The sequence below is a fragment of the Paralichthys olivaceus genome, chromosome 14, assembly GCF_024713975.1.
Source record: "Paralichthys olivaceus isolate ysfri-2021 chromosome 14, ASM2471397v2, whole genome shotgun sequence".
Lineage (NCBI taxonomy): Eukaryota > Metazoa > Chordata > Actinopteri > Pleuronectiformes > Paralichthyidae > Paralichthys > Paralichthys olivaceus.
This window is the reverse complement of record NC_091106.1, coordinates 9,181,533-9,253,621: the sequence shown is the minus strand read 5'-3', so window position 1 is coordinate 9,253,621 and position 72,089 is coordinate 9,181,533. Positions and strand designations below refer to the sequence as shown.

Genomic DNA, 72,089 nt, shown 5'->3' with positions numbered 1-72,089 from the left:
ACACACACACACACACACACACCACCCTCACCCCCACCGCCTTAGCTGTTTTAACTAGAGCATGACCGATACTGGATATTAAGACTGATACAGATGTTTTTGGGAGCAAAAATATTCTTATATCAACTAAAATTCATATTCTGTACACACTGTTATAGGTTGCTGGTCCATTTGGAGATGATGTGTTTTTCTGTGTTATTGTTTCTCTTCACCTGCCCAAAAAGTACATATGCTATACACTGAATATATACAGTAGGGCGAGTGTGCGTTCCTTGCTTGACAAATGAACGCTTGTCTGAGTACTGCGAAGAGAGGAAGAGACAGAGAGCGAGCAACACTCCTCTTTTATGTTACTATGAGAAGTGTTCACATTTTTCAGATCACTATTACTAAATTTTCCCAAGCATCTTTTTCCGCATTAAGTTTTATTTTAAATATCAGATTCCCTTTATGCCAGTATATCTGTGAGAGGCGGATATCAGCTGATGAAATCAGTTGACTTATCGGTCGGGCTCTAGTTTTAACAGGTGTCCAGAAAGGAGGGAGGGGGGTTAGCTTCTATTTAGTGCACTTACAGGACTTCCCTTTGCCACTGTCTGCCTCCAGCATGTACTCTATGCCAACTTACTCCCAGGCTCTTCAGTGTCACCTGGATGAGACTTGATGCACCATTTCTTTCTTTGTTACTCTTTTCCAACTAAAAGCGACGTCCTTCCTTTTGTATATAAGCTACGATGATTTAGGAAAACAGGGTGGATGTTCATTTTATTTTGTATCGCTGAGCAGATGTGACTATTTTCAAAAGAAAGATTGTATTTTGTTCTCAAAATACTTTTCATGGTTAAAAAGGCGGCAGGTGGTGGAATGCCTGCGACGCAAAACAGTTGTTATGAATGAAGCATTTGTAGCTGCGACAGTTAATCAATGACGATAACAGCATTTTTACAATGTTAACATGTACAGACCAGCTTCCATGTACTCGTGAAGGCATATTGTTATTAATCCTGCAGCTTTACTCCATACTGTAGCATAATGTGCATCTTAGATCATGATGAGTTTTATAACATTTTCAGCCGTTGAATGCTTTGCTTTGATTGTTTTAAAATGTGAATGCAGAAGTATAGCATGTATGGATTCTACAGTACGCAACTGAGGCAGATGAAGAAGCAGGAAGCTATTAGATAGTTAAATATCCATATATATATCTATATATAGATATATATATAAATAACACACAGATGCACATATATAACAAATATGTGTGTGGTTGTTTACGCCGTATGTATACATATACTATTTGTGTGTATGTGTGTGTCTGTGTGTATATATATATATATACATATATATATATATATATATGTATATATATATATGTATATATGTGTGTGTGTGTACAGCATATATACAGTATATATGTAGTATATACTGTGTGTATACGTACACGTATATATACACAAACTGAATGTGTGTGAGTAAAGCACATTTGTATATATATATATATATATATATATATATATATATACACACACACTGTATTTCTATATATATGTGTATGTGGGTATATGTATGTATGTAGTGCATATGTATAGTGCTCAGGTAGCAGCATTCAACCCCACCGTCAGACATGACTGTTAGTCATCAGTTATAACAGATAACAGTTTATATTTGTATAGTCACAGTGACAGAGACATGTATTTTCTTGCTAAACTAATTTATGCATCAAGCCCATGAAATGTTGCTGTTGAGAATTCTACTTGAAAGGAGAAATGGCCTAAATTGACTTCTTCTGTTGGGATAATCAGTTTCTCTGGTTCGCCGTTTCACCCACACACACAAAATCCAGTCTCAACAAATATTCTTTACTTGAAAATGCGACTAATATAAAATAGTATAAGCTATGGAAATGGTAAAATGTGCACAGCTGTCTACAGTGCTCAAAAAGTAAATAAAATCTATGTTGCTACATCTCTGGGTCTATATTTAGTTTGTTAAACTCCATAGCATGACATATTCCTCCTGCTGGCACGCAATGCTGTTTGGGGAGCAGTGAACAGACAGCATAAATATCATAATCTGAACTGTGTACTGCCAAAGATGTATAGTCTGGGAATAAATTATATACTGGACAGTAACTGAAGTGGAGAAAGAATTCTAATGAAGGATTTGTGAACATTCAGCTTGAGAGGAGAAATGTTGGACTGTGTTTCTTTAGGAACTTTGGAGACTATTAATAATGTTTGTGCTGTCCCCCTCACACACACACACACACACACACACACACACACACACACACACACACACACACACTCACACACACTCACACACACACACTCACACACACTCACACACACACAAGGTTTTTTTCTGAGCTACTGTTTTTTGACATATCATATTTTTTTTCTCATCTAAAATGTGTGTCTTACATAACCATAGTTTTTCAATTCCTGTCCCGAGTTTATCAGAATTTTCTTTTCTCGTGAGCTGGTTGATCTGACTCCTCGTAAATATACTTTTACAGGTTTCCAGATTAGAGAGAGGGCAGTTATTAATATCAAGCTCTCCTGCAAGAGTTAGTCCAGCTGCTGGCTCTGGATCGTGACCACTGTAGAGTCTTGAGAGGAATGTGCAATAGAGATGTTGAGGAAGATAAATATATTCACTGTTTGAAGAGAGGGATGCCTCCCTGTCAGTGCATCACGTCTGCTTGCGGGATAGTATTGATGATATCCAGCTGGTTTAGCTCTCAGGTGTAAAATGTCACGGTCTTTTGACATCACTGACGTGCAAAATGTATTTGACAGGTCAGAAGACGTGACCGAGTGTTGCTAGGGGAGGTGCTGAGCATGTTTGTTTTTGCTCCACAGCCCGCCTGACCCCCGGTTTGATCTTGAGGGTCCATCTGAAGGGAGATGTGTTTTACCTTTCCCCCTCACCCACACTCACACCATCCTCCATTAGCTTGATTATGTGTTATTACAGAGCACTCTCCTCTTTTCTCCCCCCCTCCTCTGGAGCTAATCTGTGTTGCTGGGAAACCCTGGGCCCTATTCAGCTGCAGAACCGTCCCCTTCAAACATCGCCGCTCTCTGTCCTGGATCCCCTGAGCTTTGAAAAAGAATCTCGGGTCTTTAAAAAGTGGAAGGGGTCCTGAGCCATTCAAGGTGTATCCAATGCCTTGCGCTCAGCAAGGCTCTTAAATGCAAAACAGACGGTGGAGCAAATAAAGATCAAAGCAGCAGCCTTGCCTGCCTGGCCTGCTGTCCTCACATGCCAAGCGCTGCTGTCACAGTGAATCACGGCCATGCAGCTTCCGTGCTCACGCTGACACCACCACCCCCCTTTCCCCCCAAGCCACCAACCCCCTTTACACTGTTACAGCCAGCTCTGTGCCAGTGTCTAACAACAAACACACAAGACAGGTTATATATATCTATTTGTATATTTGTTGAGCATTTCAATGTGTGTAGTGTAGTGACTCATTCTCTCTGGCCTTGAACAGTGCAGAATTTCACCTTTGCGTTTGCTTCATTGCCTCTGTTAGTTAGCAGCATTACAGAAGAACAACTAAAAGGATTTCCACAAAACTTGGTAGAAGGATGTGGTCATGGGTAATTGAAGAACCCATTAGATTTTGGCGTGGATCTGGATCATGGGTCAAATCCAGGAGTTTTTTTTTTCACTTCTAACATTGTGCTGAACAAAATCAGGCTTACATCTATGAGTGTGTTCAGTTTGGTGCAGATCCAAATCCAGATCTAGTAAATGTAAATGTGGTTTCATAAGAGGACTGTTGGGCTTTGGTGGATGTTTGTACTCTACCGATTTACATTCTAGTTTCTCATCATGAAATCATTGGGGACTCAAAATATATAGTACTTTACTATCTAATGATCCGTTGGTTTGCCTCTTTTAAAAGTGTGGGTTTTTTTTTTTTTAGAATGAAACTGATTTCCTCATACTTCTATCAGCACATGATGCTAGCAGAGCATATAAAACGTGGTACATCCGTCAACATATGTTTAGCGCAATGAAAAGCATGACTGAGTGTAACAACTCTTTTATGAGGAGGCGAAGCAGATTTTTCCTCTGTTGTCCTCATTTATCCGACAGCTTTGTGTGTATGAATTTATGAGCGGGTGCATGTTTTTGTTTTTCTTTTATTATCCATTTATTATACAACCACTCAGCCCACGATGGCCATCTCTAACAAGATGAAGTTCATCACATGGTGAATCTGAATGTCCAAGTGAATCAGAGCATTTAGTTATGTGCTTTGTCCCAGCAGCATCTCAGCAATGTCCTGGCAGCAGGGGTTAAGTAAGGCACTCTGCCCCTCTCAGATGCTCCACAGCTACTTGACCTGTTTGTTCAGCTGCACACCCAGGCACATGTTTACCCCCGCTACCTTCTCCTCCTCCCCTGACTCGCTGTGTCAAAGATGCAAGCCCGCGGCAGGAGTAGTGCCAGCGGGCCCCACCCCTGTTTTGGTGGTAGGACATTGGGGGTGGTGACGGTCGAGAGGGAGGGACAGTGCGGCTAGATAAGCAGCCTCCTGGTCCAGGTCAACTATTGCAGATTAGAAGACTTACAAAAAACCTTTTAATTAGCTTTGCCGTGCAGTTGGGCCCTGTGGTATTGCGGCTCAGACACTTCCTGCATTGTGCTCCACCTCCCTAAAAGACGAGAGGGAGTGAGTGAGTGACAGAAAGCGAGGGTGTGAGGCTAAAAATGGTTCTGCCACATCTGCAACCGCAAACGCCACAAAACAAAAGAGATGCCTCATTGCCACCATGCTCCCTGGTTGTTTACTTACAAAAACACCAAGCTCCAGTATGGACGACAAACCACCTGGACTTTCTTAATAGTTAAATATTTCTCGTTGAATAAGCCGGAGAACAACTGAGCTTTCTCTTCATTTGTTACATTAACCAATCCAAGTTTCCACTGCTTTCTTCTTGTTCTTCTGAGCTCCTCTTGTTTTCATAGTCCCACAGTTAGCTCTTGTGTATAGATTTGAGAAGTTCCAGAGACAGCCCTGTCAAACTAGGTCTAAAACAGTGTAAGTACATTGGACACAATTTCCCTCTCATAACAAAAATAGAGGCAAAATACCAACAATCATATCTTGGTGATGCTTAATGAGCCCTTTCGGATCCTTGACAATATACCACTAATATGATGCTTTGCATCCTTTGAAACATACCAGAGTGGAGTCCTGGAAATAGTAACACAAAAGTGAGGCCTCATATGCATCCAGCAGCCAACCCAAACGGGTTTGTACTCCCTGTACTCGCTGGTCCAAAGCGTGTCTGACCTCTCGTGCATTTTCACACCAATTATGCACAGCCTCAAAATCTTGTGCCCGTATTCCTACCTGCGCCTCAGCTCAGGAATCGCATTTCAAGTCGTGTCAGAGTTTGCAAGGGAGGGGGAGAAGAAATGAGAGATGAAAAGTGAGGAGGGTATACCAGTAATTGCTTGCTCTAGAGACACGTGGAGCCTGTCTGGAGAAGAGATACTGGGCTCAGAAGGAGTGAGCGAGGGCGACAGCAGGGGTGGGGGTGGACGTATGTCATCAATTTAAGCTTGGCCTTAATGTTTCAGAAATAAAGACGGACACCTTGCTTTGATCCTCGTGGCCTGTTCAGCAGACGGTCTGCTTAGATAACGATCCGTGCCAGTTACTGTAATCTTAGCCTGGAACCATGCTTTTATTGAAGAGACGGACACAAGACTTGAAAACTGAGCTTTACAAGCAGTCTGGTAGTTCAGAGGGAGAGTCATCCACATTCTACAAAGAGCACCTGAGTGATTTACAGGTAGCATTTGAGGGCGGGATCTTGATTAAAGGTTTTTGGGGACAAATGTGCCGAATGACGGGTGCAGAGGAATTTTGTATGACTAGTGAAGCAACCAGGCAGTTGCATGTAAGCACCTCGGGGATGTCAGAATCAGAATCAGAATCAGAATTCTGATTCTGATTCTGACATCATGTAAGCACCTCGGGGATGTGGAACATGCTGGGGCCTGCTTCATTGTAAAGACAATCCCTGCACCCGGGCAGCTGTGCCGTATACAAGGCTGCAGGAATGAGGGCATCATGAATGGCTTTCTCTGTGTGACAATGACTGCAAGCACTCGGTGGAGAGGGAATGGTCAGAGGTCCCCGCTATGGACAGGCAGCATTGAAGCAGTGTGTGTGCGGGTATGCGTACACTGAGAAATTACTCAGGAATGTGAGGATACATGCCAAAGACAAATAATTTGAGTCACATTCAAGGGAATCTTACCCTCCTCACCCTCTGAAGAAATATCACAATCCCATCAAAAGGCCTGAAAGCCCCACTGGATGAAACTAATGGAAGTCTTGTGCGCTGGCTTAAGCCTGTTAGAGGAGTTTAATTGACGAAATATGATGGTGTTTTTTCCCCTGCAGATGAATTTCCTCTGACAGCAGGAGGGGAATCACATAGCAGCTGATAAAACGTCTGCTTGAAATATCAATGTTTACTTTGAATATCAGACATACACATATTTTCTTCTTGCAAAACATTCATAGGCATTTACAAAAATTTATTCATAGATTTATATTTTGAAAAAAGTCTTTCCATACAGTTGAATTCACACATTCTTTACGGTCAATCATGGTTTAATCCTAACTTGAGACGGGGATATGCACATTGATGGCAAAGTTTGGGCTAGCGAGAGATCTCAAGTTGGCATTCAATGTGTGAATCAGAAACCACAATTGTAGGTGCCCAACTCAGACGCAGCTACAGCTTAATAAATACTTTACAAAAATAATGCAGGCTTTTTACAATGATCTGCCTCTGAGACACAAGGGAAATGGTTGTTAAAAAATGTGCATGCTAAATAAACATAGTCACAAGCTTACATGAGAACCTGGATATTGCAATTGACAAAAACGGGAGAAAATGTGTCATACCCTGTTCTCTGTTCCCACCCCCCACCCCAACACACAAATTTTTCTATAATCATAGGCCTCTCAGATTCATTGCAACACGGACACAATCTAAATGGACATTCCTAGAATAATACGCTTCCCTTTTTAAGAATACCAAAATTGCTTCTCCCTTTATTGACCAAATCTGACTGAGTTATAATTGGCAACACAATTACTTTCTTACATACTTTCTTAAAAAAAGATTAAAAACAAAGCATTATTTTGTGCCTGTTTTGGTTAAGTCAAGAAAAGTTCCTTGTGACAAAGTAAGGGTTTTTATTCCTCTTGGTTCATCAGAGCAGTGAAGTTATGTTCCTTAGAGCCTAAAAGTTCATTTGTTATTTAGCCCCATTTTAGCTGAATATTTGAGCAGTGTTCTTTTTTCCTTTCACTCTGTTTGAGTTAGAATTCCCTTGCTTCTTCAAACTGTTTGTAGTAGTCCTCATCCTGAGGGTTGTCGGGACATTTCTGCCCATTGTTTGGCGGCCTGGCCTGGTTGTAGCGGCTCCAGTCCCCTTTGCAGATGATCCAGGGCAGGATGTCCACCTTATAGTGCAGGTCAGCTGAGAACTCTGTGCTAATGAGGTTGGGCGTGCCGGCCCCTTTCCCACGAGTGATGAGCTTCATGTTGTCATCGTAGCAGCAGTGCTGCGCGGCCAGCGTGGTGGACTCCAGCGTCAGCATGGAACGTATGCAGTAACGCGCAGTGGGTTTGTAGATCTCCAGTTTCTCTTTCGGCCCGCTTGCGTCTTTCCAACGGAAATCTTTGCGGGTGGGGGCGTCGTGTACGTCCGCTGTGCTGTATGCCACCTCAGTTGGGTAAGAGCAAGGGCAGCTGGGAAGGTCATTTGCCACCTTGGTCATGTACTTCTTCAGGAATTCGCTCTTGCAGTTCATCCATCGCTCACAGCTGTCTGTGTCTGGAAGAAACAAAGACACTATTAAATGCTACGTCTCCTTCCCAACACTGACCAGCGTAATGTATGAAATGAAGACACAAGAGCAGACAGATAAAGACAGAGTGGACAGCGGCACACTGTGCTCCTCCTGCCCTGTTGCTCATTTTCATCTCTGCACAGTAATGAACCACAGCCCGAGCAGCATGAGGAATGCTAAATGTGTGCGGGAAACTCTGCTGCCAGATGGATAAACGACCTTTGATAGTGTAAAAACATCTGAATGAAGGATCGTCTGCAAGAAGACAAGAGTAGGCAGATTCTTACCGACACCAAAGAGTTCTGTGGCATTGAACTCATCTGTTCCAGCTAACAGGCTGACTTCAGTCGCTGCTGTCTTGAAGGCATCCTCGATACCTTTAAAGTGATGAATTAACAGTGAAAGGTGAAAAGATGAAAACTACACATATGGCTATTTTACTGCTGAGTATTGTTTTGCTTTGTGATATATATATCAAGACTTTACCTGGACAGTTGGGCATGTCGCAAGTCCTGGATTCTGTGGCCGTGCAGGCATAACCGCATGACCTGGTCCTCTTCTGGTTGCCGTTTCCGCAGGTTACACTGCACGCTGACCAGTTACTCCAGTCACCCTCTCCATCCATATAGTCTAGATCAGAGAGAGGGGGTGAGAGAGAGATCCACAGCTCTGATGCAGGCCACATGCTTAACTTACTGAGGCCTATTAGCATGCCTCACTAATAATAAGTGGGGGGGGTATATGAAAGGGGAAGTAGGAGGGCTCAAAGTTCTCTTTGACTTTGTCCCTCAAAGCAGATACCATGCAAGTCTGCATACACACACATACCCGCACACATATAGACACATAGTTGTTGAGTCCAAGGCAAAGAGCACAGTATGTGTGTTCTGTAAGTTAAGTAACAGGAAAGCATTTTGCAAATTCCAATAAAGCTACTGCGGATCCAGCAGGAGGCAATTTACAAATAGAAAACTTTCAGCGCCGCTGGAGTATCCCACCAACATCCAGTCCTGAGTGTGATTCATTGGTTTGAAAATGGGAAGTGAAATGGCGAGAAATCCTCTTTAACTCCAATTATCTGTGAGCAGACCACTGTAATTGGTTATACATGGAAACACTAGGCTGTCTGACCACCTCACCCAACCGCCATCGTCACCCATTGCCACCACACGCAGACACGCGCATCTTGAAAGCAGCGCTCCATCAATGAGAAGAATATATGAGGGCATGTTGGTTTGGAAGTACCCCCCTCCTCCCCTACTGCCATCTGCCCCTCATTATAAACATTTTATATGAATACAAGCCAGATAGTTGTGTAGCACTGCCCCTGTCCCCCTTTCATGGCTTATTACAGCCAAGGAGCTGGTCAAGAAAACTTGCTAATAACCTTCCCTCAGCCCACAACTGAATGCATCATGGAGGGCCTGTGATGGATGACACTCACTGCCTGTCCACAATTATGACTATTCGGTTTAAAACCAAGACAGTAATGATGATAAAATATTTCCTTGTCCATTAGTGTGGTATGAAATAAAGGATGAATGAGAGCTGCCCGCAGTGATAAGTCAGGAACATGAAACATGGGCAAAAAAAAGATTATAAAATCGCCTTCCTAACCGCTAGAGTGCAAGTGCAAGTGGATAAAATGATATTTTCCACAGCACATGCATTCCTGTTCGACCATGCTGGTTTGGGCATGCTACAACACGGGCCGGACGAACACTGTATGACAGTGAGTGTAAATTCTTCCACAGCAGATTTATCTATGGGCTTACGTTTGGAGAGTGTTGTGAGAACAGTGTGGCAGCCTAACAGGACTTCTGGCCCCACTCCTGCCGCTGAACTTTGATGTCGCAATGCGTCTAAACTGTGTCACGTAGCTTGCTCCACACCACAGAGGAATCCGTCTCATAAAAGAGTGTTAAAGGCTTCAATCAGGGGCTCCCAAAGGCTCGCCTGGGATGAGTGCACTTATTATGGTGACAGCTTAAATCAGCAAATCTGCAAATTACAGATTCCACATCGGACTATGACCATCTGTGGAAACGACCAGGGCTCAAATAAGGGCGTGTGGGTCCTGTTAAATATTCCGCGTTACGCATTGTGCACTCATTTCCTTGCAAATGCGGAACACACCCTCCTGCCACTCTCACCATATTCAGCTTGAGCTTTGCTTCCTCCCCCGGTGCCTCCTCTCCTGTCCCAGTCTGCCGGCGGCCTGAGGAAGTTGCTGTCCTCGCTGTTACTCCCGTAGGAGCGATCATGCTCCTCTGTTTGATGTGTAGTAGTAGTGGAAGAGGACGACGAAGTACGAGGCCACCAGTTTCTCCAGTTAGGAGAAGCCCAGTTGGGTTTGCTTTCCTTGCGGAGGCCTTTCTCTGGCTCATGGCCCTCCAGTCCATCCACCACTTCAATGGTCACCTGTATTTAAGATCAGAAGTCAATTTTATTATCATCAAAGAAGATACTTAAATATAATTTTAAGGGCAGAATTGGTCAGTTGGTTTCTGTGAGGTGACACTTTTTGATACCCCTACGCACAATATTAACCCCCTTCCCCCTTTCGGGCCTAACACATGTGCCTCCCAGATGAGGGGGGACCACCACCCCTGCCCCACAGCCACCCTCCCACCTCTCGGCCCCTCTCCACCTAAACACAAAGTTCAAAGGGCTACTCGGCCTCCTCCAGACCATGAAAGCCAGATGAATCCTGGGATCAAAGACAACCCCCCCCTTCTTCCACAGCCTCACGCCCTTGCTCAATTGGTTGCTCCGCTCTCTTCCCACATCTTGAGATGTTAATACACTTTGTTCATGCTCGGATTTAGCAGTGATGCTCTCATAGATGGAAAGACCCCCTCACTGGATTAGACAGGAGAATGATTCAAATATGGCATCGGTTCCCTCGGCCATCTGCACCACCAAGGGACTTATGAGCAAGGGCTTGCCACACATTTACATAAGCTGTCATCAGACTTCCTGCACATACCAGTAGTAAGGCATTGGTGGTTAGCATCTGCCTTTTAGCTGCCATTATGATGGACGTGAAACCTCAGTATGTATCTAAGGCTTCACTGTGAGCCAGGAGGTGTGAAAGAAGACAGGGAAAGGAGGAAGGGGTGGGAGAAAAAGGGGGTAGTGATGTGCACCAAACTATTCTCTCTCTTCCTGTTTGCTCTTCCTGTCCTGTGTGCTTGAGTAGCCATGTCTTACAAGTGAGTGAAAAGCATCAAAGCAGACTGGCAGGTGCACAGACACACATGATCACCTGTATGTTGGGATTCTGTCCATTGATGTCGGCTTTGGAGAGGTCAGGGAAATTGTGCAGATCTAGGATGAAAGTGCCAGGGCCGTCCCTGTGTACGTTGCTGCCTTGTGCCCAGGGCAGGGCCAACCGGTGTTCTGGACCAGACCGCCGGTCTTCAGGAGCTAGATGTGCCGTGGAACTGCTTTTTACGTTTATGTTGTTCTGCTGACGAGAAGAAGGAAAAATAATATTCATTCATCATTGGTTTGTGCTTATCAGAATGCCTATGAAACTAAAATGGCACTCAGTAAAGATCATAACTCCACCAGTCCCCTTAAATTCAAATAAGCAGCACCATCCACACACTCATAGTTATCAGTCCCATTCAGTGTACTGATTTTTTTCATCAAGATACATGGATTATTCCCTGGGGAATTTGTGAAAACGTAAAAAAAAAGCCCCATGTTAAAGTGGAAAAAATTCCTGGATCCCCAAACTTTAATGGGTTCTATTCTGAATGACACCGCATCCTTCCACCAAGCAACATTAGACCGATCTCTTAAGTTCTTTCTTTTCTGTCAGACAGTCAAGTTCTGGGACCCAGAAAGACGGAGCCACTGAAACTGTGGGACAGACGTGGCCTTGACTTGTGTCTGCATTTTCCAAAATATAATGCATGTCGAGGCTGCATTCAGAGCGAGCACCACAGTGTATTTATATTTTTCCGTTTTTAACTGCTGCTGCTTTACCATAGGAATATGATGTGGGCATATATAGCATGTTCTGGTGCTGGCTGGCTGGGAGAAAAAAAAAAGGCTCTGCAAGATTGATGCTTTTCTTGCGCAGAGAAACCAAAGCAAACATTGCAAAATAATTACATCTGACTTCTTTTTGACAGAAAAACATTCGGTCTTCTGACAGGGGAGCGGGGGGTCGTTCATTTGTCCCAAAAGGACAGTTAAGCCATATGTCCCCTGTCAGGTATGCACAGAAGGAACAATTACTCCTCAATTGGACACGTAGACATAAGTAGTCAGCAATCATCCGCTCTGGGGTGGCAGAAAATAAGATCAAACAAAACCATCAATCATGTTCCTTGTTTTCTTTTTCATGTCCCCTCTTTTCTCCCTCCATAGTGTTTTTGTGGCCGGGCTGAGGCCTGAGAATATGGCAGCAGTGCTGTACAGTTGCGGTGGCCAGTCACAGGCAAAGTGTCAGCTCAGCCACATTGTGGTGGGCATAAAAGCCCCCAGTGGAGCTGTTTGTGTCCAGCCAAGGTGCACTCTGGGACAATATAGGCGCTGTAAATGGGGCAGCGCAGCACGGGAGGAAGGATTATAAATGTACAATGTAACTTGAACGGGGGGGGGGGGCTGCACAGAAAGACCTCCCTGTCCATTTAGGATTTAACTTTTTACTACCCCAGAGACCAGATGGAGTTAATGTGATAACATGATGCATTGCAAAGAATTTTAAAAACATTCACATTACATCTTATGTGAACGGCCGCGATAATTATGATTACACAATTGCCCATAATTTTCAGGAAGAGGAGCAGACGGTTTTGTATTTTATCTGTGGCCACCAAATAAAGAGGAGGTCGCTGTAGATAAAAGAATGAGTTTTTTTAATGGGAATTTATGTTTAAAAATCATCAAATTTAAGGGATGAAAACAAATCCCAATCAAAACCGCAAATATCTTTTCCGCAACCGCATGATAATGACTGAGAGGTCAGAGGAAAGATCATTTCAGCCACACTATCCGTCAATCTGAACATCACGCGACCCCTATAGTTCTATGGCAAGCACTTTGGCTTTGAGATGACCATGTGATAACCCCGTCTTTCAAGTTCCCTGCCCTCAGAAGTCACTCGGTGGCTGTAATTGAGCTTCAGTGACGGAGAAGCCTCGACACAACACTTACAGCTTCAGTGACAGTGTTAATGTGTTCGTACAAAAACGTGCACTTGTAAATGGAGTAAATAAATGTGGTTGATCTCCTCCTCTAGGTGGATTATATCTTCTTTCACTGAATTATATTTAATTAAAGGCCACAGAAGTTGCTCTCAAGTCTGGACTTGACTACTTCATGATATTGAAACTGCAAACAGTGATTTCAATCCACTGTAAGTACAACACATTTCACAGCCACTGAACACAGAGCGTTTCTCTTGTTTGGCCTTTACAAGACTGGCATGTGTTTTCATCTATAACAGCTGACATTTAAGGAAATTCATCCAATGATGCTCTGGCTACTGATTAAAAACCAAAACAAAATTCACTGTTATTGAGCAACGATTTCCTACTTTCTCCACGAGTTGGTCTATTAAAAGCAAAGCAGATGCTGCAGCAATCGGTTCAGAGTGTGCGCTGTTGTCAGGAAACCCAGTCACAGTATTTTCCAGATTAATCCCCCATTATCCAACTAATCCCAACTGAATGTTATGTTGAGTCATATTATGCTGTATTACACATGGCGGGCTGATAATCTAATCCTGACACAAATTTGGTTTATTCAAAGTCAAACTTCAAAGTGTTCCGATTAATCCCGGGGCGGTGCTTTGTGATGATATTTCAATCAGAGTGGAAGATGAAGTCCGCCGGTAAATATGGGGAATTTGTTCATTTGTGAGCACAAGAGTTCAATTTTAAAATAATGTATTGAATATGGCAGGGGGATAATAATTTGATATTTAACTGCTTCGGGGATGAAACTAGAAAATTAGGAAAGCAACATTAAATCTAACTGATTTTGAAGATTTTCTTTAAACCTCTAAACCTTGTATTTGTTGTGAGTTTCATGTTAAAAACACATCCCACCAAACTCAGATATTGAGGTATATTTCCTGTTGTGCTGTCTGATAGACAGTTCTCTGTAAACGGCCACACAGGTTACAAACTGAGACAGAATGAACTAAGATAATGTTTTATCACATTCATAAAGGTTTGCAAAAAACTGAAAGAGACAATTCAATCACCAGTTTTCACTTTGTAACGTGCCATATTGCTTTTTCCTTTACTTGCCCGAAACCCAAAATGTAACATCTGCCCATAACAGCCACATGTGGGTGAGTTAGAAGCTTTTATTTCATTAGAAATGATTTCTCTGGTCTATAATAGAGAATCATCTACAAAGAACCTTTGACTGAACTTAAGTTTTATTTCCTCAAAGAAAAATTTCTATTCAATATATTATGTCTAATAGATTTCAGCCACTCAAATACAATGGATGCCAAAGGAATTTTATAATAGCTCACATGCTATTCTCTCACTTTCTTTAATGTGTTTATTTTCTCACTGTAGTAAATATACCAAAGTTTTGCTAAAACAGAAAAATATCAGCCTAAAATAAACACATGAAGTCTTGAGCCAAATTGCAAATAGTAAAATTGTGATTTTTTTCCCTTGATTGCTAAAAATTCAATAATCTGTGTTTCTATCTGGGAGTTTAGAAGCGCGTGTGATGTTTTATACGTCCATTACTGACTTTTTGGTTTTGCCTCAAGCAGAGTGATTGAGGACATCGAGTTGAGTCGGACATAATGGAAAGAATGCACAGGGGATGCAGGGATTACTCATCAGAAAGGAATGGCGGTTGAGTAAAGTTGGTTCCTGATAATGTCGACATAAACATCCCTTTCTGTCCCGTCTGAAAAACTCCAATTGTAACTCATTTAAATGTTAAAACAATCAGTCGAGTTCCTCTTTGATGGCGGCTGCTTTACAGTCCCCATCACTCATCTGAGCTCTTCCTCAACGACGAGCACGCTTTAATTTGGAGATCAAAAGTGACACGCCATCCCTCAGTTCATCTGGGGCCTCCCAGGATGTCACCCCCCCACTCTCTCAAAAAGCCATGAATGAACACTTGCATACACAAGCCAGCCCCCCCCTCCCTCCTCACAGTATCTGCTCTTCTTTTCCCGCTTACCCCCCTTTTCACTTTGTGAGGGCTGCTTAAAGGGGCATGACTCCTTTTTCAATTGGGAGCAACTCAGGGGTCCTTCCCCCCGGGGATGCTGGCAGGAAATGAAGGCAGTGCACATTGTGCCAGATGCTTTTCAGCGCTGCACTTCTGTAGGTGGAGGAGAAAACTATCCTTCCCCTGTCACACGCCTCACACTGGCTGAATGTATGTGTTCATTTACACCATCTAACAAAGACGTAACGTGGGGGACTGTTTAAGAGAAATGTTGAAAAGTGCAAAAGCATGATTTATCATTCACCGCATTACTAATCACATCTAATTTGAATAGTTGTGTGTTCTTGTCTGACGTCACACTGACTATAGAGGATGAACTTCCACTCCTGTGCTGTAGATCAGAGAGTCTCCTCTGCCCACTGCAGGTGCACGGAGCCGCATCCTTTCTTTTGTGTTTGTGTTTCTGTGAATGCTATTTTGAATATGACACCTTGGGATGACAATACACCCCCTGGGCCGTGACAAGCCATGACTGAAAGATGACATCACCGTGCTCAATGGCGGAGCAGCGAAGCATGTCCACTCATAGAAAGAAAAAAAAAAAGGAAAAAGATTCAGCGCCTGCCTCGACATGGGGCATGGGTGGTGGGCAACGTCGGGTCCTTTCATCACAAGCCAGGATCTCTATGTAATTGTGAACTTATGACAAAAGTGAGGTTGGAATGGGTGGAATGTGTTCGGTATTTCTTAGGACTGTAAATATTCCTCAGGAGAAGCTGCCTCCTGCTTCTCTGGCTGCCAGTCCCGTCCAGCGTTTGGCTGTGTGACAGACATTTGATGAATTCCTGGAATATTTCCTCAGCTCTGCATGTCCTGATATCCGACCGGACACAGGCTCGCTGCAGGTCAATGGACAGCGAAAGCAGCCACAGTGGAGTTAAGAGAAATTACCATCGTCATCCTCTGTCGAGTTAAAAATTCTTTCCATTCATTCCCCCCCACCCCCCAAGCCCCAATAAAACATTTATGAAGGGACGCCATTCCAGTTGATATAAATACCCATTCATCACAGAGGGAAATGAAGACAGTATTTCAGTAGCTTGCTAAATATACATCAGAAAGCAGCTGAAGGATGTGCTTAACACGCTCTAAAAGAGCCTGTTGATCCCACACCCGTCTTAACCCTCAGGTCAGGATGTGGGGCTCTGCTGGAGTCTGTGTGCTTTCTGCTGATGTTAAAATGGGCAGTTAAACTATTAAAGCTGTCTTAAGTGGTGTCATGTTGACAAATGTCTCCCTTGTTCATTTCTTTTGGGACACATTCTCAACTGGAACACAGATCGGAAATTATATTTTTATTGATTTGATTTATTGTCTATAGGAAATGTGTGGTAGTGGTCAGAGTGGGGGGGTGGGGGGGTGCACACAGGCAGGGCTCTTCAAGTGAGCACTTGGATGACAGTGATGAGCCAATGATGACAGAGAAGTGCCTGCAGCTATAGCATTAACCCCCCCAACAATAGGGAGGTGTGTCTGGTATAAGGGGGCTGATCTCTGACCCCGCCTCATCTTCCAACCCTCTGCCGGCTCCCTGCCATTCCCCCCGGGGGACACCCCAGGGAGACCACATCCGTGTATGTCATCAATCCCCACAGGCTGGCAGGAATGGTGGACTTAAGTTACCCGGGCCAATGGCTCCTGTGAACACTTTTATCAAACTCATCTGTGACCAAATGAGACCCCCTCAGGTCACCTCAGTACGGGTGTGTTTCCCTGACTCACCTCTGTAAGTGCTGTGTCCTGATCCAGGCTCAGAGTGACATTTCCCTGCGGCAGCGGACTGCTCCGCAGCACCGTGATGTGCAAGGTGAGGAGAAGGAGTCCCAGGAGCAGCAGCAGTTCCGCCGCCAGACGCACCATCCTCTTGACGCGGCCGCTCTTGGGAGCGTGCGCTGGTGCCGGAGCTCCGGCTCCGCCTCCTCCCGGTGCAGAGACTCCGATCTCCGGATCCGCCGGGGACGAGGAGCCGCAACACCACTTCGGAGCCACTTCGGGAATCAGAATTGCAAAAAGGAAAAAAAAAAAAAGAAAGAAAGAAGGGAACTGGATCGGAGCGGGGGGAGTCAGATAACCTGAGTGAGGATTGATGGGTTAAATGTGATCCAGTGGATTTTCTTTCTAAACTGTGTCATAAATGTGGAGTTGTCCTCTTCTATTGATTATTCACGTGGTTTAATTTAAAGCCAAAGATGACATGACTTCATGCGCTGATTTGCCAACTGCAGCTGAATGGTGCGGGACCTTTACGCACAGCATGGACACGTTCCGCTCTTGTTGCGCCCAAAAAACCTCTCCAAGCTCAGGAAAGTTGCAGCCCAGTCGCCCCGTGGTGTCCCCGCCACATTCTCAGCAGCCCCACACTTGGCACTTCCTCGCGTCCACTTCAGGCGCTTTACGCACGTCTTGTGTTGCCGTCCACATTCTGCACCATCCAACCAGAGCGCTTTTAGACTGAGATTCAACTTCAGAGGGAAACAAAGTGCAGGTAATAGAACAAATAAAAAAAACAAGGATCTCACTTCACGGTGGAGTTGTGTTTCAAAAACGGTATTCATCCATTCTGCTGGTGACTGAGAGCGCACCGAAATCAAAAAGTCCTGCAGGAGGAAACCAGTCAAACCACACCGACCCACGAGAAGACACACACGCTGCTCTTGTTGTGCGCTCTTGAGGTGGTTTTATACCACACGCCCCCTGTACCAGCGCCCTCCCCCTGGTTAACTCTTTCGCCCCCCCCCCCCCCCCCCGTCCTCCCCTGAACTGCTGGAGTCCGCCTCGCTGCTCTTGAAGTTGTGAGAAACACTCCAAAAGTTTGTAATGCTCCATTTCCACATTAAAGTCATTTTAAAGTCAAATGATGAAAACGACATGATCGTTTGAAAGTATTAAATATCTCAGGGAGACATGATTCCCCTATTTTAACAAGCATTAGATCACTAATGGAAATCAAGTCATCCTTACACGTTATGTTACATTATGCAACTAAACTCAATAAGGACTCCAGGCACATCCTCAACGAGCCTTGGTGGTCCCCTCAGGCGCACTGTGCGCACAGGAAGTTACCCGGAGGCGCGTTCCAGGAGGTCCGCCTCTCCTGTTGACGTGTGTACAGCAGCGGCAGCCTTGTCCCATGTCTGTGACCAAAACACTCAGTGTGCGGAAGGTGCTGTGACACTTCACTAAAGCAAGACAAATGGTGCCTAATGTGATTAAGCCCTCGTGAGACTTTGGTTTTTATTGTTGCCCCCTCTTCAAAGGGCAGATCGCTGCAGTGTCAAATTATGCACCAAGCAGGGATGCTGCTGCTGCGTGAGACTGAACCAAGAACAGAAGGCCCAGCCCTCCTAATATCATTTGTCAACTCTCAAGTCAGTGCGTTCAGTTTGGGCACAAGAGGAACAATAAAGTTAAGAGACAATGACGCCAACATCTGATTCTGCTGTGTCCTAACAGTTTGCTCTTCAAGGATGAGTGGAGGGAATGTTTCAAACACACTGATAATTGGGTTTTGTCGCACGTCACAGCCAAATTACACATGACACACAACTCTGGAGCAGCAGCAGAGCCAGAGCATCATCCAAATTACACTCCTGTAGTCTAATTAGATAACAAAAATGAATGTGATATTACTTTCTGCATTTGATGCCGTTTCTGCTGCGTCACTTCGTATCAATATGAACTGAGTGTGTTGAATATGTAGAATACAAGCCCATGAAAAAGCCACTAAGAGTCACTACAGCTTCAGGTGTCCACATGTGGACTTTGAGTGAAATGCAGCTTTCAGAATAATCCTGACAAGTTTGCTCACCTCCGACTGAGATGTGGTGTGACTGCCATGAGTCCATCTGATGCCCATGTGTTCCAGAAGGCCCTGTGAGCAAACGTGGCCTGAGTGGCAGCTTAGTTTACTTATTCTGAAGAAAGTCAGTGACTGGCAGCAGATGGTGCAGATTTTGAAGAAAATGTTGCCAGATTTCTTATTTCATTCAGTCATTAAAGCCTCTGTATTGTAAATAAAGCTACACCAGTCCCTCTAACAGATGTCTGATAGGGCTGATATTTGTGAAAGCTTAATTCTACATGTGACAAACAGATAAAGAAAATGATTTCATTGACTTTTCTCAGTCTAGATCATATTAAACCAGTTTATCTTCAGAAATGACTGCTCTTTGGTTAGTCCAACCTGGACTGGATTAAAGGTTCAGTGTGTAAGATTTAGATGAAAGGGATCTTTTGGCAGAAATTGAATATAAACTAATCATAGTGAGGTTTTCACTAGTGTGTTTCATCTAAATTGTACAAACTATATATTTAAATACTTTATATTTACATCGGGAGCTGGTCCTCTCTACGGAGGCTGCCATGTTTTTTTGTTTTTTTTTACAGTAGCCCAGACTGGACAAACTAAACCTTTTGAGTTTTTATGACAACTGAAGGCTGCCACAGGTTCTCTTTCATGTTTGGAAGGAGAGGGTGAGGGGAGGGGTATTCAGCTGTCCCATGCAACTTCACCAGTAGATGTCACTGAATTCTACAACTGAACCTTTAACATGGAGACTCTTATTTCATTATATTTATCCATTATCTGTTTCACCACATTTTCTTCATCCAGTACCAGAGCGAACTCAGAAACCCTAATGACTGCATCATTATATAAACACTCACATCTCTTGGCAGAAGGAAATGTGACAGGTGTGAATTTTGTTCCTCACAGATTTCTGATCTGGCAAATGCACCAAGTCGTTTTCTGTTTGAATCAAAGTTGGTTTTATCTTGGCCATCTTTATTCTGCAAACTGTTAACATGCATGTCCCAGTGCACAGTCTTCAGTTACAGTTTTTTTACTCCGAGCAGGGCATAGCTGTCCAAACCATGTAAATCTGTCTTTTGTCTGCCTCACTTCAAAAATCACTCTGCAGAATAGAAAAATCTCTGTCTAAATGGGAAACAGAGAGCGCTGAGAACGGCCTCGGCTGCTTTGGACACAGTGGTGGACATCAAAGGGTCGCGGCGGAGGATCCCCCTTCAGAATAGCAGCTACATGCCATTCCAATAAGCGCAGTGTATTTGGATCTGCAGTTCAAAAGAGGCTGGTGCAGGCAGGCAGGTCTCTGGGGCCTCTCCACCAGTAGTCTGGCCGCACAGATGTTTCAAATGCCAGCGCAGGCCATTTGCCACTTCTGCTGAAAGCGAGGGCAGTCAGAAGTGACTGGAGGGAGCTTTGGCAGGACATGTGCTCCCCACCTTGCCTCATAGCAAATGTGGGTTACCATTATTCTTTCCAATAACTCCAGCTTTGATAATCCATTAGAAATAAAAATATTTAAAATGATTTCTGACATTTATTAAAAGATTGAAATGGGTTGGGAGCCAGCATGAGTTTTGTAACACGCAGGATCTGAATGTATTAAGATATATGTGAGTGTGAACTTTTGTTTTCGCTGACAACCACTGTGCTCTTTCCTTTTAAAGATGGTAATTATACAAACTGACCTGGAGAAAGTTGAGCTGTTGTAGGTTTTCATAAAGCTTCCATCAGTGTAACTACACACATTTGTCCTCCACACTGCGTTTTAATTCAGTTTCTTACAGTAAATGCAAAGTCTGAACATCATCTAAAACAAAAACAACATAATATCCTCCTGAATGAATTTCATTCTCCAAACTCATCCTCAGAGCTGAGTTTTCCTAAACCTGCATTCTTCCTTCTATACAACTGTACAACAACGCCGCTGGTAAATCTCAGCAAGTTGGAGTTTGCCTTTAATCACAGTGGAGCTCAGCGTTTAAACACCACGTCTGTTACACACCGTGTTGTTTGAGTTCCTCTCTACGCACATCTGTCCTCTGCTGTAAACCTGCGATGAATTTCACAATGTTCGCAGTTAGACGAAAGGTGAAAGTAAACACAAATTAATAGCAGACATCCTGAGGGCGGCGGTGCAACATTTGAGGCCACCTTTCCCCCCGTCTCCTCCAGATCTGTATGGAACAGTACACTGGTATGACATCACAGATTTGAGGATTAAAGGAACTGCTTGTATTGTTTCTGGCTATGGGACCCAGATGTGAATATTCACTGACAGAACAAAGTGATCCACCATAGAGCCTAGATTTCAATTGTTTTTCTTTCCTTTAGGGGAAAATATATATTTTTTAAACGTATAACTTTCTTCATGTGTCTGCAGTTCATTTACTATATATTTCCAGAGGATTGCATTTTGTGTTTTTATCCCATCAAACAAAATGTCATCGCTACATTTTTTTACGAGGTAAAAACACAAACATGGTAACATCCGCAAGGCGAACAAGCGTCGACTAGATCCAATCTGACACTTTGCAAAAACACATTTATCATCCGTGTATAATCCTCTCTGTGATAATCAAATGATTACCCCACACCACAAGAATTTGGAGTTCAGTGCTAATTGCTAGGTTAGGCTTTTGGCTCAGGTACCGCACTCGCTGCATGCTCACCTTCACAACCATTCTAGTTTGTGTGTGTGAGCGAGAACAGCAGGTCTTAAAAACCTCAGCGATTAAACTGTAAAGACTCGGTGAATATGAGAAGTCTCACCACAAAACGAGCCGGAGCACCTTTTCTTTTGTTGTTGGAATTTATCGACATGTCAAAGAAGTAATTGCAGCGTGATCCATTAGTTAAAGGAAGGTTATCATTTACTCTGGTGATGAAAGAGGTGATACACTGAGGAATTTTTTTATGAAAACATAACTTCACTATGGACACAATGAAGGCATCTTTGTCATTTTTTGTAAATAATCACTTGTCGGGAATGAACGAACACAATTCCTTGAGGGAAAGGTCGGGACTTTCTGAAGCTGTCATTTGGATAATTTATCATCCTTCCTATTCCAAAACACACAAAGGAAGTTTACATGCGTGGTATTTAGGTATTTAAAATTTTAGCAATGCGGTTGTTAAACTACACATGCCTCTTTTATTGCTACTTCATGCTGAGGAAGTAAATGGGATCCTTGCTTCTAAGTTCTCTGGAAATGTGCATCACTCTCTATTAATAACAAACAGCTTTTTTTAAAGATATGGTATAAAGATAAAAATTTGTGAGAAACAAAAAACGTAGACAATATCAACAAAAATAATTTTCAAATGTGGAGTGGAACTAAACTTCTGAGCTGAAGAAACATCTGATGTGATTTATCTCAATATAAAAATAGATCAATAAGAAAAATACAGCAATTCTTAGAAATTCATTGAAATAATTTCATTTATGTATTCACAAATTAATGCATTCAGAAATAAAGCATCTAAAGAGCTCATATAGTTTTTTAGAAGCATAAATAGGTGTCCTGTTAAATCACAATCTTTTATAAACATTTCAAAACCCAGCTGCTGAACATTTGGCCCCTTTTTCTGCAGTGAGACGCGCGGATGTTGTTGGACGTCGTGCGTTTAAGGGTCTGCTGTGGCATGGACACATAGACTTAGTTTTGACACTGTGAAGCGAAGGTGTCAAGGGTCATATCAGCTGTCCAGCTCAAAGTCTGTCTCGTTGCAGAGGTCAGGCCGGGAGGAATATTTTCGCCGTGAGAACTTGAGACAGAGGCCGTCCCCCAGCTCGTTCAGATGGTGCAGCACCTGAGGAGAAGGAGAAAAGTACATGTTTGATTCAGATGAAAATAAATACTCACGAAAGCCTCAGAGCGGAATTTCATGAAGTAAATTACTGTGTGTGTGTGTGTGTGTTTATACCTGGTCCAGCATGGCCCTGGTGTGTGCTGCAGACAAACAGAAGCGAGCTCGGGCCTCTGTGATCGGTGTGGCTGGGAAACCTACAACCACTACGCCAATATTCCTCTCCAGCATTTCTCGAGCAAAAGCCCTGTTCAGAACCAAAAACAAAACACGTTCTGTTTATCTGTATCTAGTACACGGATATACTGGAATCACTTAACGGAAATACGGTAACCTGTAGTAATATTTAAAACACATTCCCTGAAATTACCTCATTAAAATATCCTGGATTTAAAAAAAATATATTTGCATGAAACACGATGCAAAATGCAACTGACCAGAAAACTATTCAACAACTTTTGCTACATTACTGAGGTTTGAAAATGTGCAGAGACCACACGAGCCACCTCAGAGTGATTGAGCATTCACTGCTCTTCCTCATCACGTTGAAGCCCATCAAGAATTCTGCTCTTTCTTCCAAATCTATAATCATGTGGTTGTGATGTGCGGTATGAATGACCTGTGATCATATCTGCAAAGCACGATAAATTCAAAAACAAAAACAGAACTATCAATCTCTGAAGGTTGAAGCAGTGACATCAATGAAGCCTTTTACGTCACTGAGGCAGAGCAAAGAATAATTCCTGATTTTGTGGCCAAGCGGACAGTTTGGAGAGGTGAAGCTGAACACTGTGTTCTGAAAAGGTGGTTGTACAGTTTTGTATTTTCTAATATACATGAATACTGATGTGAATGTTTGTAATATAAAACCAGAAGCTACTTTTGTGGTGAAATATATTCGTAGCTTCTGATTGGGGTGGTTACTGGGCTGAATCGGCCACGTCATGGTTATTAATGGTGACCGGCTTTGAAAGACACTTTATACCCAATTGATTAGACCTGAGTGGCTCTAACAATCCCAGGTTGCAACTAATCAATACCTGATGTTGCCTCCTAAGTGGTTACAGATCTACACTAGTGATTAATGGAAACGTTAGTGTGTAAGATGGCAGCCATTCAAATCGCTCCGGCACACAGTGATCTGACCTGAAATCACTCATGACAACTTAAGAAGTCAACATTTATTGGTATTGATTGATTATACACTATAAATATTCTGATTACCTAAAACTAAAAAGTGTCTATAGTGAGAGTTGAAATGTGCTTACACCACTTTGCCCGGCATGTAGAGCAGGATCGGAACCACAGGCGAGTCATCATTGCCGTAGATGATGAAGCCCATCTCCTTCAGTCTGGCCCTGAAGTATCTGGTGTTCTCTGCCAGCTGGCGGATCCGTTTAATGCCTCCAATGAAAAAAAAAGAAAGAAAGAGAAACCACCAGATGTACATGAGTAAAGCACCGACTCACTGCTGTTTCCCCTCATACTCCCGCTGTCCCCTGCATGGAGGGACATCACCTGTCACTAGCAGCTAATGGAGTGTGAGGTGTTATTTGTGTTTGCCACCTCATCCTGAGTCCTGCTCCATCTGGGCCGTTCCAGCCTCCACTGTGAATTTGCTCAAGATTAAAACTCGGCTGCACTGGCAGATGGTTCGGTTTTGTCCGACTGACTTGTATATGTGCACGCACGCTGCCAAATCGAGGGTTTACACATTGGATATGATGGATTTCGAACAAAATGAGTGACTGTGGCTCGTCACTGGAGCGCAGCCATGACTGAAACTGAAAACAAATAATGCTTACGCACCTCATGTATTACAGATATCGTAAATACACCAGAAAACAAATCAAAGTCAGCAGAGTTTGTCTGTTGTGCTAACCCCCTGTGTTCCCTCGCAACGAGAATCGATGGGGAACCTGGTTATACTGCGGCTACAGCGGAGTTTGGCACAGCCCAGCCTTGGAAGACGGCTCTGTTTCCCTTTGATTACCTGGGAACAGATTGGCAGTTCTTTCAAAGGGATGTAAGAGAGCAGTTTAAATCTCCTTATCACAGCAGAGAGGGAGGCGGAAATAAACCATAACATTCGGGCATCTGCCAAAAAGCACAGGCCCCCATTTTGTAGATTATTCCTCTCTGCTAAAATAGAGAGCAATGAGGTCAAAAACCTGCTGTCAGACACAAATCTTATGAGTAGGTGAGAAGATGTCACAGAGTTTTTCCTAATCTCAGAGCAGTTGCCGTCGCTTTCCTTTTAAGATTAAGAGGAACGGAGGAAAGAAGAGGACTTCAAATCAGGCTTAGATGCAAACAGTATGATGTGACATTTCTAGTCACAGAGGGCTGCCGCAGTGTTTTGATGGACGCTGGGCTGATGTTTTGAAAGGCTGCACTGTTTGCTGCACTCCCTCTCCTCTATCAGACAGGTCAAGACTGATTTTTCCACAACAGCTATTTCACTGGGCTACGTCAGATCCAAGGCATGTCTGGTTCAGAGCCAGACGAGAAAGTTACTCATCTCTGCGTGAAACTACAATATACCTCAACCATGAGACACCGGCTCCACAGGTTTTTAGTGGTGAGAGAGATTAACCCATTACAGCACCGTGCGGCAGCTCTGTATCCATGTATGCCACACAATTTACAAATTCATCTATTCTTGTGTTATGGTGCACAGTTTCAATCTCGAAGATTTGGAGGAAGTGCTCTGTATAATACTACTACAACTACTACCACAGCTCCTTCCACAACTACAACGTCAATAACTCAAGAATTTGCTCTGGTGGTATCGCGACTAGTCCGGTAATGACTACTTCCCTGCCCTGGTGTCTGATGTCATTAAAGCAGAGACTTTTCAGAGGTACAGCGTTCCTCACAACACACATATGAAAATGATTTCCTCTCCGCTGGGGTCACGTGTGCTCAGGGACTGCATGCCCCCCCCTCTCTACTGCTGCAGACCACTCTAATTGCTACCACATTTTCTGACCAAGCAGCTGTTTGTCTTTCCCTGCAGGTCTGGACTTACTCCTAATGTTAACATTAGTATTGTCCTCTGTATTTGGTTTGCTGTTCTTTCCATAAAGATTATATGAAGGTGTAAAACGTTTTATAAGCCAGAGATAATATTTGAAAAATCTATCTTGACGGGCACGTGGATGGTAAGGCTGCGATTGAAAGTGACATTTACTTGATGGACACCCAGTGTGGCTCAGATGCTCACCCTCTGTGGTCCCGTCTTTTCCCATGATGCACTTCATGGCACGTATGATCTGCTCAGTGATAGGAGGGGACATGGCCGAGGCGTACACCGCACTGTGGGAGTGACTGCGGAGGTAGTCCACCAGCTCCTGAAACATTACAGAGTGTCACACAGATAATTAAAAGATTGTGCAGTTATTTGCATATAAACAGAGACCTGGGGTCTTGCACTTTTCTTTTCACACCACTAGAGAGCGCTCATGTACAGTTAACACCTGAGAGTCAATTAAAATACCTCAAGTCATCCTTCTTGGCATGGATTTTAAAATCGTTCTGGATTCTTTCCTGCTCTCCGCTCGGAGCCAGCCACTGCACTAATTTGAGAAAGAACCGGTGCTGAAATGAGCCAGAATTAGGACTGTCATGCTCATTATTCCTAAATGTCAGCAGGAGATTAATTCTGCTCGTGGTTGTCAAGAGAAGAGCAGGATTTCAGGAAACCGATTCGGTCATGGGTCCCAAGAGCATGTGTGTGTAAGTGGTCTGAGGTTGGGAGTGGGCCTGGAGCTGTGATGGGCTGCTGCTCGGTGGCTGCGTGGTGGCCAGTGGGTGCAGGGTGATGACACGTAGCCGGAGATGCTGTCTGGTCACCATTTCCACTCTACTGCCATCTGTCCCCACTGGGCGGCGGCTGCGGCTTCCTCACACACATGAGGGGAAGGGATTTGAGGGGAAATGCTCGAACATAGGATAAGAACCCTGAAACAACTTGACATCTGTTTTTGTTTAAGGCGGGGGATTTTCACCGCTTTAGGGCCCTGCAGGATTTTGGTGAGACCAAGATAAACCAGTTAAGAGAACATGTCCGAAATCCATTTCACATCTCGTGGCGTGGAGTGACAGTTCAGTGTTTCCTCAGCCACAATGTGGCCGCGATACTGACGTGGCGATACATGTCCACAACGCCACAGGGCTGGAGCTGTGCCAGAGCAGCACACACACTGCCACAAACGTGGTTCGTCATTGGATGCATTTAATAACCTTTTCCAGTGCAATCCCAGCTTTAAGTAAAGGGTGAATTAATTACGTCTCCTTCATGCAAGGTTGCAGTGAATTAGAAGGAGCTCGGAGTGTATTTACTGGGGTATTTATTTTTGGTACTCTCATAAAATAGCTATAACATGACTGTTTTCCAGAAGCACATCTGCAGAGCGTTTTGTTGGTCAGCTCGAATCTACTTAATGTAAGATTTGGGGAATTTGCCACAACAACAAATGCGTCAAATCTAAAGGCTTTCTCTCTCTTTTCCTGCCCGTTTCTTCCAGGAGTTTACTACAGCCAGCTGTCACACCAGGCAGAGTGTTCATACTTCAAACATTATCATGCTTGTTAAAAGTCATCCCGTTAAATCTGGAGCGCAGTTCCGATGCCTGCCACAAGAAGGGGCTGGCCCTCTGCCAGCTTTACCTTCTTATTATGGCAGAGCAGGGCTGAGCCAACACGAGGCAGCAGCAGGAAGGGTCCCTCACTGGATACCTAATTCAAACAACATGGCCGTTTCCTCTGTTGCTTTCTAATCAACTGCCACAAAACCGATGTGGTTATGTACTAAAGTGTACTTTTTAATGGAGTAAAGAGGAATTACAAAGGCCTGGAGTCACATGGGAAACATTTGTTGGACACATGAGAGAGGTGGGATGTCTCAAACATCTTTAAAAACCAGACATGGGAAGAATTATAGATAATGTATTTTAACCTGCTTGAAAGCTGTTGTAGAGAAAATGTTTGCTAGTGTTTTTCAAAAAGCATCAGGAAAGTTTCAGAGAGTCAACTAAAGACTACTGGAATTGTTTGATTGTGATCCCCCAATGTTTCTTTTTACAGGTGAACTATGAACCAGTGATCCAGTGGAATAGGAAAACAGTGATGGTAGATGTGTTGTGATTTTTTATAATGTAGCTGTTTCCTATCAGAGCTGTGTGTAAAGATAACTTCTAGTGTAGGATTTCACACTGCAACTCCCCCTAATGGTGTTCTGCTGAAGGCCTTTAATGCAGGTCACCTCCTCTCTCTGAAGGTCCGCCCCAACTAGTACTTATCTACTTCAGCTTATTTTTTATCCTTTATTTTACTTGACTTAAAAATCTTAAGTGTCTTATCTTGCTTTTCTCTCTTCGTGTCCTGTCACTCTACTGCCAGCTATAAAATAAAGCCAGAAAACCTGAGGCATCCCCTGATAATAAATGTGAGAAAAAGGTAAAGTACTTTCTCACAACACATAAAGTGATACGATAAAAAAACAAATAGAAATATTGGGATATATTCATAATGATAAAACTGGGATAGAAATGTATCAAGTATCCTTTACAAATGATAAAGTGAAGTCAGAAAAAATTTGAAATAGGGCCACAGAAACCTTTTTCCCTGCGATGTAGCCTCCTGCAGCCCCAAAGCTCTTGGTGAAGGTGCCCATCATAACGTCCACATCAGCTGGGTTCACACCAAACATCTCCGTCACACCCCGGCCTGACGGGCCCACTGCTCCGATACTGTGGGCTTCATCCAGGTACAGATACGCTTTATACTTCTTCTTCAGAGCGATGATCTCTGGTAGTCGCACCACTGAGCCTTCCATGCTAATGACAAGAGGATACACTTACAAAGGGAACTACAAGAGCACACATATTTCATCAGTTATACACCAAACTCTTAAAATGACAAAGTTTAAAAGGAAAAGAACGTGACCCCGACCTCACTTAAGCCACGGCAGAGCATCTGTACTCCTTTTAATTCACATTACATCAATTGACAAGCCCCAATCTTCCAAGACTCTTTGTGCTGGCCTCTTTCACTTTACTCCCACTTCTTTTAAATGTCTTCCTCTCCACTGATGCAAGCCTTTTAAGGCTACAAATAGACAGCCTCAGTGGGTATATGGCCGGGGAATGGAGCAATCCCAGACCTGCTATCCTTGCTATGGCTCAGAACGTCTGCAGCCCAAATGACATAAGACAGGGGGTTTCACCATGACCGTTGTGGACATCAAAGCAGACCCAGGGTACAGCTAAAGCATGCTCAGTCCTTATCCAGGCTTTTTGATGTTACCGGAACATGATAGATGGAGCATTAGTTCTTTCAGTGCCGCAGTAATGTGCAATGAAGATGTCTCTCAAATTACCAGTGAGCTTATCAGTGCATTAATAGCAACTGATGGCCACGTTTAAGGTTTTCCTCTTTTATTAACAAATACAGATGGCAAAAAGCCCAGTGAATGTGTCATGTTTTAGTTTAGAAGGCCTGAAACGTAAGGCATGATCCAGAGAAAAGATGAGAGAAGAAAGGAGAAAGGAAAATGGCCGTGATAAACAGTTGGAGTTGGGGGTGTAGCCAAGTCAATCTCTGTGGCTTCATTTGGCCTTGATTTGGAGCTAATGAGCAGATGGAGAGGGTCACTAGGACTCGGGACAGCTCACTGCCGGGAGAGACACACAATACCTTTCTCCTCTCTCCAGTAATTAAACGGTACCCAACCACAAATGCATGCAAACATGCTTGCACACACACACACACACACACACACACACACACACACACACACACACACACACACACACACACACACACACACACACACACACACACACACACACACACACACACACACACACACACACACTCTCTATAATTCAAGGGTGGAGAGGGACACAATGGAAAAATAGACCATTACAGGGACGACTAAACACGAGGCTGAATGCTCTCCTCAGGTTACAAATGAAGATTTCTTACCTGAGTTTGGCAACACTCAAAACCTCCTGGACGGCCAAACTAACAAAGAGTGATAGCTCAACTGGCCTGAGATGTGTGTGTGTGTGAGAGTGTGAGTGTGGGAGAGAGACAGCGAGAGACGATACAAATGTGTGTGTGTGTGGGTTGACAGCTGACCTATAGATGCCTTCCACCATGATGAGGATCTTCTTCCAAGGCCTATGAGTCCGAGGCTGCCCTGAGCAAACCGCCTCTCTGAGCATCTTCTCCAGACTGTGCATGTCTGACGCACGCACATGCACGCACACACACACACACACACACACACACACACAGACACACACACAAGTGAGAGAGAATACAAAAGGCAAGAACAACTGCAACTGAATTAAAATAAACAGTATATTAAATTTTGCAAACCAAACCAAAGTTTACAAGGAACACCAACTACAAGCAAATGTAAAGTACTATGTCCGAAGGGCAGTTCAAAGAGTAAACAAGGCACTATTTTATTTGAGAGAAACACCTTACACAAACTACACACAGGAAATAGCTCTGCACTCTGATGTTAATGGACACCTGGAAAATCTGCGTCAGAGAGGATTACTAACTGAGCTAAATATAGTTTGTGACAAAGGTCTGTTCAGCAGAGTCTGCACTGTTTCTTAAGAACTGAAATCTTGGCTTCAACTAAAATAATTTCCCATTGGCATTCTAGAGTGGGTCACAGGTATGCTATCAACGACCCCGTTGCACACCAGCAGATGGCAGTATTGAATAGCTTAAGCTAATAAGCAGCTTTATTCAAAGTATGACTGCAATCCAACCATTTCCAGCTGAGCAGCGAGTAAATCTGTCATAGCTAATAATCTGTCATAGCTGATTGATATCGCTGCCTCGACACAAAACCAGGTTTGCTTAAGAGGCAGGAGATGCTCTTCTGATAAAAAACACTTCCTGGAGCTCAGTAAAGCACTGCAAATCTAATGTTACCATCAGCAAGGAGGAAACTTGCCAAGCAAAGGAACCCACAGTGGCTCGGTCTGTGTGTACAGATGAGAACGAGGGGAAGATTGTCCCACAGTTAAGCACTGATTTGAGATAAGACGCCGTGGTGAGGGGGACGGTCGTCTTTGCTTGTTGTAAAAACCCATAAAATGTCATTGTCCTACCTTTGCACTGACACTCGGCTTGCACAAATGCTGCCAGCTTAATAAGCAGAGCATAACCTTCAATGAAAATGTTGTCATTATATAAAATAATTAAGAATGCAAATGTTCAAAAGGAGTGTCCTTTATCAGAGACTAGTTCAGGGATTTTCAACATACCAGCCACACAGGACAAAAACAACTCATGTCCTCTCTGGTGTGACATTCCAACTCTGTTAAATATATGCCTCTGAAAACACCTACAACAATTCATAGTATAAACTAGGAGTTATAGAGAGACGACGCCACTAAACATTGCTGCAGAAATCACAATGTTTTAAATGTTTCCACATCCTTTGTAGTGGTTAAGTTTGGTGGAATAACCCTTTTAGCAAATATAGGCTTTGCACTAATCAAAGAGTGTCTGAGTCTGGAGGTACAGAGACAGGGAGGGGTCAACTGCTCAGGTGCCTGAGGGTTTTTCGCCTGTAGACAGACCTCTGGGATCTGCTCAGAGGACCCATAACTGACTCTGCTTGTACCTGTCAGGACACATTTGCTGCCAGAGGGCCGGCTCATTTGTCCTGTCTCCTGAAAGAGCGGGGACTGTTTCCTGAGCAAGCACAATGCTGTATGAATGCTGTATTGTTCATGCCTAATAGTCCTCCCTTATAATATAGTCACAATATGTTATTTGACACCTTAATAGAGAAGTGGAGGTTTAAATATTATGTTTTAATCTAAAAAAGAAAAAGACTTGATGCTCTGCTGCCGCTGCAGTCGTGACTGTAAACTGAACCCGTTTCATTAAAGCTTTTACATTTGCTGCTCCAAACACAGAATATTAAGTAGGTATTTCCTGAGGCAAAGACAGTTATGTTTCTCACAGTGGCAACAGTTTGGAAAGAATAGAAGAAAAACTGAATATAGTGAACAGCAGTATTACAGAGAGGAAATCAAATTAAATCCACAGATAATCTCAGGACATTGAAGACATATTGTGTTGGCCAACAGAAACATTACGGCTCTTATTTTTTTATAAACCAAGGCTGCGTGTTGTATATTTGTCAACCCAAAGGTTTGACTCTGATAAAACAGTTCTGAGACTTACTGTTGTGTTTGTACACCCGGATGGTCGCTCCTGACAGTCTGGCCCCTAAGATGAGAGACGTGTGATTGAGCTCATCGCTCAATATCAAGCAACCCTGAGAACCAGCGGAGAGAAAAAACATTTTGTTGAGGTATCCTGAAGAAAGCTTTAACATGGAACACTCCACAACATTTCAGACTAGTTGGCATTAATCTTTGATTATGGATATGAGGGTGAAATATGAATAGATAGTGTATGATGGTGTTTTGGATTTAAAGGTCTGCATTTAATGAGAAGGCCAATTAGATTCTCCCGTGGGTAAAAAACAGGGGGGAAATAATTGGCTTGTAAACGGTAAACACAAACATCAGTACAACAGTATGGGCTTTTTTCACAGCTGACATTTCGACAAGTAACAGGAGGAAAAACACAGATGTAAATGAATGTTCGCTGGATTCCATTTAGCTGCTTCAGCGTCACAGTCCTGGTACTTCACATCCTCTCATGGTCATGTCTCGTTAGGACACCTCAGACCTGGTATTAACATTTGTCCTGAGAGATCGGATAACAAGAGGACCGAGTGCTTCACACCATCGGATCTCACTTCCGCTCTGTGTATGCAAGTAAACAAGTACGTCATTTCTGTTTGTGAAGACCAAATTCTGCTGTTTTTATATGAGTGGAGGTCAGCTGGGTAGGCGGTCTTCAAGATGGATTTGTGTTCACCACCTCAGATTGTGGTTTAGAGGATCGGATCTCAGGACACATTCTGAGCGCCATGAGGGTGCGTTCAGATGTGTTTTTAGCGCTGACCACTTGTGATCAGATCTCTCAGAATAGATGACAGAGTTAAGATCTGTGCTTTTCCTATGATGACATATTAAACCGTCTGCTGTGATAAAGGCCTATACGGATGAAAATCATAGCATTGTGTGCGACCCCTCCATACAAATGAATTTGTTTTCTAAATGTTTTTCAACAGATCTTTTGTGCTTGACTGTAATGTGCTGTATGCTAGTAGCTAATTATCTGTCAGCTCATTCCCCTTGCCCCGCCCCCCTTCATGCTGATCCCATGTCGATCCTCTATGTATGGAAATAGATGTCTGTAATGTAAATGTTAGTCATTTTCACTCCTTTCATGTCTGATGAAGTTTCAACCAACCAGACACAATTTTCATAATGGAGAATATAGTGCCTCGCATTCCATAAAAAATCAGCATGCAAATGAATTCAGTGGTTCTGCAGAACATTAACATATTTAACGGGCAAGCTCCGAGCATTTGAGTGCATTAGTTTGAATGAACCATTGTAGAGTGCATGTTGACACCGACTCAGTGACAGATACCCTTGGTTTGGCTTGGGGTGCAGCTTGGCCTGGTCCCTGGTCTACCAGCAGCTGTCAGTCTGCCCACGCAGCACGGCCTGTCCTGGAAAAGCCTGTCCCTGCAGGACAGAGTTGGCAGGATGGGTTGACCCCAGTCCCTACAGGACTACTGTGGGGGGCTGTGGCCTGAAGGGGCTGCTGCACCTCTTGAGCTGCATAAATGACCCCATTCTTATCACTTAAACCATCAACCTCCCTTTCCTCCTGTCCAGTCCAATCACAGATATTCATGCTGCGTGTTGCCCCTGGTAACCCTTGGAAAACCGGCTGGTCTGCCGACAGGCCAGCACATGGGTAATCATACCCTTGAGTGTTGCTCTTAACAAGAACCTGCCCTTCCTTATCCATGTGTCTCATAGCAGCTCTGCATGCCCAGAGCCTTGTCCTCTAGGCTACTGTAATGTTTAATTATGATTTTAATTAATGGGGGTGGATCAGGAGTTGTTTGTAGCAGAGTTTAGTTGACTGTTTTTCATTAATTAAGGCCATGTATAAGAAAGGAACAATGCTAAACTAATTAGATTTACTTCTGCTGCACTGTGACAATAACACCAATATACGGTAAATCTCCTGCATACAGCTAATGCCGTTTGTTTTGTAAAAAAATTTTTTAAAAATCACACACCTTGCCAACGAGTGCTGGAATGTTCATTGAGTTTGTGGCGAACCCCATCCCGAATGCCATGGAGGACTCGACTCCGAGGAAACTGGCCACAAGTTTCTCTAAATCTTCGTGGAGGCTCAGGTTTCCTACAAAACAGAGATGATAAAAGGATTACACACCCTGTGACAAGATTGCCGTAACTGTTGATTTATCTGGTTGTCTTGCAGTCCCTGGGCTTTGCTGGGTCCTTGTCATTCAATCACAGGTTTGGACAGAGATTAATGCCTCTTGATAAAAAGCGAGACACCCTCAGACAAATACCTGGACCTCCAGACACACAGTGTGACTCTCTGAGGATCTTAAGAGGTTTATAAAGATTCTGAGGTGCGGTAAAATTGTAATTTAGTTCAACTACACTTTTTCATCTCAGGTAATATCAAGGCTTGTCTTGTAAGGTGTAAAATGGTTTTGCAGCACATTTTGGGGCTGAGGCAGTTGGTTGTGTAACCCAATGTGACAGGTGGGGGCCCTGAATTCATTTAGAAAATTGATCAGAATGTAATCTGTCACCTGACATTGTGTTTTTCTATTTTGTGCAATAAAAGTGGGATTTTCAGGTATCTCTGGTGGGCTTTAAGTGATGCCTTTGTGGTCTGCTGATAATAAAAAAGAAAGAATTACAGTTATAATTGTGAGCTTCAGAGTGTGAGGCAGTGAAAGGTTCTCATACAGTATATGGTAGAAATATACTATAACACATGGGTTCAATACACTTTAATATACTCTACCCTTATTTACAATACTATAGTAGAGTAGTTGCTAGTTACTGTAGCGTGGACTTTGAACTTTCTCTAGAAATAAATCTCATTAATGATGCAGCTAATAACTGCTAATGAGTGTATTAATAATATAGCATATTCATACATTCATATATATTAAATACATTCATTCCAATTATTCCAGTGGCTGTTGTTTTTAAGATACAACTGCAAATATTGCAAATGAAATACAGTAACGAGATCTATTTATGCATATTCATATCTAGTTCTTTTGAGTCTGTGAGATGAAAACACATTATTTGAGACACCATCATGATTGTAAATGAAAATGACTTGTATTGAGGTCTTGAGATGTAAATGAGGGAATCCTCATCGGACAAGGATATCTGAATTTCATACACATGGGATTCTGCCTACCATTGTAATCCTAATCAATGACAATCAGTTACTAAGCAATGACAGCTGACGGCTCAAACATACTGAATGCTTCAGGAGGAACAGGGAAATTTGTATTGAGTGATTGAGTGTTTGGAGCTGTAATGCAGTGAAGCAGCTTTGTCTGTATGGTGATTCCCATTTGTTGCTTTCCATTAGGCCTTGCTGATTCACATCGATTCATACATGTCCTCCACCACTTGCAACCCCTGCTGGCAAGTGCAGTTGTTTGTTTTTTTTAATCAGTCACTTGCATTCCGTTCTCTCTTTCTAGAACATTTCACTTAGCCCTGGAATCCCAGGCATGTGCCCAGCCTTCTTATTGATATGCTAACCTCATATTGGCTGCCGTAGGTCTGCATACTCTTCAGGTGAGAGAGAGAGAGCTGAGTCCTTCTTAGATCTATTACTCTGCTTACTTGAGTGTATACATCTCATCAAATGTGGTCACCTGTCCTCTGGATTTCCAAGGTCACCTTCCTGCCACTACAATCATCACGGCTCATTGACGAGAACACTGAATAACTATTGTCAGGGTTGTAAAGACAATACAGAAAAAAGAAAACCTCACAGCTAAACTTTGTCAGTTTAATTGTAAATGTGTGACGGAGGGTTTTTTATCAAAGCCTTTACTGCATAACAAAAACAGGAGAGGAGCTAAGAGTTAATGATTAGACAAATCAAGTCATTTTTACAAGGATACTTTGCTTGTTGGCTACACTTTCTTTGTAATGTGTCATCGATTTGAATGTGTAATCATTTACTAATTTACTAAATGTTAAAGATTGCAGGAAAGGTGGGAACAGATATCCATTCATACAAATCCATGAATGCTTGACATGTCTGTTTACTAACAAGGCGTTCCTTTCAGTGAACTTTGGATCTACTTACTCATGCCTATTAAAAAAAAAACCCACCTCAAATTACACTGGGAGAATGATTTATAAGTTTCCAGTCACTTTTGAACTCAACAAACTGAAATTCACTATAATATTAGAGGCACTTAGAGGAGGTAGGTGTAAAAATGTATTTGACATTTTGATTTTGAAGATTTTCACCAATATAAATTACTGTATGTGAAGTGAAACAGTGGCAGTGATGGTGTTACCTCTAGCACAGAGACACTCTTTAATAATTAATGCTTAATAAGGTCTCCTGGGAGAAATGCTTGTTATTCCTTAACCCTCTTTGTGAGGCAGCTGAAACTCAGATTGCAAACCCAGGGAAAAACAGTCCCATTTTGAAAGAGAAATAAACATATAAATAAATGAAACAAATGAATAATGGATGGTGTGGAGTGTGTTCGCGAGTGTGTGCGTGTTTGTGTGTGCGTGGTGGTGGGGGTTTGCCTTCTGACAAACAAACGTACAACTAATGATCACATGTCCTTTAATTCCTCTGGTTTCTTCAGTTTTTGTCAAACTGCAGTTATCATGCAGCACTCCGCTGCGACTCACCTTGAACTGAGCCTATGTGTCAGCTCACCTTCAGCTCGTCTGCACTCTGTAGATACCAGTGTCAGTAATAAATATACATTAAACTAAACATCACTGACAGCAAGAAGAGGAAGCACTTCTGTGGAGTTAACTTTTCTAAGTATGGCCTGTTCAATAAGCTTCGTGACATCCACCCATCATTAGGTTTTAATAAAAAACACAAAGCGGATTGCACTGCTGCCTGCACCACTGCTATGCTGCAACATGAGACCCTGACATACACCACCACTTAAACACCATCAGAGGAAGGGTTGAAGTTCAGAGGATAAAACGACATCCAAAATTCATCTGAAGCCCGGGATCCCGCTGTCTGATCCTTGCTGTTCTAACACTTCCATCACACATATATTCATTTTGCATCCTTCTTAATGTCCAGTGTGTTTCATAATGTTACATTCCACTAGGATATCGTTTTCCGCACTTCCCAGCGTGGACCGGTATGTAATGATCTCAGCTTATGCCCAAACGGTACATAATTTAACAAAGGCTGAATTATTCATATTACACTGCAGCCACTGAAAGATAATTAAACATGTGGGCAGTATAATTCACAAGAAAGATAATAAATGATGGCATATGAGATGAGGGAGATGGAGTTATATTTCCAGTTTGATACTCAGCCTTGTCAGTGTTACTGGGGCCTGCCAGACACTTTAAAATAGATGCACAACAAATAAAAGCAGTTGAATTAAAAGGGACACCGCCAATGCGACTAACTTCAAATGTGAAGTGGACATCAAATGATTGCTCTTGTTGAAACAGGCTGTAGAGAACAAGTGCCACAATTTATTCATGTGTATATTACAACACTTATCTCACCTATTTCCTGCCTTGTGCTGCAAACCCCGACCCCATACTGCTGCATTGTGTCTGCCACCGTTTTCAGAAAATCCTCCTTGTTCTCAGCAAAACCGAGGTAGTTGTAGGAGCCCATGTTGATGACGTTGTGTAGAGTCCTGCCTGTGAATCTGCAAGCATGTAAACATTAGGAATCAATCAGCCTTTCTATAGATACACATACTAAGAAAAGTCTTTACGTAGATGCAATAAAAAGCAATCAACATTTAATCAAATATCACTGATCATTCTGAACTTCATCAGTGGAGTTCTGTTCATAAAAAGTGCATACGTAACTAGAAGGGCAGTAGAATGGACCCCTCTGCAAAGGCACAACAGCTCCACCCCCGGCACTTACATTTAATCAAGCTGCACCAAATTTCATCAGATATGAGTTTTTTCATCAAACTCCATGAATTATTTCCTAGGAAAACTGTGAAAATGTTGAAAAAGCCTTAACTTGCAATGGTAAAGAAAGTGAAAAAAAAAAGAAATCCTGCATCGACCCCCTGGATCCATATCCACACCAAACTTAAATACAAATAAACCAACCAACAAACAAGCAGTAACCTCATGTCAGAGGTATCAATGTTTTGAAACTAAACAGGAATGTCTGCAAAAGCAGCCTGACCGCCCCGTTTCTAGTTCTTCCAGTCTTTAAACTTCATAGAGCATGTCATCCATGGTTACCGCTCTTTCCAGATTCATAAAGTCCTTTCCCCTCCTCGTGACTTTGTTTATATTCCTGTTTATAATATACTCCCTGACCCTGCTGAGTAGTAATGTTTTATGTCCTGTCTTCCTCTGTTACCTCATTGGTGTCTAGTTCCAGAAGAGATATGATTAAATATACAAAATATTTGCTGGCCTGTCTGAAGCTGGAAAAACAGTAAAGTTGAATTGTATATATGATTATGAGTTTATCATAGATACTTGATTACAGTACCTGAATGTCCAGTTGTAGTCATCAGACACCCTCTCCATCAGGTCAAAGACGGGTCCTGGCAGGCTGCATAATGGACGGTTCCAGTTGTCTCGCACCCTCATGTACAGGTTTCGAGTGTAGAAGTTCTCAAAATCTTGATAAAGTGGTACGAAATCCTGAAATCAGAGATAAACATCTTCAACAACTCGGATGTCACAGAGTGGTGGATCACTAATAGACACACTAAAAGCCAGCCAAGCACTAGAACAAATCAAACACACTAAACATTACAAATAAAAACATTAGTAGCAGATATGATAAATTATTTGAATTTGATGCTCTAAACCTCTGTTGAGGAATTTTTGACCATCCTCACACACTGCCACTATATATTCTGCTTAAGACTTTCATATCTAACTCAGATGATCCAGACAGAGAATCACCAACTTCAACTCTTTTGCGTATTTGACCAGTGGCAAGACGTAAGGACACAATGTGATTTAGGAATGCATGCTGTTAGAATGGGTGACGCAAGTAGAGAGAGATATATGGGGATGCTGTGGGAGACATCTTAAGGCTTGGGGGTGTGTGTTAGTGTTGTTATATTGTTCAACCTTCAGGTCTCCTTGATGCATCAAGTCTACATTAAATTATTCTGCATAAGACATCAGCTGCTGCCTGAGTTCTCCTTTCATCAGCTTCCAGAAAACTTCCCCCTCTAAGACCATAAACGTGTTCACTATATTGTGTCCACCTCTGCACTTCATCAAGGCAGCTGACTTCTGTAGAATCTTAGAAACTTAGAATTATAGCAGTTAGATCAACAGAGCTGTAGCTTTTACAATTACAGAGTATTTTCAATAAAACCTCAAGACAATATTCATACTAATTCCCTTAAAACCGTATTCACCAAGACTATTAGAGCCTTCGCCCTGATGAAGCAACCATCAGAACAGAGTGCACACACACTTTACTTTATATTTTAAGTGACACAGGGAGCAAACTGTCTGGATTTTTCTCCTAGAGTCTGCTTTATTATATCTGCCTACAGACATACAGTACTACTACTAACTTATCAAAATGATGTCGGAACACTGACATAACTTTATGCTTTTTATTTCAATATAAGTTGCACAAAAAAAAACCCATTAACAATAAAGTGATCTTAACGGCAATTTTTTGTAAAAAGAAATCAAATCTATAGCAACACAGCTCTTATGTGGCAGTGTCAAGCCTCATTTAGAATCTAAAACACAGTAACAAAGAAGGAACTTGAATCCTCTGAGATTTAATTAGGTCTTCAACAGATATTCTCTGTGGTGTCCTGTCTCACCTATGGCAACATTATAGTGCAGAAGAACACAAAGAAAGAAGGCAGAGGGAGAGCTTAAGAGCAGAAATGGAAATAATTAGGGGAAAACAAAATGTGTTAACACCCAAGGCAAGCATGCCCCAAACATATCCCTGACAATATGCATATGTTTGTGCTGATGGCTGAGTTTTACCCACCTTCTGTTCCTCTCTCTCCTGAGCGAGGTGGCACTTCTCTAAGCCCACAGCTCTGAGGAAATCTCTGAAGTAGCCAAACAGAGTGACGATGCCAAAGCCCAGGTATGTCATGACAGCCACGTACATGGGTGCCTGTTCAAAGAATTCCTGCCTGTGCTGCCTGGAGGCAACACCAGTCCGGGGGCCATTTTTCTATACAAGAGGAAAGAGAAAAGCTGTCTTACATTGCAGATGATGAAAACAAGAGAAAACAATGCTCTCTGAATAAAGGCAAAGGGGTTGTAGTTTACACAGCGATTAACCTGAATATAAAGGAAACAGAAAGTGGCTTCAGAAGTCACTAACACATATTATTCAACACTAAAGTAAATACGAAAGTCTGGAGGACTATCCACAGTAACAAGCATTTTGCATTGAAAATGAATGAAAATATACATTACGGGATATTTTTAAGTAAAGAAACCAACATAACTAATCCCTCTGTATCTGAGCAAATCCAGTTTGTGCTTGAAGCTTATTTTTTGTCTTTGGGAAGCAGAAATCACAGGAGCAACACATTTCAATGGAACAATGGACACTGCCTTTGTTAAGTCCTTTCTATTGTGAAGTGTATTTGAGCTACCCCTGGCTAACATTACACTTCAAGGTAACTGCAGAATGAATGTGCCTGTAGAAGAAACAACACATGCTCCATATAATAATATTCAGCAAAGCAGATTTCCATACGACTTGTATGTTAGCCCCAGTTTCAGCAGACATGTGCGTGGTAGTCACATCTGTTTTTAAGGAAGATGAACTGTGGCTTGATTTGATAACTTACTGGTTTCGTGAGGGTATTTCCAGGATTTACAAAGTCATCTCTGTCCATCCTGAACAAATCACCCCTGCTGCTAAACTATGAAGAATGTTTTTCTGTTTGTACGGTAGGAGCTCCTCCACTTCAGCTGAAGGTGGCAGCTGTCAGGGAAATAGTTTTGGTGAGTTTTGAAAGTTAACCACGATGCCGCCATGACACTTGCGATAGCCATGTTTGTTTGGTTAATGAGCTGCAGAATGATTTATTGTTTACTTTGATTTGTATTTTGATTCTTGAACCTTGGAGCTGCGGTGAGTGTAACTGTCAGGGCTTTAAAAAAATATCACCATTTAAAGGTCCAGTGTGTAAGATTTAGGTGAAAGGGATCTATTGGCAGAAATTTAATGTAAAATAATCCTCATGATGTTTTCACAAGTTTGTTTCAACTAAATTGTATGAATTGTAGTTTTCTTTAACCCAGAAAAGACCCTTTGTATTTAAATACTTTATATTTACATCGAGGGGACCCTCTCTACGGAGGCCGCCATGTTTTATACAATAGTCCAGACTGAACAAACTAAACACCTTTTGAGTTTTAATGACAATTAAAGGCTACCACAGGTTCTTTTTCATGTTTGGAAGGAGAGGGTGAGGTGAGGGGTGTTCAGCTGCAACATGCTACTTCAACACTAGATATCACAAAAAAATTCTACACACTGTACCTTTTAAAGACTTGTGCTAGCATGCTAACAGTAAGCTGTGTAATCACTAAATCGATAAAAAAAACTACTGCTGCTGCTAAACTATGAAGAATGATTTCTGTGTGTACGGTAGGAGCTCCTCCACTTCAGCTGAAGGTGGCAGCTGTCAGGGAAATAGTTTCGGTGAGTTTTGAAAGTTAACCACGATGCCGCCATGACACTTGCGATAGCCATGTTTGTTTGGTTAATGAGCTGCAGAATGATTTATTGTTTACTTTGATTTGTATTTTGATTCTTGAACCTTGGAGCTGCGGTGAGTGTAACTGTCAGGGCTTTAAAAAAATATCACCATTTAAAGGTCCAGTGTGTAAGATTTAGGTGAAAGGGATCTATTGGCAGAAATTTAATGTAAAATAATCCTCATGATGTTTTCACAAGTTTGTTTCAACTAAATTGTATGAATTGTAGTTTTCTTTAACCCAGAAAAGACCCTTTGTATTTAAATACTTTATATTTACATCGAGGGGACCCTCTCTACGGAGGCCGCCATGTTTTATACAATAGTCCAGACTGAACAAACTAAACACCTTTTGAGTTTTAATGACAATTAAAGGCTACCACAGGTTCTTTTTCATGTTTGGAAGGAGAGGGTGAGGTGAGGGGTGTTCAGCTGCAACATGCTACTTCAACACTAGATATCACAAAAAAATTCTACACACTGTACCTTTTAAAGACTTGTGCTAGCATGCTAACAGTAAGCTGTGTAATCACTAAATCGATAAAAAAAACTACTGCTGCTGCTAAACTATGAAGAATGATTTCTGTGTGTACGGTAGGAGCTCCTCCACTTCAGCTGAAGGTGGCAGCTGTCAGGGAAATAGTTTCGGTGAGTTTTGAAAGTTAACCACGATGCCGCCATGACACTTGTGATAGCCATGTTTGTTTGGTTAATGAGCTGCAGAATGATTTATTGTTCACTTTGAATTGAACTTTGAGCTGCGGTGAGTGTTATTGCAAGTACATGTTAGTAGTAGTAGTAGTAGTAGTAAAAAGTAAAGTAGTACACTTTTTTTTAAAGTGAGCATTTAGATTTAGCTTTCTAAGGCTCATGTTAGCATGCTAACAGTGAGCTGTTTAACCACACACACACAGAAACTAGGTAATTCCACTTCTGTTTCCTGAAGTGTGGACTGGGGTCAACAAGGACGATGGTTGTGATTTAAATACACTATAGAGAACTCACCAACTATTTTTCATTCATATTATGGGTAAATAAAATATATAAATATTGGATTATAATGAGTAAACCCATCATGTTTCATAAATTAAACGCTGGACTGAGTGAAGTATCTAAATGTGGCCTTTAATCCCAGCTAGTTAATATTGTAAAGGATAATATAATGATCCGATGCATCTGTTCCGGAGCGAACCAGCGAGTCGAACCACCTGAAACCAGTTACTGTGCACAGGCTGCATTCTACAGACATTTTCAAAACAAAAGCACAGCGGCACCGCACCTTCTTCACCTCGGCGGCCTGAAGGCAGAGATAACTTAGAGGAAGTATGTCAGGGCGGGTCCGCTGCCTCATTCGTTACCGGTGTTCACGTTGTTGTGATCTGGAGAAATGGACCCAAACCTCTGCTGAAAAGGGGACATCATCCAGTGTGTGTTGTGTTAGCATCTTTAATTGATGTTGCGCGATCACGACCGATCACAACCTGTCATTCTGCAGCTGACGTGTCAGAGATTCTAAACTCATGTTTTACCTGCATGTTTGGTAGTGAGGTGGTTTTCACCTGAACTTTTTCCATTCAAACTAAATGGTTTAAAATTGGTGAAACACCTGAGTGCAGGAACCGGAAAGACACGGCGAACGATGGTGCGCGCACTCACGCACTCACACACACACACACACACACAGGGAGTTTGTAAATAAATCCTGGCGGACGCACCTCTCCGTTGCACTGACTGACGCTCCTCTTCACATCCTCGCTCCTCAGTCCATTACAGTTGAGAAGAGTCTTTGAGTTCCCGTTCGCAGCCGCAGCTCTTGCCATGTTCCTGACAGCCCGGCAGCCACAGCCCGCTCTGTGTGTGTGTGTGTGTGTGTCTGGGTGTCAGGTAAAGCGCGTGTCCTGAGCTCGGGGAGAGGTGACTTCCTCGTTCTGCTGCTTCGCCCGCAGCCTCCCAGTCAGAGACAGTTCAAGGAAAAGTCACAGTTAGCTCTTTCGATATCGTGGAAATGGGCCAACTTCCTCTGCTCGTTGATCCCCCCCGCGTGAAACTTGACAGTTCAGTGAAACGATGCAATTCACTTTTGCTCTGGATCTAGTTTCAGCCTTAAACATGTCATTGTTGTTTTATTGCAATATATTTTTTACCTTTTGTCTTTTTGTCAGTTTTCCACAAGTGGAGCGAGTACGAAAGAGTCATTTTATTTTTACTCAAGCACTGTGCTTTTTAAAAGGAGTTTGCATGATTGTTTCAATTTAATGCTTTTTTACTTCCTCTACTTCTTCACAGGCAAATTCTCAGACACCTTTAGTCTCTTCTTCACAGATTAAGATCTTGTTTTACACACAAAACTGAGTTTATGAACTTGATGCACAGTCTAGTTAAAACAGCTACACCTCACCTCAGCTTACAAATCAATGCATCTGTGTCAACAATCCTGTCAAAGAATAACACGCCACTCTCAGGACCTACTTTCTTGCATATGTGACTTTCAATATCTAAAATATTTGTTTTTGATAATACTTGTAGTTTAGTATGTGTCCTTACTACTACTACTACTACTAATAATAATAATAATAATACACACACCATAAACAGTTGAAGAGTGTACACAAAACATTGCACATTTGTAGATATAATCTTATCTTATGTTTGAGTATGGTAAGGCCAGCAGTGATACAGGAGCATTGTCCACCACAGTGCATTACCAGCAGTGTGCATGGTTTGATTCCTGAAGTAATCTGATTACAAATTAATACCAAAAATGTGTCAGGTTACTGGCATTTAGATTACATTATTTAAACAAAAGTAATTGAAGAGCTGAAAACTGTGATCTATAATTTAATTTAATGTACTTGTCTTGCTCTTGATGTTGAACTCACACAGGTCAGAGGTCAGACTCAGCTACATCTGGGGCTAAGGAGGCGTCCGTATCTGGCTGGGGGAATCTTGAGAACTAACATGGGGGCTTGAACTCATGTTTACTGAGCTGAACTGCTGTCCCAGATTCACAGTAAGTAAAAAGAGAAAAATCTCTACACAAACCTGTAGCCTAATAGGTTAAGTTTATTAAAGCTTTAAGCAGTACTATGTAAGAGTCCATATTTACACACCCTACAGCTACTGGGGCAATGCTTTTGCCAGGCACAGACACTCCGGGTTTAGAGCACAATTTGCAGTAGTCTTTCTAGTTGATGATTTACCCAAGTGCTATAAATGAGGTACTGTTAATGGCCCAGGTTAACTCAGCTGTAAACTTACTTCTGTGTGCTGCCTGCTGACAACTTGGTGTCTGCTGCATTGTTCACATTTTCCCCTCTGGGCAAACACAAAGACATTTTGTGATTGTAAAAAGGTCAACGCCTCCTCATTGGTCCTGTGGTGCACTTAGTTTGTGGTTGCACAGTGAATCAGAAAAGGAAAGATGTTTCAATGTAAATATGGTTCTTCATTGACTTTGGCCTATTCCTGTTTCGGAGAGCTTGTCTCTTCGTGGACGTGCACTGATGGAATAAGGCAAATGAGAATATTAGGGGGAAGTTGAGGTTTGGGATGCAAGTGCATGCCTGAACATAATGCTGTGAGATTAGGGGATGTTTTGGATGACAGCATCTGCTATAGCAGGGTATAACATGCTTCTTATTAAGGGGCTTTTCGATTTAAGATCCTCTAAAGGCCATTCTGAGTTATTGAACTCGTATATCACACACTGCTTCTCCTTGGTGAGGTGTCTGACATCAGATCACAGGGATGATGATGAAACTACTAACTGGTTTTACAGGTTTGGATCAGTCAGTCTCAAGCAGGGTTGGAAGAGTCACATCTGAGAGGAACCGCTCAAACCAGTAGGTTGAGCTGTTTGAGATGCAAACCTCAGTGCACTTCTCCTCAAAATTGGACAATTCTCAGGAATGAGATTATTGTTCCTAACTCCAAGCTCATCATTACTGAAGGATTCTTTGTTGTCAGCCACATCAGTTGCCTCCACAAATAAAGTATGTTCAATACCATTTGTTTACTTTTCACAAACACAACCCTTTCACCAAATGCCTGAAGGAATTTTGCAAACTCACCAGCATATTCAGATGTTATGGCAAGTCTTTTGTTCTGTGTAGTAGGAAAATGCAGCACTTGCCACAGCTTGCCTGGCTTTGCAAAGACAGCAATTCCTCCCTTGAATCAAACTAGGCACTGATTCCGTGCGCATATTTGTTATTTTTGTTGTTTCATCTCAGGCCAGAGAAACTGTCCTTCAACAATATCTTGTGCCGTATCATTAATCGGCTCAGCTGTAGTTCTTTAAGACAAACTGACACTTTGGAACAATTGTAATATGTCCACTTCAGTCAGCTTCGCAGTAGCAACAAGACTCATTCTGAATTAAGTTTCAGCTTCTTTGCCATTAACTCACTCACAACAAAACCTTCCTGTGCACCCCTGTCTCTGTCAGAATGTGGTCTTATTAAAACTGCCACCAAAACTTGATAGAAGAGCATGTCTATTTTATCTAAATTATAGCAGTGTTAACTTTATCTTAGTGTATTAGTTGGAGCTGCTAATGACGCTGCAGAGCAGACTGTTTAATCACTGTGAGTGTAGCTAATCCTGCAAACTAGGCACCGTAGGTTTTACGTCAACAAAAAACAATTTTCTGTTTGTCTTTGAAAGCACAATATTCTGCATTTACTTTTTTATTTTACAGTGTACCTTTCTTTTCTTATCTGTGCTGATATTAACGGATAAATGCGCATCACATTTAGGTTCTCCCCGAATGTGTCCTGAAGAGTCATGAGAATTTTTTGTATCTTTTTCTTTTGTATATAATATGAATTGTCTCTTTGACCACATTTGACTCAATGGCTGTACGTTCCTCACTGCTGTGCCATGCACTCTGCACTTACTCTCTGTTGGGCTGATCTGCTGCTCTATGTGCTCAGACAAGGTGTGTACTTGATTGAAGAACTGTAATATAGGACGTTTTACAACCCGTCTGTTATCTTCCGTCTCCATGTCATTTTAACACAAATCATTCATCACTATAGGTGCAAACTATCCCTCACTACCATTCACTGTTTGACAGACATCATTTCCTCCTTACCCAACCCACCAGAATCGGAAATTGAGCTGTCTCTTTGACATGTGTATAGAGGTCTTAAGTCTTCATTTAAATTGCAAAGCTGGTAGAATCAGGCCTTCTTTGAATGCATTGTGTGATGTTTTGGCTGAAAACACTCGGGCCCTGTGGGATGACACATGTCATCTGACATCACTTCAGAGCTGCCTTCACCTCACACTAACTGATGAGGGTTGGTGTTGTCTAATAACTCAAAACCCTTGTCAGAGAGGGAGGGGGAGCTCAGGCTGACACTTGCATGAGGGTAGACTAGGAAGGCTGACAGACGAGTGCGGGGAGATCACGTGTAGAGAGAGACAGAGAGAGAACGACGCATCTTAAATGTGGAATAGTCGGCCTGCATCCAACTGTTACCGGGAGAATGATTGAATGGAGGGAAGCATGCTGCAGTCTTAGTTAATTAAAGGTATTCACCGCTCTCACCTCCTCATAGCTCAACTCAGTCTTGAATGGAACTGTCACAGCGGCTCGTGTCCCCCTGCCTTCGCTGCAGGATTACTTTCTGCCAATGGGACCAGATGTAACCTACATGTGCCAGGCTTCATTAGCTATGTCAGTCTGGATAGCAGCTTCACATTTTTTTTTGTCAAATCTTCTTTCCAAATGCCTGTTTCTGAGGCATATTGCGATTTTGCAATTTGAAGTTCCCATCGCTGAAGTTAAAACCGTCCTTTATGGGTTGAACAAACTGTCTTCATGAGTTGAAACTTGATCAGTCTTTTAAGAAGGATCACAAATTCAGGCTTGTCTCTAAAGGGAAATTCTCCATTTTACATTTTGTCAAGCATCTTTCATTTCAGCGTGACTGAAGATCAGACTTCATTGCTTTGCTTGAAATGTATCCTGTTTGATATTGATTTATGTTTTAATTTCCAAACAGGATTAATCCCTGTATTTCTCACCTTAGCGTCTCTCCTCTGAATTTGATATCATTAGACGCAGTTTCCCCTTTTAAGATATGAGGGGGAAATTATTTTGAAGGGTCCATGAAAGAGATTTCCTACCTTGAATACAGATGAATGGGGAAACGGTGTATGTGGGGAATAAGTTGCCCACAGCTCTCAGTGGGGCATCTCCATCTACATTGCTTTCATGTGAATGTCATATAAAATGGACCTTCCTTAAACTCACGATGAATACTAATCTATATGTGAACTGCTTGCCTGTTTCTAGATGATGTGCCTAATGTTTAATTTCTGCGTTTGGATGTTAATTAAAATCTCAGTAGAGTCCAGACGGCCCACACCAATCACAGGTTTATTATGACTGGCCTACAAGAAGTACAGGTTGTCCCTCCACCTAGTGGCAATGCTAAGGACAGCTCCTCAGTCTTCAGCCACACTTACATGGCCCCATCCCCACTTCCTTCACCCCGACCATGTTTTCCCTTCACTGACATATATTTGATTATAAGCAAATATGTGTCCATCAGGAGACAGACAGGTCCTTACTGACGTGTAGTATTTGCTTGCTGTAATACTCGTGCTTATGGGGGAACTCATGTCATGCTGTGCTGAAGCCAGTTGTAATGCAGAGCTATATTTAAACTTCCCCTGGGGTGCCATTAAATCATGTAATTTCTTCGTCAGGCCTGGCTGACCTCATTTTAATAACCACATCAGACAGCTGTAAGAAGAAATGTTAGAAAAGGAATATTGAATTCTGTATCTACTGCGTCATCTTAAATTAGCATTTTACATTGTAGCCCCTTTTCAAACATTCTGATCATGTGAGACTTATATAAACTCTTTATGTTTTGATGTTGGAGTGGCAAGTGCATGACAATACGGGTTATGGTATGCATGTGTAAGTGTTAGGATATGCGTAGCTCTGCACAGCGCTCATTCTGTTTGGATTCTGATGCATAAAATGGCTGAATGGATGTTTTTTTTTTTTTTTTTTGCTTTGCTGGTGATCAAAATACAGAAAGTAATGGTCCCTCAGCTAAACAGGATATAAAACTCTAATTGTGTTTCACTGTATTATTTTTGGGAAGACAGAACACGCTTTGTTTTAGAGCCTTATAGACCATAACATTCAATTAAGCTTTAGGTTCTTTTAGCTGATAAGTGAGTTTAGCACTCGTAACCTTGAGTGGGTGTTCACATCCACATGGGGATGGAAGATTCTCCTGTTCTCCTCAGACGCGAGCAGAAGACGAGGGGTGGAGAGGAGAGAAAAGACACACTCGAGACAGATATTTATAGAGAGAGTGGGAGAAAGTGAGATTGTGGTTTGAAAGGTTAAAGTAAGAGGGAGCGGCAGAATGAGTGACAGAGATGTCGTGTGAGACGGGGAGATGGAGGAGAATAAAGATAAAGCAGAAGGATTCAGAAATAGATGATGTTGCAGACATTACCAGAGGCTGTGTGGACCCTGCCGTAAATCTGTGTCTCTGTAGGTCGGGTTGGCACTTTATTGTCTGTGCTGATCCTAATTGTCCTGCAGATACTGTGAATGAGTCACCGAAGGGCTGGAGAAAATATCTTCTTGGGGTATGTCCTGCATTTATATGCCCATTGTTTTCCCCCGACTGCATCATAATCTTCCCACTCTGTCTGCTTTACAGTGCTGATGCTAATAACAGATTATTAATACTATGGCAGAATCTGAAATATTTATACACAGCAGAACTCATAAAAGTATCTGAGTTTATTAGCATAGCCAGTTTAAGTGAAATGGGCTTTTTCTGAAGCATTATTAATGTTGAATATCTCATACATAAGTCAGAGTATGAAGTCTTAATATTCCCATCGGGGTAGAATTATTGTCACTAAGCAGACAGCTAAACCACTAAATCACCTCCTCTGAAGTCAAATTTAACCAAATCTGTAGCTCGCTCTTTCTGCTTTGACAACTGAGGGAACCTTTTGTTCCAGGCACCCAGGAATCTATTGGCCTTATGACACCACATCTCTGCAAGGCTACTGAGTCCCAGTGAGCGCCCCCAGCTGTAATTACTGTCTCCTATCTATTGGGATTGTCCCCACCAGGCCCACTGAGACGCTGCACTAAATCTCCTTGATGTTGTCAGTTGGCCATCCAGGGAGGTGGCTGGGCAGCCAGGAAAAGGCAGGGCCTCCTGGAAGCTAGCTCCTCTCCAGGGTGTTTGATATATGAACCGACATGGGCTGATTTTAACAGATGGTCTTTCATCCCACACCGGTGCCTCCTGAAGTCATTGTCATGCAGGGCAAACGTGTCCAGGTGAATAGATGGGAGTTTGCCGTGTTCACGATAGGATGGAGAAAATGTTGCCTCTTTGGATACATGGCTGATGAGGCACACGGAGCTTATAGAGGCAGGACTGTCAAGAAAAGGAGTAAACGACGTTATGAGGAGGGAGGTGTTAGTCACAGCTCAGGTGTTCCACATTGTCCTGTGGCATGTGTTTTGTGAGTGCAGGTGATGTATGTATATTATAATTAGCTTGATCCATGATTTTTTTGCCAGGAAGATGTTGTCGATACAGCGCCAACACACGTAGTTGGACATGTTAAACTAAAATATGATTGCAACACTCTGATCTAAGATTTCAAAGATGGAATAATTTCCCCAGACACAAAATACTTTCTCTCACATTTTGTTTTCAAATTTTAACGTGTTAATAAGCAGCATGTCTCGCCAAGGTAATCCATCCACCTGACAGGTGTGGAGAAGGAAGATGCTGATTATACAGGGTGATCATTGCACAGGTGGGCCTTGGGCTGGTGGTCACAATAAAAAGCCACAACAAGATGTCAAAATTTGTCGAGCGTCAAGATGCCACAGATGCCGTGAGCCATGAGGGGGCGTGCGGTCGGCATGCTGATTGCAGGAAGGTCAACAGAAGCAGTAGGCAGAATTGAATGTCCATTATTCAACCGTCAGTCGTCTGAGCAGGTGTTTCCAAGAGTTTGGCAGCACTGTGAACCACCCGCATGCCAACCGGCTGCGTGTCATCATCCCAGCGTGAGACACCAGATTTTAATTTATATAACAATCCATGATTGATGGGTATATGGATGATTGTTGCTGTGTTTCAGAAAACATAGAAGTAGGAATGTTACCAACCTCCTGCTCGAAAAAGTTCTAACACCGACCAAAGAGTCCCAAACTCTGGGAAAATGTATCTACCACGATTTCATGGAGAAGCAGTTGTCTGACGACGTCACACAACAATGGCGGCGCTCATGGAAACATGCTGTAGATACTGTTGCGCCTGTCTACCCTCTGTTGGACTCCTGTTTCCTCGTTTGTGAGAATGAGTAACAGTGCGTGTGCATGTGTTCTCTCCCCATTATGTCTTGGAATGTGTTTCCAAGTAAGTGCCATAAAATAAAACGCATAATGGTGTCTCTTGCCTCAAGCGTCGTTTTCCCTCCCCTTCTTCGTTTAAGTATGAACAGAGGCTGCACTGGTCACAGTTGAATTGTCTCATCATGAATAAACATCAGCGACTCACAGTCAGACATGTTTGTTTATGTTTGATGTCGTGCCATCAGAAATTTAGATTCGGAATATCCGACTTTTCTCGAACTCAGTATTACATTATTTGTTTACAGTCCATTAACAAGTGTTCAAATCTTGTTGTGGTGTAGACTGAGCACATTGTTGAATTTTTGTCTGGGGCTTTGTTTTGAAAAGGTCCTTTTTATAAGACATGAGATTGAAACTGAGAAGGGCTGATGATGAAAGACTGGCTTTTAGTGTTTTTTTAGGTAGTTCTCCAAAAATAAGTTGAAAACATTTCAAATCAACACATGGCTTTTGAAACTAAGATGAAATGGCATTTATAAGCGGGACAGGTTTGAAGATGGTTGTTAATTGCACAACATGCCACCATTGTGGATTTCAAAGAAGTTAATTAAAACCTGACAATAAAGTGACACTGAACACAGCATGCAAAAACATGAAACCATGAGAAATCATACACAGTAAGATCCATTATGTTTAATCATCCACACCACCACCATGCATATCAGCATGTCAGCCCACAAGAAAAGTGGGACCAGTTGTGCTTTGAGCTGGTCTGCCATGCTGTCAAATTGGCATTACGACTTAAAGTGAAAGAGAAATAAAAAAGAACAAGAGAGACAGATCGCTGAAGGGGCTTTTTTTTTTTTCCTTGAAAGCCCGCTCAGTCGAGCACAGTCGTTATGAGATTATCAATCCACATTACGACACACTGCTGTTCCACTCATTTACAGCATGCTGCCAGTCCTCACATGGGAATATCACAGTTACTGTATTTAATATTCACATTCAATATTTGTTATTCTTCCAGATTCCACTGGAGAGGAATGCTAATAAGCTTTATAAGCCATGCAGGGCTTTAACTCCTTGTCACTGCACTGCAGGTTTTATCCCGGCTTGTGCGAGTCAATGCTTGGTGAGAGCTCGAGTCTCAGGCCTCTGATTTTCCTAAAGCTGGGTGTAAATGCAACTAGTCGTGCAAGCTTGGGGCGCAGGCTTTAAACCAAATAATTATTCAAATTTTTGAAATGTGTAGAGGACGCTGGAGCAGGATGGTTATTAGAACCACTATCAGCAGCAGGAGTTCTGGTGGGCTTCATAGATCGGAACAGTGACAGCCCACTTTTAGAAAGGCTCCGGTCCCGGAAGAAAATTTCTCAATTATTTCTCAGTTGATGTTTCAGATAATCCTTGTAAAAGGAGTTTTCAAGTCTGGAACCAGGCCGACTATAGCTACGAGATTAATCATGACCATTAAACATTTAAATCGCAGCAAAGAAATTATTGGAAAACAGAAAAAAGTCAAAGGTACAAACTGTGTACACAATTATTTGTGAGTGAAGGAACCACACATCCCATAAACCACTGCGAATATCCCCTTTCCAACGACGTCCTGAGGTTTCTTATTAAATTTAACCTTGATGTTAATAAAGTGATGAAATATATTATAGTTTGTGTTTTGTTTGTATGTTTATAGTATTTCATTGTGGTAAACATTTCCATAGTAACAGTGAACTCCACCAATCAGAGACTTTGCTACTTAACCCAAGGATTGTGGGTAGTACCTACTTGATATTGAGAATAATGTATGTTTTCTTAAAACCTAATTGATATGATTGAACTTGTGACCTCTGCAGGTATGACGTTGTTATTTGTTCTTGCATCGTAGTTTGTGGTAAGTGTACATTGGTTACAATATGGCTGATTATTAGAATCTCGATTTAGAAAGTGAATGGGAGTTTTTTCTCCTGGAACCACGCTGTTGAGTTCTATAAAGGCCAGTCACATCAGCTCTTCTCATGTAATCCACAAAGCAACAGATAGCCCATTTGACCTATTTGAACACAGACATGACATTCTCTGTGGTCTTTGAGGTTTACGGTTCGCTTTGCTCTCTGTACTTTCTGTTTGGAAAATTCCCAGAGAAGGATCGGTCAATACAAGAAAACTCCCTAAAGCAAGGAAATGAGTTAATGGTTTAATTTAAGACTTTGGAAGAGAGATCAATAAAACACATGGATGCATTCAAAACAGTATTTCTCCAATGTATGTCATGCCCTTTAAAAAAATACAAAACTAATAGGAGGTGGGCTCGATGTTTACCTATTTAAATGCAAATTTAAATTACCACCTATTAAATAGTTAGGGAAGACTAAATGAGGGATTGACTGAATCATTTATGTGACTGTTAACTGTTAAATCATACTATTATGTATGTGCTGTAAAAGTGAGAATTCTGGACTCTGTCTCTGGACACCTGCCATTGTGTCCAACTGTTTCTGTTATTTTATCTATACCCCATTTATATCAATGAAGGTCGGCTTAATCACAAAGGCAATACAGTTCAACATAAAAATTGAACATTGTAACATTAACATTGGATTTATTGAAAAATTGTACTAGATTGCATTAGTTTTAGCTAGATATAGGTCTTATTAGCTATCTGATGCTACATAATTGGTTGACGCATCATGATTAACAGCTTAGACTGAGTCCCAATAAGTTGGGTTAGGGTTAGTGAGACCTCTATACTGGGTCTCCAGACCATAACTGCAAAGACCTGCTCCAAATGACATCACCAGCCCAACATGGCAGCACTTGTACCTGGGAAATCACGGTTTCATTTTTGTACATTGGGAGGAAGTGGAGCTGCATCGTCCATCTTCATATGGTCATTGCAAAGAACCCAATAATGAATTACCACCTAGAGTATATATTTGTAATTATGAGCAAAGGCTGCAGAGTATCTCTCTGGAATTTATTGTTTAATTTATTGATAAATCTTACCTGGGAGAGGCCATGTGCTTTGAAACACCAACACACGCCTGGTAGTCGAAAATATTTATTTTCTATTGATTTTATTATTATCATTATATTATTATTGATCACATATGAATATTATCATCATATATGATTTTTAAAAACATACTCTTTAGTTCATTTTAAATCACTTACTTAGTTATTTTAGTCGTTTTTTTTTTTTTTACCTCTACTGGACTGAAGATATCAGTTGACTAACAGAAGTGAGTGACGATTTACATCCTTGGGGCGCTGCAGTAAGCGTATTGTCTCATTTCCTGTTGCCGGTGTTTTTCTGTGTGACATCGCTGCTCTGTCTGTGCCGTTAATTAACCTACTTTTTTCATTACAGAAGCTCATTACTTGCTGTTCATTTAAACTTAGACTACCACTTATTGCCCTCTCCTTCTCTTAGAAACTTTCTTGATGATCTCACAAAGCAAGGATTCCAATAATCATAAAAATGCTGAATATTGACTTGCCAGATCGATACTTGGTCAACCTGTTGACTGAATTAATTAGGTAATAACAATTGTTAACAACCGATTGAATAACAATATTTTCCAGTATTGAGAAGTGCTGATTGCAGTCTTGCATGAGCTGGATTTCTCTGCCCTGACTTTCGTTCTGCAATGAAAAAAAGGGGACAAGAGACAATGAGACTGATGGCGGCTGGCTGTGACACTGGTGGCAACAGGCTTGTCTGTCTGAAACTGGAGGCAAAGGGGGGAGGGTTGAGTGCTAGGGGAAGGAGGGGAAAAAAGGAGAGGTGAGTGACTGATGGGCATGTGTCAACCCTAATCCTATAGTAAATGTCGAGGGGGGGGGGGGGGGGGGGCATGTGTGGCTCGCTAATTAGGGCGAAATGTAAAAGTTCATGTCAGTCATCATCATCATCTTCACTAATGTGTTTGGAGGCAAAAGGCAGCTGAAGCATAGAGTTGAGTGATTAGTCAAGAGTTGGGGGAAGGAGGCTTTTCCATACCAAAAATGTTTATTGGGTTAAGCTCGTACTGATGGTACCACACTGTGCTGCTGAACACAAAGGCGTCTGCTTTAATTATCTGTACATTTAATTTGCAGTTTCATTGCAAAACCCTGTGAGATCAAGCCTTAGATTGATATGTCTTCTTCTTTTTTTGCACAACCCGTCCATCAGTGAATCATTCCGGTAATAATTGCAATGCAATTACATGATGGTCATAATAAAGTACAGATCTTGGCCTTCCAGCATTTACAGTTTCGCTCTGACCTTGAGTTGTTCCCTTCTTTCAGAACCCTTCATGTGACGTCCTGAGGGAAATAACACTGGGAGGAGGAGAGCAGGATTCTGCATCTGGAATTGACTGTGAAATTAATGGGACACCCATTATTCCAGCGCGCTGCTTAACCAATGTGAAAAGCTGATAGTGACAGCGATAACAAAGCAGGTAATGAAATAGTAGGCGCTCTTTTTTGCAATCCTCCCTGACGGTGGAATAACTAACGCTGTAGCTGTGGTTGATAATTGTAGTTTGTTGATACAATGATTTCATTGAAAATAATGAATTATACTTTTTTTCCAATATAAATTAAACATATAATTCAACTTGATTTACCATTTAATTAGATCAACATTCTACTAAAAATGTCCAGTCTCTTTTAATGTTCAATACTGGCAGTCTGTATTTCCCCAGTATTACTCTGGAATCTAACGATCCGAACAAGGCCAGTCACTTATATGGTCTAATTTAAATGACTTTTAAGACCTGTTAAGATCTCATTTCCATAACCTTCTAACTGGGAAAACAACATCAATTATAGGACTGGTATTAGCATGAAGTGACACCCCTGAGCCGCTGTCATGAAGCAGGTGGGTAATTGGCCCTGAGCTGTACAGTAGGAACTCTGTGGGACTGTCCTTGTCTCGTGATGGGGACGCTGGCCGCTCCACGGGGCTCGCTGCCCTCGGTGCCAGATGTAGCATTTTCATAATTAACCGAGTGAGATGTGTGGGGTCAGAGAGACTGTACTGTAACAAGCTCTGCAGCAGCCACGCTCCTACTTGTATAACAAATGTGTCTCTCCTCTCCAGACTGTTTGCTCTAGCACTGATTTCATCATGTGTCCAGTATGTAGATGATGTTTGTATTTGCGTGCGGGCAGTGTGTTTGTGAGAGAGACAGAGAGTGTTTTATTGCTGAGAAAGAAAGTGGACTCCAGAGGCCTCCTTGGTGTTAATTGAGGTGTAATGTGATTTGTTTTGCTGGTCCTTCTCGCAGCCCTTCCCAGTCCATTGAATCAGGTCCCCTGCGATTACTCTCTAATGGCCTCAGTTACGTCTGTGTGCTTTAAACAACCCGCAACTGCCGAAGATAAAATGATAAGGTTAATGCTGCAATGACACTATGCAAAGTGAATAACAATTGAAACAGTCTGTCTACAGCACCACTGCAGTTTATTTAAGACAACTGTCTATAAACACAAGGACCCTATTCAGGCAGATGCAAAGCCAAAGGGCTGATGCTCCTGCAATAACATTTGCTTTTGGTGCATGTCCTTTTTTTTTTTTTTTTTTGCTTATGTAATAATTTGATCCACTGAGTGTTGCAGGTGAAGTTGTGTAAGAAAAGAACCAATCAACAAACAGCATGTGAGAAAAAACCTTTCCTGAAGGACACTGCAAGAGTTCTCTCTTAAAGTTCATTTAAGGCCTGTGGTCATAACTCACTGTCATGCACTGAGCAGTTGTGCACTACAATACTACAAGTTGGTGATATTTTCAATATTGTCATTTGTTTTAGTACTAAAAAATTAGAATAGAAAAACCTGCATGTGTGTGTCTGAATGTAATGACAGTTACTTGTAGTAAATCACGTTATTTTAATCTCTCAATTCAAATTTTTTAAACCAAACTGCTGTGTCCTCAACAACACCTGTTTTGATAGTGAAGCAAAAAACTTATTTTAAGACTTTAGATTTCCATACATCATATGGTTTGGTTGAACCATCCTTTTCTGGAGTTTGCATATCTTTAACTTTAACCACTGGTGTGATCCATTGATCATAACTCAACCAAAATACATGACACAGACTGTTGGGAGACAGTTATGATAATTTTAATGTGTAATTTTTATAAAGACCCCAATATTCTGGGGATTTTCATGTGTGGTAGTGTGAAATGAAAAAAAGTTTTGTTACATTAGGAAATGAATGAGAGCTCAACAGGCTTGCGGTGGTGGCTGCAGGTTGGGGTGTCATGGTTCCATTAGGCTGTGTCAAAATAAGAGATTGTGGACGTTTGTATCGGAGCTTTAGTTTCAAGATCGTTACCTTGTGCTCATTGCAGCATGTGAGCAGTCTAGGCATTATAGCGGCATAGCTTAGGTTCAGAGCCCCAATTATAAGAGAGAGTTTTAAGCCTGACCTTTAATGTATGAAAGCATGTCTGCCTCCTGAACCCAAACTGGGAGCTAGACACTGGAGAGGAGCTCCATATTTTTGGAAATTCTAGGAACTACAAATCTGCACTTTGAGAGCTTTAAGATGGGCTAATACGCTGCCATGAGCTCTTTAAGATAGAATGGAAATTGGTTATTTAGGGCTCTTTATAATGAGACAGTTTTTGAATTCTGATCAAGATTTTACAGGAGCCAATGCAGAGACACCAATATTGGAGAAATATGATATCTTTAGTTACTGTCATTACTTGCACTGTAGCATTTGGTATTGTATCATGTGCCTCAATACCATATTCAATAGCAACAACAGGCAACAATGGGATTTTCTTTTTCTACCACGAAAGGAGCAGGCTACCAGGTGCACGTCTGGAGGGAATGTATTTATTTATTATAGGCAGGCGTGTTTATGTGCTGAGCTATACCTGACTAAACCGATTATTCTTGAGTGACCTTTCTGCATTGGTGCCACTGCACTGAATTTCATGAATGTTTAATGGAAAGGCAGGCTGTTTTGGGCCTGCCAAGCTGGGTTTACTGCCTGACAGGAACATGCTAACTCCAAGGCAGAGTGGAGGTTAAAAACAGTGGCTGCTACAAACAGAGGGCACCAGACACAACCTGTGACAAGCAAACACCCCTTAGACCCACAGAAGGCAGGCGAGTATCAGATGTGGGCGGCATGCAATTATGCAGACACAGACACACGCACAAATCCCCACTCTCACTTTGTCTCTCTCACATGCACATTTTCATCTCACATTTTATCTATTTAAATTGCATCTGCAGCCTTGTTCAGCTTTTAGAGGGACTGTGACCCATGAATTAATGCCATCAGATATCACTCAAGAACACCACCTAGATAACAAGCTAGATAGCTGGAATGACAAATAACAAGCTCAGGCAGAGAGAGAGAGGGAGTTTGTATAGAGAACAAGAACAACAGGATGTTCTGCTGGTCAGTTATCATTACAACAATGTCTTTTTCACAGTCTAGCCCAGTGGTATTCCGTTTTTCATACACGACCCTCCAGTATAATCAGGCTGGTTTTCTCCTGTACAGAGCAAATTAGTTCGTAAAAAAATGATGCATTCGGTGCAAGAACGGCAAAAACATCCTCTTTAACCTGACTCTGGACCTTCTGATTTTGGGTCCAATTTTGACTCTCACAAAAATACTCAATAACATCCATCCAAAAGCAGATCGTATCACCAATGCAGACAATTTAATCGTAAAATAATAGTCTCAAATAATTATTTTTATTTTGAATATTATATTTTTTCCCCCACAACCATCTGGCGACCCCCTAAAGTTATCTTGCGAAGCTTGTGGGTTGAGAATCAGTAGTTTCGCCCAGTCTGCATCCACTGACACTTATCTACCACAATCATTTGTACTCTAGTCATAAAACAAGTTGAAACTGATATAATAGAAGACAGAAGACAGAAACAGTGATAATCTTAAAAGATAGAAAAGATAATGAGGTTTGAGAATGAACTGAGATTGCACATGAAATGTGTGAAAGAGAGGCGCCGCTCTTGTGGGTGTAACAGTTGCCTTCTTTATTTAAATAAAACACCCCCACCGGTTTGCTGATGCCTTGTTTGACTATGATTGAACAAACAACAGACCTTTACTTTCTGTTTGCAAGATAAACACAATCAGCTCCTCATATCTGTCGGACAGCATCCCACACTTCCATCTTTACGATGGAGACAGCTCAAAGGGAATACCAGTCAAGTGTGTCATGGAGTGTGAATGCATGAGAGAGAGAGAGTGAGAGAGACTTAAACTGCCTTCAACACCATGGAAGTGTGGGGAACTTTTTACTCCACTGAAGACTTACATTTAACTGCCGGGTGGCATGACAAGATGAGACCTTCGGCTCTGAGGGAAGAACGAGCTGATGAGTCAGCTGCACAGTGGATGGCATGTGAATATGATTTTATATCCATATTCTGTCGAGCTCCTGCATACTCTCAGTGGTCACTCAAGTTTGCAACTTAAATACAATATATGTCAAAGTGCAGAAAGTGAAACAACAATAAGAAGGAAACATTCTGGAGGTCAGATGCACCTTCTATGTTTTTTTTATATTATGATGAGTGGCAATGTAATTTTGCATAGTTATTTTTCCATCTGCACAAAACATTTGAGTTGCAAAACATGTTAGACCCTAAAGTAGGGCTTGGCATCAATAGCAATGCAACTGAAGTCTGATATATATCAATATCTTGCTGAAGAAGTTAATCTTAAAATAAATAATAATGTGACATTTATCATCATAATTATGAATATCTACTAATCTCAAATTTTTTATCTTGATGTATTTTTTCCCGTTGCCCAGCTCTACCCTAAACTTTCTCAATGACGCCTCACTACTTAAAGACTCAAACCTCATCTTGAGGACGCATCAGTTCCCATAAGTCCCATTACTTCTTAGGTGCCAGAAGCAGTGAAGAGGGAAATAGATGATAGAGCCCCTTCTGTCTGGACTGGGGATGTGATGCAGAGAGTGGCTCTCATTGATAATGCATCAGAAAAAGAAATCCATCAGGAGCATGAAGCAGACATTTATGCATGAAAGTGCCCGTGGCCTCTCGTTCCAAACATGTGGCCACAGGCTAAGTGGGGACGGTCTTCTGCAGATCGTCACCTTGTACAGTAGCTGCAGGTCTCAGGGACGGAGCAGCTGCCCCGGACATCAGTCATGCCCAGTTCCAGACATAAGGATGAAATATTCATGAGCCGTCTTTTACAATAGTAGATTCAATATTGTTTGCTTATGGCGGCCTCCACACGTTTTCATCCTCACTCCCCTCCACACACATCATCATATCTGCTGGCCCACTTGATAGAGGTTTCAGGTGAAAACACAAACCCAGTGTGGAGTGATTACTGAGTGTGCTCCTGCAGAGGAAGGAATGGCATTTCTCTCTTTGTTGTGCATCTGACCTTTGGAAATATCACAGATTAAATCTTTAATTATTTATGAAGGCCATAGTTGTGGTGATGGGAGAAGAGGGGGGGTGTTAGCACATGCGATGGGGCATTCTTACATTAAGAAAAAAGGCGTGACTTTTTACCTGTAAAGGAACCAAGACACACAATATTTTACACACTTTCAACAATCTGTCCTTTCAAATTTTATGATTTAGATTTGAAATTCAACTTCTTTACATTGGACTCAGGCAGGGACATGTGCTGCACTCTGTGTAGTGAGCTTCAAAACAGCAACCCTCAGATCGTCCAAGCTCCTCACATCACCCAATCTTATGCTGTAAATGTTTCTGACACATTCATTTACACATAATCAAATAATCATGATGCACAAAAAAAGCTAAACAAACAACAGAGAAAATAACTTAGCCATATGGGGGAAAAAAAGGTATTTCCCGGGAGAATGGTTTAACCAGTGTTTGATATGCAAATTCTCCTTTTCATGGGAACCCCCACTAAATGTCAGGCAGAGACTCTGGGGAGTGGCTGAACATTTCAATTAGAAAGCGGTAACATGCATCATTCCAAACAACCCATGAAATGAAAGGCATCATTTAGATTGATCTACAGCATCTGTGAGAATAAATCAGAGCAGCAACCTAATAATGCAACACTCCAGGGTGTGTCTGCAAATTGCAGATTGGGGTTCGGAACAGTATCTGCATAATGATGTTCCAGCTGATGAAGTTGGTGATCAGTATTTGGGAAAGCGGCTGCTGTCACTGTGAAGTTAAATTCTTAGATGTTTCTCGGAGGGAAGAATCTTTGGCTGTACCTCTCTGTATCGGCTGAATTATGCTTTCATTATAACAAATTAAGTTTGTTTGTCTTTGCATCAAACTATGGTTAAAGGCAGTAAAATGATTTGTCTGCACTCCAGATTAACCTTCTGTGGTGTGGCAATTTTTAGGGAGTTTGCAAATACAACCCTTGTTAGACTTTGTAATTGTGCGTTTTCCAAACATTAGAAGTTGCTGACTGAAAAGTCTGTTTTCTGAGAATATCCGCAACAGCTTGTGAAGGCTTCTCTTAATTAGTCAATATCCTAATTGTTCTGATTTGGACTCATGACAAATTGAACCAATGACTTCTTTGTTGCCTCTGAAAGTGCTTTTTGAGAAAAACAAAAAACAAATCTTCCAGCAAGTTAGAGGAGTACTAACTTCCCTCATCCAGAACATTTTGTTTCAAAGTCAACTTCTAACTTTTATTTTCTCCACTGACAGCACCATAATTAATATACTTTGGCACAAAGCTCTCACACAATTTGATGGGTGACGGCGTTTCATATAAGCGAAGGTTAGATGGATGGATTCTATTTTCATCATTGGACAGTCCAGAATAATGTGTCAACACAATCTCATGGGATAAATAACACACCACCTTCAAGTCTACGCTTTTAAGCTCTTTGTGTGCCATTCGATGCATGTGTCATATAACAGTGTTCTGATAAGGGTTAGGGGTAACATGAATTGACATGTGAAAAGAAAAAGAATAATTTTGATAACATGTGAAATGATATGACATTTGATACCAGGCTGCCTTAAAGAACAGATCTTTTTTAGTCCTTACTGTCCTTACAGCAGGAGGACTTTCTTAACATAAAAGAGCTGACCTTAATTAAAGATGGGCTTGGTAATTGCTTTCTGTTACTATTTGTCAAAATCCTCCTCACCTACAGATAGCCATCAATAAATACAGTCACCTAAAGCAAAAAGCAAAATAACAGGGGCCTTAGCTGGACTGTAATAAACACGTCTAATCATTTCAATCAGTTCAAATGAAATGATTGGCTGGCATACCTGTGTGTCACCAACCAAACAATGTGCACACAATTGTATATAACAATGTAGGTTTTACTACAAAGTGTAGCCTGCTCTTGATAGATGGATGGTTCAATAGATGGCTAGATGAACTTTATTGATCCCATTTGGGAAATTGCTAGCTTTTCCAGGATTACCAACCCTAGCTTTAAACCGAATGTGAATTCATTTGCCCACTATGACTAATGCATTTGGCTCTACATTAGTGACATCAGTGCAAGAAGAATAAGCAATAACCCACAAAGTCTAATAACAAACATTTCAAGAGCACACGTTAACCTCAAGAGGACAGTTCAGCACAATGTACTGTTGATGCCTTTAGACAGGTTTAGCTCTGTTGCACAGCAGATTGCAAGTAATAACTTACACTGTATGACAGAATCAAGGGTTATATTAATAACTCCCACTGAGAATGACCTAATTAACTGACCAAGGAGGGGTTGAGATGTTTGATGGCCACAGCATGAGGGGTTGTGCCACCACCTCCGATTGCACAGTTTGCCCTGTTTTTATATAAAACGCCCATGTGGAAAGATCTGTCTGAGGTATTGAAGTTTATTAATGAATAGAAGACAGAAGAAAGTAAGAGTTTTTGCCTCCATGTAGAATATTTGATATTTCTTTGCAGTACTGCTTGGATGATGAAGACTGCATGTTAGCACAATAGATGCTCTTGTTTCCTTTCGGGTGTTCTGTTCAGTGTGCTCTCCAGTTGCACACTTTACTGGTTACATTTTGATAAAATTTCTGCTTGGTCACAATGTTCTGTCACACAGTGTGACCACCAGCAGTTCTGCTCTGACTGGAATCTGGGTCAGTCTTTTTTGCTTGCTACGCCGCTCAACATATTCTCCAGCATCTAACGCGGATGCAAATGTAAGATGTTGAAGATTAAAAGAATTACTTGGAATTTAAAAAAAGACTGTATTTAAGGCTTTGGATGACCCAGTTTCCAGGCATCCATCCAATGGCTCAGATGCTGTGGAAGCTTCCGAATGTAGTATTTGTGAATTCTCAATGCACCATGTACGCATTTGTGTTCGGGCACAAGTGTGTTTATGTTGCCTACATATGCACACATGCATGCAAACACTTTTTTGTGTTTTTGGCTTTTGCTTGTATGCTGTTTTTTTTTTTTTTTTTTTGCTGGAGTTGGTTGGTACACATTCTCAGATCTCATCAAAAAACAGTGACCTAGATATAATTAACCCCCTCAAACAGTATTTAACAGTAGCACAGCGCCTGTTCTGTGTGCTGAGTTTTTTAGAGATATCGGACTCCACTCAGTATGTCAACACACAAGTCAAGTGCTCCGAGGTGATGGAATAAATAAGCGTGTCTCAAGGCAGTCTCAAGTCTGACAGGTACTTAAGGCAAAACACATGAATTTTTGAAAATAAGACCTTGTCTGGTTGTTGATGTGAGAATCACTTATTGAAGAGCAGAGAAACAATTAATGCCCTGAACCGTAGCTTTTGCATCTGCAGCAGCATGGCACAAAGGTGCTTGAGAGGGATTCAGATTTCATTTCTACTTGCTGAGCCATGGTAAGACATCTTAAGGAGTGATTTTCCATTGGCTAAACAGCTTCGCTCATCTCCTTGGAGCTAAATGAACACTCAAATCACATGCTGCTTCTAAGAATCTTCACCGATGCGTAAGATACTGATTACACTTTGCCTTTAATATGATAAACTGATTTAATTTGATTGTTCATTTGCTCATGCATATAACTATAGAATACAGTATGTGCGAATGGGAGGTTGACACATCGATGCTGTAGTTATTATGATAATAAGCCAACGTTAACCCATTTGTGTTCTCTATCCTATATGATCCGATCAGTCAGTGTTCATGTTCTTCACATTCTCATGAGATGGATTTCCTCTGATGACTTCTTAGAAGATCAGGATCCTCTCAGTAGAATATCAGCGTGAATATGAATATGAGAGGATCATCTGTTGCTCGCATGCTCACAATATGTCAAGATGTGGCTGCTTAGTGGAAAGAAAAAAAGGAAATGGGAAAATTAATTCAAGCACATGAAATGAAGACTGATGTGATTACAGGCAGAGGAGTGATGCCACTTTGAAAAGTAAATGATCAACTCCTCACAATGATTAAACATAATTACAAAGGTAAAATTCACAGGATTTCCAGCAGCACAGCTCAGTTGATGTAAGCCATCTCAAGCTATCTCAAGCTTAGTTTTAAACAACAAAGTGAAAATGGAAATCAATGGAAATAAAATGGCTCTGACTTGGGGACTGGTTGGCTCAACTGTAAGAATATTCTTGTGTTAACAGTGGGTGGAAGTCCAGACTTTTACAAAAAGACTATTACCATCGGGTATTCTGACGTTTTATTTCAAGTACTGAAATTCAATGTGAATTTTGTGGCCATGTACAGAATGTAACAGAAACTGCTTTGCACAACTAAGCTTTAAGTTATACAAATGCACTAAGTAGCAGATTAGTCTCTTTTTTGTCATAGATTCTGCACAAAATACTGACTTACGCTTCTCACGCTTACAAGACAGCATTGTTCTGCACAAAGCCTTTTTCCTCCCGCTCTTCTCCTGCACAGTGCGGCAGTGCTGATGCATACTTTCCCCATCCTCCCACTGGGAGGTGGAAACCAAGAGAAGGGAAGGATAGAGATGTAGGAAAAGAAGGAGGCAGTGAATGCAGAACGTAGTGAACTTCAATAAACGCAATGTTCCCATCTTCATGTTCTGCAGATCAGAGTTTCCAGTTTTTTGTAGAGGAAATGATGCATTAAAAATCCATTACCCATGACATTCTCAATAGTGTTTCTAATAGTTGATTAGATGATGGAGTTATCATGCAGAGCTGCACACTGTAGTTCTAGCAGGATCTCCACATGCTCATTAAACCTTAGATTTAGTTTAATGAATTCAAGCAAACTCATACAAAATATGCAACTAGAAAAAGTATTTCTATTATGTAGCCAAAAGTAAAACATTGCCTGATGGACTTTTTCGAGAGTAAGAAGAAGAAGATTGGGGCTTCCCAAAAATAATTACATTAAAAAGGTGAATACAATTATGATAAAATGTCTTTACTCTGTCGTTGTCAGAATGGTTGTGAATCCTGCTTGCATACATTCCTACCCTGGGGCTTGGGGATTACATGTTCTGCGTACATGTTAAAGCCTCTAAACCCTTGCTTCTGCAGAGCTGATCTGACTGCACAATCATCCCCCCTCAGTCGCAACTCCACTCCACCGGCCATGAGGCCTCCATTCTCCCAGGATGTCGCCCACTTTCTTCCAGATCAGCAAAGCTCTCGTTGCCTGCAAAGGTCGGACCATGAGTAAATTTATCAGCTTGCCGCTGTGTACACAGGATCATCTGGGAGTTGACCCTCTTGCTCACCATCAGTTCATGGACTCAGGCATTCTGACTGGAGTGAGGATATTTCAAAACATATGTCTCTATTTTTATTAATCAGCTATTTTTAGACAAAGAAAAAACACGTGCACACACACACACTTGTTTTAATTAATCCTGCCTTGAACCAAGGAACACAGGCCAGAACATATTCAGTTAGCCACTGGCAGGTTCTTTACCCTCACCTATCGTCATTGCCTCATATTTCAATATCGCACAGAGGTGTGCCGCCAACGCACTGCTGACACATCAAAGGGCTGCGGCAAATCCACACTCCTCCTTGGAGCCTCACAGCTATGTCACAGCCGTTCATGGTGTAGGCAAGACAGGCGCAGGGAGAGGCCAGGCATGACTGAAGACCTTAGCAGACATATTAAAAAATGGATTCTCTATTTCCTACTTCAGTGAGTTAAAGCTATCCAGTGCAGCCCGTGGGTAGAGCTTGATGCTTTCCTGGTTGAGCGTGGCATGGTTACCTCGGAGGGTCAAGGAGGGAGATGATCTGGATCATAAGAATGTAGATATGTGAAGTTTAAGTGCAACATTTCTTCAGACTACTTTTTTGTGCCTAAAGTTTTCTGAAAATGCTACTGAACCATGTTCTCTGTCTATGAAGTCTGTCGGTGCAGCACTGTAATAGAGGGGTCGGGAACCTCAGGGCCTTAGGGTTGTACATGATCTACGAGGCAATTCATAAATAATAAGCAAGCAACTCAGAAATAATATGTAACATCGAATAGTAGACTAATGTCAGCTGAAACAAGCTATGAGTGGCATCTTCATCACTACGATCTGACACCCGACCAAGAGGTATCAAGCACCTTTCACAGATACAAAAACACATAATTCTTTAGATCAGTAAATAAATACACAATGAGATATGAAATAAATCAAAAATCATAGTTGAATCATAACTTAAATCAAATAAGGACAGAGAAGCACAAAATTAGATATACGTATTCAAAAATTGTATGTCCTGCAAAGGATAAAAAGTGAAATGGCTGCATGATAATAAAGTTTCCCCACCCCTGATAAAGTGGAAACAAGTTTATTTGCAACAGGAGCATTAACATAGAAAGTTCATGTTAAAACTCATGTGCTCATTTGTTCCTTCTGGGTTTTTTCCTCCCTACTGCCGCACTGTCACGCCCCCTCCCTTTCGCCTTTACTGTTGAGTTAGGGCTGTAATTGAATTCCTGTATCATGTCTTTTTCATGAGCACTTGCTAATTAAGAATTTAATTATGGTTGAGAGCAAAACAGGCAACAAAACCTGCTCATGTTTTAAACATCTTTGGACTTGCCATCTCTCTTTCTCACCCCCCTCACCCCCTCGTGGTCTCACACTCTCCCTGCTTCCTTTCATAAGTGTGTTTTCGGAAAGTTTTGAGGTGAACTGAAGGTAAGACATGCTAAGATGCTAATCAGAATAGACTATACCAGTAATTCTCAGGAGTGAGTATATGCGATGCATGCATGATTAAAGAGATTTAGGATCTTGGACCATAACAAAGACATTCAATACATGTTGATGTTATTGTATTTATAGACCTATTGTTTGTAAAATTTTAGTGCCTAAATCTCCTTTCCCAAAACATATAACGATAATATTATATAATTTAATTATAACAAGATGAAACTTTATTTGTATCTTGCGTTTTACTTCTCTGGAAATACTACATATGACATTGTTATTTCTCTGCTGGCGCTTTGTACAACGACTGCCTGAAGGATAGTTCCCCTGCCTTGGTGGGGGGGGTCTCCATTTCACAGGTCCATCTCGTTCACTGCTGTACCTTTTCTGCCTGTCTCCATTACACAGACCCACTAGTGTTGTCTCTGTGGACCAACTCTCCAGCCGCCATTTGTCACAAGCAGATGTTTCGGAGAACCATGACCTCCACGTGTGGTTGCAGGAGAAATGGGAGCTCTGCACCAGTTCTGATTGGAACCCTGTGGAGCAGAGAGGGCACGGTCAAGGTGAGTAATACTAGCTCCTCTCAGGTCCTTAGGTCAGCTAATCTCCCTTGGCAATCAGGGAGGCAATAGAATAAGTGCAAGGTCCCTGAGTGGGGCTGTCCAGGCCCTGACATGGCAGTGATGGGGCCAGACTGTGACCCATTATCAGGAACAGCCTCTGATGCCTCCTCTCACATGAACTCACAGAAACATATGTCTACATAGTAGCAAAAAATATGGTGCTAGAAATCCACTATTTAAAGAAACTATATGCTTGTCATTAGGACTGTAACATAAACAATTAATTTGAACTAGCACTAGTTACATCTTATATTTATTGTAGAGTAAAGTCTCTCTGTTGGAAAGGGACAATACACTGGCATTGAAAACATGCTAGTTTCTGTGAAGGTCAGGTCGCACTAATGAGCTGATACTTGACAGGAATAGGAGTTAAAAATGTGCAGTTAAACTTGTGGAGAGTGACGACAACATCGACTAGAGTTGTTCACATGGGAAAGGCTGGACTTTGGATGGTTGGATATAACAGAGACAGATGGAATTAAACTGTCTTTGTGAGGTGTTGGGTGACAGATGCAATCCTCAAACAGCTTTTCTTAAAGATATTTAGTGTTTTGATTGTGATGGAGGAGAGCGGATTGAGATCTGGTGACCATAAAACACGATTCACATAATTTCTATTCTAATTGAACCAGTCACGGCACATGCTGTGTATGTAACAATCTGCATTCAACGAGTTACTCTGCATATTTATTCTTTAATAGCACCTTAATTTCTTTACATATTTTTCAGCTGGCATTGGTTGTCCCTTTAGAAGCTAATATGACTTTTGTTAATTTTCATTCTAGATAGAAAATAAAACGTTTAATGATCCCAATTGACATTATGACCATTACTGTGGTCGTAGAGCATAATAATCTATTGTTTGAATCATAATGTGCTCATCTGCTACATGAATGCTTGTGCACAACATGGTGATGTGATGCATGCAATGCATGGGATGGAGTTTCTTCCAACTGCAAAGGGTGTTAACAGTTGGTGGCAGTAATGGTTGCTAAAAGTAGCAATACACCAATAAAAGAGAAGAAGGCCGCCAGCGAGTGCAAATGACACAGAGCTTAGAGCGTTCAAAAAATCTTTAGTTGTGAGGTAGGAAATGTCTTTGTTAGGCCTTCAAGATCCACACTATGCATCTTTAAAAAAGGTTAGGAAAACAACTGTGTTTTTCATAATTAAAATTGACAATCTCTCTTTTTTCTCCTGCTCTCCCTGCTATTCTTACACACACACACACACACACACACACACACACACACACACACACACACACACACACACACACACACACACACACACACACACACACACACATATACACACCTTCTGATTTGGCTGCGGCTGGCTGTCCTCAGAGAGGAGTTTGTGCTGTCACCTCACACCTTGCAGGTCATGTGTTATTACAGTCCATTCTTGAGTTCCCAGAGGCACAAGTGAAATGATTTCCCACTGGCCTGTTGCATATAATTTTTGCTTAAATTGGAGAGAAGCGGAAAGAGACATAGAAGATAAGGGGACCACTTAACTGTTGGATGGTACGTAATGAGTCACGTTCATGCCAGTGTGGAAAGTACTTTTCATAAATCTAACCATAGATGGTAATATCGGAGAAGCAAATCAAGTATTCACTGTCTCTGGATAAGGATGACATGAAAATAAATCGGGCTGTGTTTAATGTGTTCTCACATATGATGGAGAATTTTCAGTTTGCATATATAGCTGTATATAAAGATTGACAATGCATCTCCACTTCCTCCCGCTACCTAGAAATGAACCCAAAATATCCCAGATTCAAATGCTTCCAGCTTGCTTATTTGGAGTCTACACAGTAGTGATCGGGGATGGAACCACAGTATTTGAGTTCCTGCAGAAATACAGTATGCGTACAACCATGGGCCAGTCTCACCCTGCAGTATGCAGTCACTATATTACAGTAATTGGACAGATCTATTTTAGATCTCACTTCATTTTTATTAGCCTTACAGAGGAGGTTATGTTTTCAACTTTGTTTGGACAAAAAGTACAGAACAGATTTGAGCCAAATCCCTCCACTTGAGGAAAAACTGTTAAAAAAACATTTGATTTTGGCACTTATCCAGCTGAAGGGGTGGATACAGGATTTTTAAAAATGATTTCCTTCCAACATTTCCAGATAGGATGTTCTCCCCTTGACTGTGAGGGTTTTCTGCAGCTACTCCATCTTCCTCTCACAGTCCAAAGACATGCTGATTGGGGTTAGGTTAATTGGAAACTCTCAAATGACCTTAGATTTGAATGTGAGAAACAATAATGACCTGTTCATTGGTGTGCCACACCACTTGCCCAATATCAGCCTCATTCCGCTCAACCTTCAAAGGATAAGCGGTATAGAAAAACGAATGGATTTCAAGATAAGACATTTTCAATTTTTTAAATTTATTTCTCAAAATAATGTTTTAATCTTAATGTAAAAATACAATACAATACAAACATATTCATAGTGTTGAGATCTATGAGTTTGTCCACTTTAGTGCCGTTCTAGTTTACCTCCCCTTCTAACTGTATTAGCTCAAATATATTCAACAGTACTTGTCTGCATTACATACCTTTTGCATCACCTTTGTGGTAATAATTACATTCACAGTGAATTACCCAGCTCAGATAAACTACAATAAGCAAGACAAGACAGAATAGCCTTTGATATCTATTACAAATGGAGCTAAATAGCGAAATGATGATGTTTCTAACCACACAAACTAGATATGATTAAAATGAAACTCTCTCTCTTTAGAAGTAAATTACTGCCACATCTGGGGCTAAAGCAGCGTAATTTGCATTCTCAGAGAGGCAAGAGGAACTGTGGTGTGACAAATTACTCTAATGATATGATATACATACTGTAATTCATTAAAGGATGCATTTTCTGAATAATATTCTAAATTCCATAATGAAGATAATAAAGAGCACTCATCCCTTTCTCCTCCAATTGCCATGCACACATAAACTGTGGATGTATAATTAATATGTTCTGAAATCAGTAATTAATAGAAAGGTTGGCATGCACATAATTCTGCGATTTAATCTACTAAGCCTTGGATTTCAGAGTCAAATCACTCTGCCGTGAAACCACTTTGAATTTTAATTTGTCCTTTCACGAGCTGTTGTTGGAGTTTACATCTACACTTCTCCCTCACGTTGTGTATCTCACTTTGGCTTAGGTTTTAATGAAGAGGCTGGAGCTGATGACGATTCTATTTCCCAGGACTTGATTCAGCTGTTTCTCCATCTGGCATTGGAGCACCTGGGGTAAGCCTTCCTCTGCAAACTGCCTTTCCCTGCCTATTCCATCGTCTCCCTGTGTAAAACGGATTTTCCATTTTTGTACGCTTTGTTTTTTTCCCTTCTTCATCTTTTTCTCCGCTCTCTTCTACCTTCCCAAGCATGTGTGTTGATTTCAACCAAGCACTTAACATATGTAAACAACAAGAGCAACGGCAACAACCAAAAGCAAACACTAAAAAACGATGAACACCAGTACATACAGTATTTCTGTAGGTTTAACAGAAATCTCGCATTGAGGAAAGTCTGAATAGCATCTTAAATCTTTATACATTTACATTACATTTGCTTTTATAGAGATAGGTATGTTTACTGTTTGATTTCCCCCACGAGTGTGAGCACCGAGCACTGATCTGAAGACTAAAATTGGAAACTACCAAAGTGAACAGCCTGAGAGGCCAGATTTGATAACACGGTGTAGCACAGAGCTCCTCGGCTCTAATGAACACTACAGATGTGTCAAGCAGGGGAGGAGGGGTATGCCAACAGCAATGTAAACAGCAGCCAATTACCTGCCTGGATGATGATTCTTTAGTCCTGCTTAGTGCGTACACGTGAAGGGGCCAGTGCATCTGCTGCTAAACCCAGCACCAGTGTGTACACACATTATCAACCACTGAACTTCTGTTATACATGTTGTTATACCGTTTTAACATAGCATGTTATTATGTATACATTTCTCTGTGTAGATTTATCAAAATACTAATAATGGTGTACGGTCGTGGAAGTAATGTGTGACACTGAGAATAGCTGTGAGCATGCTCACACAAACAAACACACACCCAACAATTGTTTTTTTCTTTAACCTAGAATAGGTTTATATTTAAATACTTTATATTTACAATTGGAGCTGGTCTTCTTTACGGAGGCCACCATGTTTGTTTTTTACAGTAGCCCAAACTGGACAAACTAAACACCTTTTCAGTTTTTATGACACCTGAAGGCTCCCACGGGTTCTCTTTCATGTTTGGAAGAGGAGGGTGATGTGAGGGGTATTCAGCTGCAACATGTAACTTCACCAC

General features: G+C 41.7%; 3 protein-coding genes and 1 long non-coding RNA gene across 10 annotated transcripts in view; 2 read left to right on the top strand and 2 right to left on the bottom strand.

Moving 5' to 3' along the window:
• The window catches only part of tasp1 (taspase, threonine aspartase, 1), a 23,194-nt gene extending 21,229 nt beyond the window's left edge, over positions 1-1,965 (top strand). For 2 of the 3 annotated variants that reach the window (XM_020088210.2, XM_020088205.2), the window contains exon 13: positions 1-206. This exon is cut by the window's left edge and continues 235 nt beyond it. In XM_020088210.2, the coding sequence (XP_019943769.2) occupies positions 1-58 (58 nt within the window). In that variant the 3' untranslated portion in view covers positions 59-206. The other variant, XM_020088218.2, reaches the window with a different exon arrangement.
• Positions 1,966-7,216: 5,251 nt separating this feature from the next.
• Positions 7,217-17,280, bottom strand: ism1 (isthmin 1). 3 transcript variants are annotated; one of them, XM_020087553.2, is made up of 6 exons: positions 16,853-17,280; positions 11,169-11,369; positions 10,054-10,321; positions 8,387-8,530; positions 8,188-8,277; positions 7,217-7,884 (listed from the first exon to the last, which is right to left on the bottom strand). In XM_020087553.2, exons 1-6 carry the CDS (start codon positions 16,988-16,990, stop codon positions 7,367-7,369), a joined length of 1,359 nt encoding a protein of 452 aa, XP_019943112.2. In that variant the 5' UTR covers positions 16,991-17,280; the 3' UTR covers positions 7,217-7,366. The 3 variants fall into 3 exon arrangements, with proteins under 3 accessions (XP_019943112.2, XP_019943103.2, XP_069395225.1); XM_020087544.2 differs by having other exon boundaries at positions 11,169-11,372; positions 16,853-17,221; XM_069539124.1 differs by lacking the exons at positions 11,169-11,369; positions 16,853-17,280 and adding an exon at positions 10,442-10,651.
• Positions 17,281-22,359: 5,079 nt separating this feature from the next.
• On the bottom strand, positions 22,360-43,680 carry sptlc3 (serine palmitoyltransferase, long chain base subunit 3). 2 transcript variants are annotated; one of them, XM_020098468.2, is made up of 12 exons: positions 43,374-43,680; positions 39,924-40,115; positions 38,436-38,590; positions 37,472-37,620; positions 33,964-34,088; positions 31,974-32,067; positions 29,892-29,997; positions 28,366-28,585; positions 25,972-26,098; positions 24,014-24,149; positions 22,863-22,992; positions 22,360-22,748 (listed from the first exon to the last, which is right to left on the bottom strand). In XM_020098468.2, exons 1-12 carry the CDS (start codon positions 43,476-43,478, stop codon positions 22,635-22,637), a joined length of 1,653 nt encoding a protein of 550 aa, XP_019954027.1. In that variant the 5' UTR covers positions 43,479-43,680; the 3' UTR covers positions 22,360-22,634. The 2 variants fall into 2 exon arrangements, with proteins under 2 accessions (XP_019954027.1, XP_019954036.1); XM_020098477.2 differs by lacking the exon at positions 43,374-43,680 and adding an exon at positions 42,938-43,073.
• Positions 40,790-71,056, top strand: LOC138413706 (uncharacterized). Of its 2 annotated transcripts, none has more exons than XR_011246119.1 (5): positions 40,790-40,900; positions 44,542-44,668; positions 55,319-55,473; positions 67,538-67,695; positions 70,947-71,056. It is a non-coding gene; the product is annotated as an uncharacterized lncRNA (long non-coding RNA). The 2 variants fall into 2 exon arrangements; XR_011246118.1 differs by lacking the exon at positions 40,790-40,900 and adding an exon at positions 42,215-42,306.
• Positions 71,057-72,089: the final 1,033 nt, after the last annotated feature.

Bases quoted from the DNA above. Each gene is read 5' to 3' on its own strand.
- ism1 (XM_020087544.2), bottom strand. From the start codon at position 16,990: ATGGTGCGTCTGGCGGCGGAACTGCTGCTGCTCCTGGGACTCCTTCTC. The intron at 8,531-10,053 runs GTGAGAGTGGCA...TCTCTGATCTAG, and splicing joins CAAAGCTCAAGCTGAATATG to ACTATATGGATGGAGAGGGT. The intron at 8,278-8,386 runs GTAAAGTCTTGA...ATCACTTTAAAG, and splicing joins CGACATGCCCAACTGTCCAG to GTATCGAGGATGCCTTCAAG.
- sptlc3 (XM_020098468.2), bottom strand. From the start codon at position 43,478: ATGGCAAGAGCTGCGGCTGCGAACGGGAACTCAAAGACTCTTCTCAAC. The intron at 37,621-38,435 runs GTACTGTAATCA...ACATGCTTGCAG, and splicing joins GACTACAACTGGACATTCAG to ATTCACAGGCAGGACTCTAC. The intron at 26,099-28,365 runs GTTTCTGTGGCC...GTAATGTTTCAG, and splicing joins GCTACATCGCAGGGAAAAAG to GAGCTGGTGGACTACCTCCG.